This window comes from Sminthopsis crassicaudata, chromosome 3 (genome assembly GCF_048593235.1).
Source record: "Sminthopsis crassicaudata isolate SCR6 chromosome 3, ASM4859323v1, whole genome shotgun sequence".
NCBI classification, from domain to species: Eukaryota; Metazoa; Chordata; class Mammalia; order Dasyuromorphia; family Dasyuridae; genus Sminthopsis; species Sminthopsis crassicaudata.
Genome location: NC_133619.1, coordinates 41,807,819 through 41,879,907, shown reverse-complemented (window position 1 = coordinate 41,879,907; position 72,089 = coordinate 41,807,819). Strand labels below are relative to the sequence as shown.

The window sequence follows — 72,089 nt, the reverse complement described above, 5'->3', positions numbered from 1 at the left end:
GATAGTATCAAATATTTGGGAATATATCTACCAAAGGAGAGTCAGGAATTATATGAGCAAAATTACAAAACACTTGCCACAAAAATAAAGTCAGATTTAAATAATTGGAAAGACATTCAATGTTCTTGGATAGGCCGAGCGAATATAATAAAGATGACAATACTCCCCAAACTAATCTATTTATTTAGTGCTATACCAATCAGACTCCCAAGAAACTATTTTAATGACCTAGAAAAAATAACAACAAAATTCATATGGAAGAATAAAAGGTCGAGAATTGCAAGGGAACAAATGAAAAAAAAGTCAGAGGAAGGTGGTCTAAGTGTACCTGATTTAAAGCTATATTATAAAGCAACAGTCACCAAAACCATTTGGTATTGGCTAAGAAATAGACTAGTTGATCAGTGGCATAGGTTAGGTTCACAGGACAAGAGAGTGAATAAAAATAGCAATCTAATTTTTGATAAACCCAAAGATCCCAAATTTTGGGATAAGAATTCATTATTTGACAAAAACTGCTGGGAAAACTGGAAATTAGTATGGCAGAAACTAGGCATGGACCCACATTTAACACCACATACTAAGATTAGATCAAAATGGGTCCAAGATTTAGGCATAAAGAACGAAATCATAAATAAATTGGAGGAACATGGGATGGTTTACCTCTCAGACTTGTGGAGGAGGAAGGAGTTTGTGTCCAAGAGAGAACTAGAGACCATTATTGATCACAAAATAGAACATTTTGATTACACCAAATTAAAAAGTTTCTGCACAAACAAAACTAATGCAAACAAGATTAGAAGGGAAGTAACAAATTGGGAAAAAATTTTTACAGTTAAAGGTTCTGATAAAGGCCTCATCTCCAAAATATACAGAGAATTGACTTTAATTTATAAGAAATCAAGCCATTCTCCAATTGATAAATGGTCAAAGGATATGAACAGACAATTTTCAGATGATGAAATTAAAACTATTTCCACTCATATGAAAGAGTGTTCCAAATCACTATTGATCAGAGAAATGCAAATTAAGACAACTCTGAGGTATCATTACACACCTGTCAGATTGGCTAAGATGACAGGAACAAATAACGATGAATGTTGGAGTTCCTGTGGGAAAACTGGGACACTGATGCATTGTTGGTGGAGTTGTGAAAGAATCCAACCATTCTGGAGAGCAATCTGGAATTATGCCCAAAAAGTTATCAAAATGTGCATACCCTTTGACCCAGCCATACTACTACTGGGCTTATACCCCAAGGAACTACTAGAGAAGGGAAAGGGTCCTGTATGTGCCAAAATGTTTGTGGCAGCCCTTTTCTTAGTGGCTAGAAGCTGGAAGATGAATGGATGTCCATTAATTGGAGAATGGTTGGGAAAACTATGGTATATGAATGTTATGGAATATTATTGTTCTATAAGAAATGACCAACAGGAGAAATACAGAGAGGCTTGGAGAGACTTACATCAACTGATGCTGAGTGAAACGAGCAGAACCAGAAGATCATTATACACTTCAACAATGATACTGTACGAGGATGTATGCTGATGGAAGTGGATTTCTTCAACATAGAGAAGAGCTAATCCAATTCCAATTGATTAATGATGGACAGAACCAGCTACATACAGAAAAGGAACACTGGGAAATGAATGTAAACTGTTATTTTTACCTTCTGAATCCAATTCTTCCTGTGCAACAAAAAATTCGGTTCTACACACATATATTGTATCTAAATTATACTGTAATATATTTAACATATATAAGACTGCTTGCCATCTGGGGGAGGGGCTTGGGGGAGGAAGGGAAAAAATCTGAATAGAAGTAAGTGCAAGGGATAATGTTGTAAAAAATTACCTATGCATATGTACTGTCAAAAAATGTTGTAATTATAAAATAAAAAAAAAAAAAAAAAAAAAAGAAATTAGATGCCTTCAGTATTTTGCTAATTTTCCATGTTTTAGAATTGGTCTAGTTGGCTTGAAACTTCTGAAGTCACATACAAGCCATGTCTTCTCATCTGATGACCTGAAAAATGAGAGAAAGGCAAATGTTAACCCAATTTTCAAAAAGGGGAAGAGGATGATTTTTTTTTAAACTACAGAACAATCAACTTGATTTCAGTTCCTGGAAAAACCTAGAACTCTATTGGTAAAAAGATGATTTCAGAGAATTTAGAAAGGGAAGTAGTATTCACTAAGAGCCAACGAGTTCTTCATAATAAACTCACCTTTTTGACAGAGTTAGTAGCATCAGAGTTTCATAGATCATGGCAATTAATGCTACTGACACTAAATACCTGGATTTCAGAAGGAGAGTGAATTCAGAACTGATTGAAGTCTGCACATAAGGAGTAATAATGAAAGGACCAATGTTAATTTGCAAAAAAATCATGAGGTTCCCTTGTTCTGTTCCACATTTTTATTTGTGAGTTGGATGAATGTATAGTTTCCTTATCAAATTTCCAGATACAAAACTTGATAAGAATAGCTAACATATTGAACAAATCCAAAAAGATCTAACCAAGCCAGAATGATGGACCATAACTAATAAGAAACTTAATTTACTACTTTTGATTTCAAAAATTCACCAATAGAACTATATAATGGGGAGCAAAGCTAAGCCTCTTCAGTCTGAATGAAAAAGATCTGGGATTTTTGCTAGATTATAACCTCAATAATCAACAATGTAACATGGTAGCCTCCAAAGTTAACATATTTTAAAGCTGCATTAATAAGATCATAAAATCATAAAATTTACAGTAACCTTGTGACTTGTATAGATTGGAAAGTCAAATTGGAAATCAGATTTTTTTTAAGTGTTACAATAAAAAAAATTTTAGATTTCTTTTTCTTGACTTCAGCCATCAGAGATGAAAATAATAAGTAAACATGGCAGATGGGCAAATTTTGGCTTGATAGGAAAAAAACATCTTCTTGGAAAGGTACCCACATGTGCAAAAATGTGGTAGTCCTTTTCATAGTGACAAGAAACTGGAAACTGAGTGGATACCCATCAGCTGGAGATTGGGTGAATAAATTGTGGTATATGAATATAATGGTATATTATTCTGTAAGAAATGATCAACAGGAGGATTTCAGAAAATCCTGGAAAGACTTACATGAGCTGATGCTGAGTGAAATGAGCAGAACCAGGAGATCTTTGTACACAAGATTATATGATGATCAATTCCTATGGACATGACTCTTTCCAACAATGAGATGATCTAGGCCAGTTCCAATGATCTTATGATGAAGAGAGCCATCTACACCCAGAGAGAGACTGTGGGAACTGAGTGAGGATCCCAACATAACATTCTCATTCTTTTTAAAGTTATCGTTCACTCACATTTTTCTTACTCATTTTCTTTCCTTTTTGATCTGATTTTTGTTGTGCAGCAAAAATATAAATATGTATAAATAAATATCCAAACATATATTGGATTTAATATATATTTTAACATATATAACATATATTGGCTTGCTAGGGGAAGGAGGGAAAAATCTGAAACACAAGGCTATGCAAGGGTCGATGTAGAAAAATTATTCAGGCATATGTTTTGAAAATAAAAAGTTTAATTAATATATACATACATATATATATACATATGTATATGTATATATATATACATATATATATATACATATGTATATGTATATATATATATACATATATATACATATGTGTATATATATATATATATATATATATATATATATATATATATATATATATATATTCCTAATTATCCAAGTATGGAGTGGACTCCCTCAGGGATTAGTGGATTTCCTTGAATCTTTAAGAGGAAGCTGGATGAGAATTTGTCAGAAATGTGGAAGAGAGGAAGCAGAGGTTCCTATTCAGAGAGATTGGCATGAATGATGCCTAATATCCATTTCACTTCTGAGATGCTGTATTGTGAGGAGGGGAAGGAAGAGGTATATTGCAAAGGAAACTGTTCTGGATGTGGACTCAAGAGCCACATACTAATCTTAGCTCTGTATTTGACCAGCATCTTGGCAGATGGGCTAATTGATTTCTAATCCAACTCTAAATCCTAGGATCTTATTCTGTGATTTTTATCATTTCTTCTAATTGAGAATTTATCTGTCCCTATGCTGACACCACAATGATTTGAATGTATACCAACAGCTGATTCTCAAGTGATTTATATCTGTAACCATATGTTTCCTGTCTATTAAGACACAGTCCATTTGATGTCTTAGGAAGCTGTGCAACACCTTCTCTTTTTCTTGAAGAAACTACCCATTTTGCACAGATGTGAGGCTTCTGAATAGTTTATAACCTCCCAGCCTCTTTCTTTTCTTGATCCTGAAACAATTTCTAACAGAGTTGTCATCTTCCTCTCCACATCAAGATACTTGTTGATTTCAGTTCCAAGGATGATGTCAATTCAACAAATTCAACTTAATTCAATAAACATTTGTTGTCTACTTTTTTGGGGGTGGAGGCAAGAGTATTTAAATACTTGAAATCAGGAAGCTTGGGTTCAAATCTTGGCTTGTAGTTTTAAAAACTATTTGTTTTTGTTCAATCATTTTCAGTTGTATCCTACTCTTCATAACCCCATTGCGGGTTTTCTTGGCAAAGATACTAGAGAGGTTGGTTATTTCCTTCTCCATCTCATTTCATAGATGAGGAAACTGAGGCAAACAAAGTTAAATAGCCCAGAGTCATCCTGCTAGTGCTAGTGAACACGAGATGAGTATCTCTGACACCAGAGCCAGCATTCTTTCCACTGTGTCATCGAGGCAAAAAACTTGTCTCTCATTAAACTTGTTTTCTCATCAACAAAATAGGAAGAAAAATCCTTCTAGTTTCTGAGATCTGCTAAAATGTAAATTAATTTTTTTTGGCCACAGAAGTTTACAAATACTATCAAGTTGCAGAAGGATAGCAACCTGCGTTTGAACCAGTCTTTTCCAAATATTATATTCTTGGAGGTAGCTCTTCAGTTTGACAAGATGTAGTTTCAGGGTGGGGTGGAGGATAGTCTTTCTGCTTCTTTCTTCTTGGAATATAAAAATCAACTAATGGAGCTTGTAACTGATTCCCTGGCTGCCTTTTTTGTGTCTTCCTTTAGGAATAATCTGGCTGAGCATTAAAAAGCTTGAAGAAATGACAGCTGCCATCTTCCTTTTCCCCAGCATTAAAGGAGTCATGGGAAAAGTGCCTTAGCAGTGACAGAAGTGGATTAGTACCAAAAAACTCAATTTGGCTTCAGAGAGCCATCTATGGCAAGATGTAGCTTGGCTGTTAGATCAAACTAATTGCTGAAAGGATGTGAAATGGAACACAGCTAATTATCTGTTTTGCAAAAACTGTTTTATATTAAATATTAACTTCCTAGCTGATAGGTAAGCTTATTAGTACTAGTAATAAGACAGTAGATGCTGTTTAAGTCATTCAGCTAGTGTTTTGATTCTTATATATTTATTATTGCTTTATATGTGAGATTATATGACCTATGCCCAATTTTTATTGGACATTGGACACCTTTTTTGCTTTCCCCCTTTTTGGAAAATCCTTTAGGCTTCAAGTTCTAACTTGGTTAACATAATTAGCAACATTCTCCAGAGTAGCCACATTGAGCTAAATCCATGAGTCTGTAAATATTAAATTTTCTCAACTGCATAGCTATGCTACAGATCAGGGATTGGAGTACATCACCAGGAGTTTAAATCTCAAAAAATTGATTGTCTTTAGCCTCTATACCAGTTTAGCTCATAGACTAAATTTTTTTTTATAATATTTTGTCCATCCCAAGTTAACACAAAAGCATCCCTACAGTGATATTTTGTGTTTCCTTTGGGTTCACTTTGTAACCAATATTTCCAAGCCCTTTATTCATCTCTTAGAGAAACCTTTGTCCAGATCTTTCATCCAGTCTGAACTTCAAGTCTATGCTTTTTATAAATCTCTGGGGAAACCAAGATGGCTTCTGTAGCTTGTATAGGTTATGGTTTTTGATTCCCCTCCAGTCCTATCTCCTCCAGGGGTTTATCCCAAACATCATTAGTTCCTTTGCTTGTTTCCTCAATCTTTGACTCTTTCTTCCTTGCCTCCAAAAGTGCCCAGGTCTCTCCATTTTTAAAATATTTCTTTTGACCCTAACATTTTTGCAAGCTCCTCTTCTAAGTCTCTTCTCACTTTCACTGTCAAGTTCCACAAGTCATTTGCTTTTGCTATCTTCAGTTCTCTGGGACCTACTCACTTCTCAGCTACTAACAATCTAGCTTCTAACTTTAACATGCTTCTAAAAATGACATTTCCAAGACTGCCAGTTTTCTCCTAATTGCCAAGTGCACTGTATTTTCTTTAATGTTTATCTTCCTTTACCTTTCTGTAGCTCTTGACTACGCAGACTTCCCCTCATCCCCTTTCTTAATACTCTTTCCTCTATCCTCTGGGACATGGATTTCCTGGATCTTCTGCTTGGACATTACTACTCCTTTGCTGGTTCTAAACAGTCCACTCCTCCCTAAGGCTCTGACCTGGTCCTTTTTGTCTTCTCTCTTTCGTTGGTCTCAGTCAGAGACCTGTCAAGGACTTGCTTAAAGAGGCCTGAGTGTCAGAGGGTCATTTCTCATCCAGATGACTCTGGAGGGTAAATTGAGACAGGTGATCTTGCACAGCTCTTTCTCACTTAAATCCAATTCACTTGCAAGTCATGGTATCACCTCCCTGATGTCGGGGTTCTCTTCCAGAACAAAGGACAAATAATAACAATGCATAGCAATTGCATCAATGCCCATAAGTTCAGCTATCATTCTATATGACTTTTAGATCTATATACCCAGCCTTAATTCTCCCTTGGAGAAGGAGATAGTATGCCAGTCTCAGTGTCAAAAAGGTTTGTGTTCAAATCTCACCTCCAACACATATTTTAGATGTGTGTAAGCAAGTCACTTAATCATCAGTAAATCTATAAAACTATAAAATACAAAGTAGGTCTTCTCTATTGATACAGGGTGTTTCCTCCCTAGGAGTACCTTAATTTTATGAAATCACAAATTGAGAGCAAAATTCTTCTTTCGGTTTCAATTTTTTTTTTTTTGGAGAAATTTTTAGTACCTTATGTCCCAGAATTAATGAGAGATGAGAGGAGTGTTGTAATGTAATGGATAGAATACCAGGCTTGAAATAAAATGTAAATTCAAATTCTGCCTCAGATACTAGCTATGCAACTTTAGGCAAATCACTTAATTTCTCTCTGTCTTGATTTTTAATTTGTGAAATGGGGATAATAACAGCACGAACTTCAAATGGGTGCTGTTGAGAACCAAATGAAATAAAATACGTAAGATGTTTTGTAAACTTCAAAGTTCGAGTATGAATTATTAATTTTTTTTAAATGAGGGCTTTTTATTTTCAAAATATATGAAAAGATAGTTTTCAACATTCACCCTTGAAAAACTTTTGTGTTCCAAATCTTTCCCTCTTCTTCCTCTCCCCTCTCCCCTAGACAGCAAGCAATCTAATATATGTTAAACATATGCATGAATTATTAATTTTTAAGGTATATTTTCTTACTATAGGGATTTATGGAACTCCATTGGTCTTAGGGTCTCTATATTCTAGAGTGCTTTTTTTTCAAATAGGTTAGACAATTAACACAATGATCTTTTCACAACAAAAAGATGCTCATGTAATTCTGGTTCAAAAATGGAAAAACCCAGAAAACCATAGTCATAAATCCATTTGTAATTGTTTAGACAACTGATATTTATTTCTGTCAAATGCTTCCTGGCACCCCACAATTATTCTCCATTTTATCTTGTTATAACAATTCAGTGATACTCACACAGAAAATAAACAGCAGCTATTTAGGGACTGCCAGGAAAAAGCGCAAGCTGTGGCACAGACTGTCCGATGCCCAATTCGGCACTTCCTACACATGGTGGGTGCTCCCAGGATGTGGAGGGCTGCCTAAAAGCATTAGGTTTTCAAGTTTACTTTTTTTCTACTGATGAATTATGAAACTATGCTAAATCTTGAAAATAAGCTTTTCTATTTTCTTTTATCTCTGATCATACTGACTTCTAATTAGTTTATCACCTTTATTTTAAAATTGTGAAAAAAATATAATTTTTTAAAAGTATGCTTTTTTTTCTGTTTGTCTCTGCAGATCACATTCCAGGATCTCAGGAATGTGGAGTAATCTACCATCTGGTACTGATGCTGCTAGATAATAAGCTAACAGAATTTGGGGATAGAATGCCTCCGAATGATGAATGGATGATGATTCAACAGCTTTTTCCATCTCTGGGAACAGTCCTGAGTTGCCATGTGCATTTTTCCCCCCACTACGTAAAGTCTTCATGTTGGAACTACTTAAATTACAGGCAGTGAGGCTGATGCCAAGCCTTCAAAAAGCAGTCCAGCTTAGGGCTGTGGGACTTGAATTTAGGCATTTCCACAATCTCCTCCTGTTGTTTCTGAGTAGAGGTAGGTTTGAGGCTGAGATCTTTCCTAAAGCTAAACTATAGCTAGAACTCTTATCCAGGGCTCCAACTAAAGAGATCTATAGGATAAGCAGTGAATTAAGGGACACAACTGTAGATGAATATATTGCACAACACCTGACACACAAGTGCCCAATAAGTGCCTCTTAATTGATAATTCTATATCAACTCTGAGTACACAGAGCATGAAGTCTAGAATTATTCATGGTACTGTTTTTTGTTTTAATTATTTTTTCGTGGTACTGTTGCTTTTTAAGAGCAAATTTACACAGGAAGCTAGGAATTTTAAATGATATAAAATATAACTTACATGCAAACTTTTCTTTTTTCTTTTTTTTCAAGGCAAATAAATGTACTCCCACTTTCCCTAAACCTTGTACCATTCCAATGGACACACTAAAGTTACTTTCATTTGAGTTTTTTTCCTCCTTTCTAAAAAACTCTCTAAAACAGCTTTAATTTGATCCTTAACAGAAACACCATTTCTTTACCCTAGAGAAGACTCAGGGGGAATATGATAGCCTTCTTTAAGCATATGAAGGTTTAGCATATGGAAAAAAGATTTGATTTGTTCTGTTTTTGTCTCCAAGAACAAAACCAGGAGCCATGTGGGGAAGCTGCAAACAGACAAATTTCAGTTTTATGTCAGCAAATATTTCCTAATGATTAGAACTTTCCAAAAGAGGGCATTTCTTCTGAAGGTAATAGGTGCCTCTTCTTTGAAGGGATTACTTCTTGTTGGGAATAATATAGAAAGGACTGTTTCTTTACAGATAAAGACTGAACTAGAGGTCTGAGGTCTCCTCCAATCTTGAAATTCTGTGATGCTATGATTTTTTTTTGTTTTGTTTTGTTTTTTGGATCAGTTCTAAGTTGCCTGTTTTTGGAATTATCTTCATCTTTATGCCAACAAAAAACTTTCCCTTTAATGTAAAATCCAGTGTTGCTACCAGAAGCCTTATTTTCTTTTACTTTTAGTAATATATCTTTTTCTACTTAAATCATCATGTGATCATAATAACATATAAGACTTTCCTATTTAAAAATGAGCAACTGGTGAATAGAGCACTAGCCCTGAAGTCAGGAAGACTGGAGTTCAAATTCGACTCAGACACTTAACACTTCCTAGCTGTGTTTCAGCCAAAAAAAAAAAAAAAACCAAACCAAAAAAACTATCTCACATGATTAATGAAACTTTATCAGCAAGATAAATTCCAAATACAACATTCCAAATCTGCCCTTAACAAAGCAGTTAACCACCCCAAATCAATGAAATAGATTACAAGGAATATAAAAACAAAATTGAATCAATTCTTACCCTCAGGAAGAGGATATTGTAATAGTGGGGAACATAACCTGTTCATAGGTAAGTAAATACAGAATGTATACAAAATACAAGGTGATTTTTTTCAGTGAGGATATAGACAACTGGAAGAATCAAGAAAGAATGAGGCAATTAAACTGAGACTTGAAGGTAACTAGAAGTTCTAAGAAGGAGGGAAAAGCATTTTAGATATTAGGGATAACTTGGATAAAGACAGAAGCAGTACATAGACTGTTATATATGAGGAATAGCATGGAGGCCAGTTTATCTGGAACAAACGAAGATCGTGAAGTTAAAAAGCCTTCTCAAAATTTATCTCAAACTACAGCTACATTAGCAGTATATTCTAGAGTTAGTCAATGTACTCCCCCCCCCCTCCCAACTCTAATGTGATTTTTTTGGAAATGTGCACAGCATTCATGTTACCTGGTAAAAGGGTAGCTAGGAGATGCACTGAATAGAGAAGAATCATTTTCCTGAATTTAAATCTCATGAGATACTCACTAGCCATGTAACCCTGAACAAGTCATAATCTTACTCATAGCTACATGGCTAGGATGTATCAGGACTACGATTTAAATCCTTGTCTGGTGACCATAAAGTTGTTAGGAGAGGACTGGATCAAACTCATCAAATATTTTTGAAAGGCTGACAGTGTGCTAGGCACAGCACTAGGCAATAAGGACAAGAACACAAAAATGAAGTGATCCCTGCCCTTAAGGAGTTTGTGGGACCATACACCTGCATATAAAGTATGCATAAAGAAATGCCTCCTAATTTTAGGAGGTAGAGAATGAGAGGACGAATGAATTCCAAATTCTTAACAAAATCTCAAGAACTTTCACAATGGTCAATTATTTGGTAAGCTGATAGAGACCTCAGAGACAATCCTGTCCAAAAGTTAGTGGTCTTCTTGATCATTTTTATTTGTATCTAATTTTTCCATCTAATTTGGAATACTTTAACAGATGACTAAATTTGAATCAGATGTAAAAAATATACCATTATACTTTATAATTAGGTAGAATTAAGTGACAGAGGAGCTCCACGAAATAAAAGATAAATGACTGCCACCATCCAATAATTGTAATAACGATTCAATGAACATTTGTTTTTAAGTGCCCACTTAGGTAGGCACTGTGATATCCCTGTTGTAGTTGAATTGTTTTAGTGGTGTCCTATTCTTCTTGAGTCAATATTATGACTCCATTTTCTAGGCAATTTTCTAGGTATAGTTTCTCATTTCCTTCTCCAGCTCATTTTACAGATGAAAAAAATGGAGGCAAATAGGGTAAAATGACTTACCCAGGATCACTGAGTGATCTTGAGTGGATTTGAACTCAGAGAGATGAGCCTCCAGGCCCAGAACTCTATTTACTGTACCATATAGATAATTATAACAATTGATTTGAATTCCAAATAATTTGATGATTTGGGGAGTTTTGTTTAGTTTTTTCCACATAAAACATTTGTGACGTGGTTTGGCACAAGACTAAATAGAAGCAACTACAGATTGGAAGAGACCCAGGAGAAAGTAACTCCTTTCAGCCATGTCTTCAGGATCCTTTGGTCTCCTGGCTCAAGTCCCATGACCAATGAGTTTTCATCGTAAGATTTTTCAACTCAACCAGGATTAGCAGAATGAAATCATGAATTGGAGAATAGAAGGAACGTTAGGAGACAGCTAGTCTAAGTTATTAGGTCATAATAAGGCTTGAAGAGACCTTAAGAGTTTATCTAATCCAACCTTCATTTTACGATGAGGAAACTGAGGTTTAGAGACTAAATACTCTAACCAAAGTCAGACCAGGATTTCAGCCCTAGAAATCAGGCACTGGATTTCATTGTACTATGTGGCACTTGGCATTCCTAGCTCGGCCAGCAACTCAGATTTCTAGGCCTTACAAATGTATAGTTGTTTGCCTTACAAATGTATAGTTGTTTGTTTGGGTTTTTTTTTTTTTCCCCTACACTTCAAAAGACATGTTAATAGAGATATCAAACGGTTAGACAGGTACCTGGAAGCCAGGGCCTCAGTCATTCTGAATAACTAATGCTCCTCCACACTGAGGTTGGACAGGGTCATTTTCTATTATAATTGTGATATTAGGAAAAGACTGATTCAAACCAACAGCTTTGAAGCTGCCATTTTACTTGCCCTTTTATGTATCACTAAATGAGGAGCTCACAGATGAATGGGGGAGTCACTGTTGTTTGTCCTTCCTTCTAGAAGATGACCATGACATCAGGAAGGTGACGCTATGACATACTGGATTAAAACTGGAACTGGATTTAAATGCGGGAGGGCTGAGAGGGAATAAAGAAAAATAAGTACTATGTAATTTGGTAATTTATGGAATTCGTAAAGTAACTTTTGATGCTAATTTAAGTAGGCTCAAGAAGATGACTAATTCATAATTGATTATTAAAAGGACCTACAGTTATGGCAGAACCTTTGAAGTTCATCTCAGGAATAGGTAACCAAGTATGGTGTCCCATGACAATATACATGGCAATGTATATTGCATGCGTCACTTTGAGATTGGATATTGAACTAGCCAGACCCATCAGATTAACTCAGTACAGTTTTTCTTACTTCCCAATTAAGTCATAGCTTACCTCTTTTAAGTTCCAATTTAAAATCTCATCTCTGAAAGAAATTCTTCCTCAGCTCCTCTTAATTCTAGTGCTTTCCCTCAATAATTATTTCCTATTTATATTATATCTATTTATTTATATATTGTCTTCCTATTAGAGTATAAGCTCCTTGAAGGCAGGTATTTTCTTTTGTATGTCCTGCATTTTGGCATATAATAGTTATTTAATAATTCTTTTAACCTTTCACTCTAATGTGCCTTTGTGGTTGTTCTATTTCCACACACCATTTGTTCAGATTACTCCACTACCCTTCTTAATCCTCTACAGTCTTTTTCCGTCTAAGTTCTCCTTTATATCTCTTGCTAGATGGCTAAACTCTATATAAAAATCTAATCACATCAATTCTTTGCTCAAAATCTCTTCAAGGGCTTCCCATTCATTGCCTTTGGAATTAATCAATTTGAACTCTTGCTAAAGAGTTCAAGCTAAGCCAAGGTATTGGCCTTTAGGCTGCTCCTCAATTTTCCAATCTTGTCTTTGGGGGAAAAAAAATTGAAAGCTTTTATTTATATACTGCCTGCATTTCTGAGATATTTCCTACTAGAAAGTCATGTTTTATAATTTTTTTAAAAAAAGAAGAAACCAAAACTAATCAACACTTTGTCTAAATCTGCTATTATATGCTTTCCACTCATAGATTTTCCCATCTGCACAGAAGGAAGTTTTCTCTTTTATCTCCTTCTGGGACAAGCCTAGTCATTACACTTATATACATTATACTTTTTTGTTGTTGTTCTTTGCATTTACACCTTTTTAGTCATAGTGTATACAGTTTTTCTGGTCCTACATCACTTTGTATCAATTCCTGGCTTCCCAGGCTTTTCTGCTCTCATCAGATTGTCATTTCTTTCTTTTTCTTTGCTGAGAAATTGGGGTTAAGTGACTTGCCCAGGGTCACACAGCCAGAAAGTGTTAAATGTCTGAGGTCAAGTTTGAACTCAGGTCCTCCTGACTTCAGGGCTGGTGTTCTATCCACTGGGCCACCTAGCTGCCCCCAGATCATCATTTCTTAAGTACAGCATCTTCATGCATTCCAATCTTATATTACTCCTTTTCACCCAATTCATGTTTTGGCGGAACTCATACAAATTTGAGAAGGAAATGGCAAACTACTCCAGTATCCCTAACTCAAACCAATCAACATTAAGTGCCCACAAAACTAGTCCTAGCCTTCAAGATACTTACAGTTTATTGGGGGGGGGAAATCTGGGGTGTATGTGGAGAAAACTTATAAATATAAGCTGAAAAAAAAGGGGGGAAGGGTCACTCGGAAGGCTTGGTGCAAAATTCAGATAGTCTCAAAGTAGAACTGCCAGGTAAGAAATGAGAGTACCCTCTTTAAGTAGAGGTTTTGTAGTTCCTGGCTCTTCCCTTTATTCAGGGCCCAGAGGATGGGGTAGAATCCCAAGTCCCTGATGGGATCTTGCCAGGATAAGGATTTCCCAATAATGAGCCTTCTGGGGTATGGCTGACAAGTCCCAAAGTAGTTCTGCTAGATGAGAAATAAGATGTCCTGAGCAGAGATCTCTTTAAATGGAGGTTTTCTTCCTCAGTGATTTCCTGATTCCATGGCAGTCCTGAGAGCTGTTTCCTCATATACAAGCTAAATGTTTTAAAACTAGGTGATTTTTAAGGTTCTATATAACTCTAGAATTCCCATCCCTCACTTCCAATGTCTACCTGTTGCCTTTTTCCTTGTCTTTTAAGGTCCCTGAAAATTTTCTTAAGCACAGGTCTAATCATATCAACTGCATCTCAAGAATCGTAAGAGGCTCCCAAGTCCCTCTAACTTAAAATTCAAGCTTCTCAGCTTGGTCTTTTCAAAACCTGACTACAAACTACTTTTCCATTCTTGGGTTAATGACTTAGAACTGGAAAGAATTTTTAATCTACCTCCTTAAATATGAAAATAAAAGCCAGGAGAAATTTCATAAATGCCTGAGGTTATAAAGGTAATAAATGGCAGGACTCATACTTAGATGTTTTATGTCCTTGGGGAGCAGGAGGGGGAATGGGATGGCCATCCTGCATAGAAGTTAATGGAACACCCCAGATTGTATATAATTAATTCCCTTTCCTTTAGCTGAAGAATAGAAGGTCAGGGGTCTTCACTACTACCCTCTAGACTCATAAATCACTCCTATGAAACTTATTAAGAGACATTTGGGGGCAGAAGACAATAGGGCTGAGAGATGGATCCAAACAATAGTCTGGCCCTGAGGTATAGTAACTGGAACAAAGTGTCCTGCATTGTCACATTTTATACGCATTTATTAGGCACCAGCTATGTGCCAGGCATTGTGCTATGGGGAGAAGAATCAGAGGAGATATTTAGGATTTGTTTTCTGAGGATATAACTCCTATAAAAGGACTGTTTGCGAGGCCTGGTCAGAAGACAATAGTAACTATTTTCGGATCATCCAAGGAACGGGGACTCAAATGGCTTTGTGATCTCATTCATTTGGAAGTTCCCTCTGACAATGCAGATCACAACCTATCCATGACTGCCCATCCTGTGCTGCTTTCATCTAGGCTCTTTCCTACGTTTGCCTATAAAACAAAGGAAAGGATCCTAGGATTAAATGTCTTTCCCCATCCAGGCAGTGGAAAAATATTAAGGAATTTTGCTCTCTTTGCTAATCCACAGAGTGGGCTAGTACAGGGAAGGGCAGCTACTGGAAGCTCTCTCCCTAGAGAATTAGAGGGGCATGCTTCAGGAGAATTAGGGTTCAGGCTGACCAGCCCTCAGAAAACCGAGGTCCTATTCAGCACCATTGAAAGGCCTTCAATCACCCACATTCATGATGGTCTCTTCCTGCAGCAGACCTGCTTCCCACTCCTCCCTTCTGAGGGTGGTAAGAGGCAAACCACTTGACCTGGTTTTTCCTGAAGAGGAGGCTCCATCTCTGGTCTGCACCCCAATCCTGGAAAGCCCTCCTTTTTGCCTCCAACTAGAAAGCCCTAGCTCCTCCTAAAATTTTTTTTGGTGATTCACCACTACCACCATACTCCCAAATGTCTCAGTGTTCCCTCCTCTGCACCACAGTTCCCAAGTTTGTAAGATAATAGATTTAAAGAAAAAAAGACACCTGAAAAGCCAACTACTCATATAAGAGGAATAAATTAAGTCCTAGAGAGAAGGACTTTCCCCAGGGCACATGATAGTAAATGGTAGGCTCCAGGACACAAATATAGGTTCCTTTCCATTGAACCAAACTGCCACAAACTACATTTTGTTTATACTGATCTATATTCTTATCTTCTCCCACGAGAATGTAGGTTGGTTTTTGTCTTTGTTCTGGAAGAAGACCATGACATTAGGGAGGAGATGCCATGACATACAAGTGAATTGGATTCACTTTCCCCTGCAGAGCCCTCTGGGTCCAGTGGCTAGGCACTCTTGAGGGCAAGTATTGAGGCTTCTTTTAAGTCTCCACCCTCAGTGCTTTGTGATATGCCAGTTCAAATAGTAGGTACTAATGCTTGTTGACTTGAATTTCATTTCATTCATTGTCATGTTAAAGTCAGCCTGTAGAGGAGGTGTGTTTGTGGAGTATTTTTTTTGCCTTTCGTTGTTTCACTACTTCTTAGCACAGTACCTTGCAAGTTGAAGGCACTTAATAAATGCTCTCTGACTTTCTGCTACTCCACATATTCCTCTTGCAAGGGAGCTCTTATGGACCCCCAAATGCTCTCATTTTCCTCTGCCTCTAAGAATTCCAGTCTCTGTTCATAGAAGAGGAGAATGTAAGCTCCTTTAAGACAGGGTTTTCTTTTTTGTCCTTTGTATCACTATTGGCCGCCCCCTACACACAGAGTCTTACATATTCAGACCTTTTAAAATGCTTATTAAAATAGAATTTAAAATGTTGGAGGGGCTGTGGGAAAACTGGGACACTGATGCATTGTTGGTGGAGTTGTGAAAGAATCCAGCCATTCTGGAGAGCAATTTGGAACTATGCCCAAAAAGTTATCAAACTGTACATACCCTTTGATCCAGCAGTGCTACTACTGGGCTTATATCCCAAAGAAATACTAAAGAGCGGAAAGGGACTTGTATGTGCCAAAATGTTTGTGGCAGCTCTTTTTGTTGTAGCTAGAAACTGGAAGATGAATGGATGTCCATCAGTTGGAGAATGGTTGGGTAAATTGTGGTATATGAAGGTTATGGAATATTATTGCTCTGTAAGAAATGACCAGCAGGAGGAATACAGAGAGGCCTGGAGAGACTTAAATCAACTGATGCTGAGTGAAATGAGCAGAACCAGAAGATCACTGTACACTTCAACAACAACACTGTATGAGGATGTATTCTGATGGAAGTGGAAATCTTCAACATAAAGAAGATCCAAATCACTTGCAGTTGATCAATGATGGACAGAAATAACTACACCCAGAGAAGAAACACTGGGAAGCAAATGTAAATTGTTAGCACTACTGTCTATCTACCCAGGTTATTTATACCTTCGGAAGCTAATAATTAATGTGCAACAAGAAAATGGTATTTACACACATATATTGTACCTAACTTATATTGTAACACAAGTAAAATGTATGGGATTACCTGCCATCGGGGGGAGGGAGCAGAGGGAGGGAGGGGAAAATTTGGAAAAATGAATACAAGGGACAATGTAAAAAAAAAAAAATCACTCATGCATATATACTGTTAATTATTATAAAATTAATTTTAAAAAATGTTATCTAATTGAATCATCCCAGTTCTAAATTCCTTTTCTTCTCTCTGACCTTAAATAGCATTTTGTAGGCCTTTTTTGCAGTTTTATTATATTCTGGCATTGAGAAGTTTTGAAGATTAATAGATTTACAAAACCTTTTAAGGTTTTCAAAAGGCTATCAAAGAAGATAATTGTAAGCAATTCTGAGCATGTAATAAGTACTATTAATACGGTTGTGGTAATTGCTGTTGCTTCATTTGATTTGAAGTATCAGAGAGCTAGGTGGCAGAGAGGATTGGGCCAAGAGTCAAGACTAGCTAAATTCAAATATGGCGTTATCCATTTACTGGCTGTGTGACTTTGGGCAAGTCACTTTGAGGAAGTCCCTGATCACTAGGTGGGGCTGGCAGAGAAAGCCCAAAGTGCTGATAAGATTGTTCCCTTAGGCAAGCAGAGAAGGGCCCCGATAGGGATCTGCTCAATCTTACAGTCCCTCTCCCGCAGGTCGTCTTGGGAATGCAACCTTACAGTATCCAATCAGAAAGCCAAATGATGTCAATTTCTCCTATAAATCCATCCACCGCCTATGCAAGCTTTACTGCATCCTTTTGGGTTAGCCTGCCCAAGCATTCTGCTTCTTGGGGTTTTTTTCTCCTTCCTCTCCTCCCCCATGCTCATAGTGTTTTTCTCCTTGTCATAGCTAGCCAACTTTTAGGGTGCTAAACTTCTCTATGGATTTGGCCAGCCAGTAGTATTCTGACTTCATGGCATATTCCCATTCTCCAGGTTGTGAGTTCAGTCAATCAGTAAGCAATTATTAAGCATCTACAGATTAACCGCTGGTCCTTCCAGATGGCTAAGCTTCAAGCTGCTGTTTTCTCTGAGTCTCCTACACGTTCTAGGTTATCTGGTGACTGTGAATGAGTGATGCTGGTGTCTGTGCCTCTGCCCTCTATACCTTTACAAATATCTGGTGACTGTGAATTGTCGCTGTGCTCTGCGCCCATCCTCTCTGGTTGCTCCCTGTCCCCTCCACCTTAATGCTGCCATTTGACTATGCAGGGGCAACGCTGGGGCTGTGTCCCCTTCTCCCTCGCTGCTCTGGGCTGCGCCCGCCCCCTCGAGCCGCTCTGGGCTGCGCCCGTCCCCTCAGATTTTTCTGGGGCTGCGCCCGCCCCCTCGAGCCGCTCTGGGCTGCGCCCGCTCCCTCGGGCCGCTCTGGGCTACGCCGCCCCCTCGGGCCGCTCTGGGGCTAGGCCCGCCCCCTCGGGCCGCTCTGGGGCTGCGCCCGCCCCCTCGGGCCGATCTGGGGCTGAGCCCGCCGCTCTGGGCTGCGCCCGCTCCCTCGGGCCGTTCAGGGTTGAGCCCGCCCCCTCGGGTCGCTCTCCGAGGACTATGTTATCTGGTGACTATAGGCGGATGACGCCGATCGCTGCACATGACTCAGAAGCTCGGAGCTGGAAGGTGACCTCATAGGTCACACAGTGCAGACAAATGCACGATTGGACCAGACGGTCTCTGGGGTCCGTCGAGACTCCCGGCAGCCCTGGTGTTCGCGGCCTTGGGCTCCTCTCGGCTCCAGAAACCCCGGGATCCAAACCCCGTCCGACAGCGCGGTCTCCGGCGCTGGAATAGCGCAGAAGGGCGTCTTTCCGCACGCTTCGTCCGGAGAAGCTCGGCAAGCGCACACGAAAGGCCAGAGCCCCATACGGGCTTACGCATGTGCATACTCATCATCTTCCCGAAGGCGCCCGAGGGTCGCGCTCTAGGGAACCGGACGCAGAAGCGCAGCGCAGCCCCGAGAGACGGAGGCAGAGGCCGTTCCCCGCCCCCTTCACCCCTCGCCTCCCCGCTCCGCCTCCTCCCCGGCAGCACGCCGACCCCGCCCACTTCTGGTCTCCGGCGAGGTCCACGCGAAGTCCTCTCCCAGCGCCGGAGGAAGCCGGCCGGGAGAGAGGGCGGGGCAGTGACGTCACGACGCCGGCGCGTCACGGGGCAGCGGCGGCGGCGGTCGAAGTAGCAGCAGCGGCAGCGGTGGTGTCAGCAGCGGCGGCGGCGGCAGCAGCGGCGGCGGCAGTAGCAGTAGCAGCAGCAAGAGCGGCGGCATCTTCCTTCTCCTCCTCCTCTATCCTCCTCTTCCTTCTCCTTCGGCCGCTTCCTTCCTCACAGTCGGCAGCGGCGACGGGCCCGGCGGCGATAGAGGCGCCGCTGCTCGTCCTCCCAGCATCCCTGGCGCGGACGCTCCAGCCCCATCTTGGTCGAGGGGAGGGAGCAGCAGCCGCAGCAGTTTGAATTTCAGTTCCGGCGGAGCTCCGCGCCGCGCCGCGCCGCCCAACCCGCAGAGTCCGGAGCCCCGAGCGGCCACCGCCGCCGCCGCCGCCAGCGCAGCCGCCGCCCGGGCCCGCGCCCGCGCCCCGGAGCGGCTCAGCGAGGCGAGGCCCGGCCGCCCCGAACGCCAGCCAGGCGGGGCCTCGGCCCGGCCAGCCCGCCGCCCGCCCCGGCTGCAGGCCTGCGGGCCGGCATGGCCCTGCGGGGCTCCAGCTAGAGCCGTTCGCGGCCTCCCGACCGCCGAGTCCGGCGCCGCCCAGCCCTCCGCCCTCGCCCCGGGGCCCGCGGAGCGGCCCGGACCCTCAGCGGCGGCACCCGGGAGGCGGGCGGAGCGAGCAGCCCCGGGCGCGCTCGATCCGCTCCGGGGGACAGCGCCGTCCGGGAGGGGATGTGTCCGGCCCCCGGCTCGGCCCGACTGTGCCCCTGACCGCCCCTCCCCCCGGATCCCCGCCCGCGCCGGTCTCGGCAGTCGGAGCCCCGACCATGTCCAAGATGCCGGCCAAGAAGAAGAGCTGCTTCCAGATCACCAGTGTCACCACGGCGCAGGTGGCGAGCAGTATCACGGAGGACACGGAGAGCCTGGACGACCCGGACGAGTCCCACACCGAAGACGTGTCGTCCGAAATCTTCGACGTCTCTCGAACCACCGACTACGGCCCGGAGGAGGTGTGTGAGCGCAGCTCGTCCGAGGAGACCCTCAACAACGTGGGCGATGCCGAGACCCCCGGCACCGTTTCGCCCAACCTTCTCCTGGACGGGCAGTTGGCCGCTGCGGCTGCGGCCGGGGGGGGGCCCGCCAGCGGGGGCGCGGCTGTTAATCCCCGGAACGCGGCCGGCCCCCCACCGGGCGCCCCCCACGCGTCCGCGTCGGCCGCTGGGCTGGTGAGTGGCGCCGGGGCACAGACCCCCGCCACCTGCAGTTCGCGCTTTCGGGTCATCAAGCTGGACCACGGCTCGGGCGAGCCGTACCGCCGCGGCCGCTGGACGTGCATGGAGTATTACGACCGAGACTCGGACGGCGGCGTGCTCGCCAGGACCGGAGACTGCATCCGGCACAGTGCCTCCGCCTTCGAGCCCGGCGCCGAGCGGGACAGCGGCCTGGGCGCCACGAGCGGCTCGGTGGTGGTCTCGGCCGCGCCGACCACGCAGAGCTCGGACCCCGGCGGGGACGGCTCGGCGGCGCTGCCGGCCGACAAGGGCCACCCTCCGCCCGCGCCCCCAGCGCAGCATTTGGCTTCCCCGAGCCCGGCCCCGCTCTACCCCGCGGCCGCCAACGGCAAGGGCTCGCAGCAGGTGCAGCCCCCCGCGGCGGCCGGGACCCCGCCGCAGCCCTTCGCCGCCTACGGCCAGCCCGCCGGGCCCCCGCAGCCGGGCCAGCCCGACTACGGGCCGCACGTGGCGGCCCTGCAGCCCCCGGCCTCCGGCAGCGGCCCCGAAGCGGCCGCGCCGCCCCCCAAGGCCGGAACCCCGCTCGCCGCTTCGGTCCCCCTGACCCAGCCCCAGGTGAGCGGAGGCGGCCGCGGTGCCGCCGGGCCCCCGGCACAGGGCCCGTCCAGCGGGCCGGCCAGCCTGGCCCAGGCCCTCCCGGGCGCGTTTCAGACTCAGCCCCCGCCCCTGGCCGGACCGGCCGACGAGACCCGAAGGAAATCGGAACCCCTACCTCAACCGCCGCTCTCTCTCCTCGCCGAAAGCAAGCCTCCGGTGAAGGCGCCGCTCCCGGACGCCCTGGCCGGCACCCCGATGAACAGCCTGGCCAGCACGGTCTTCGGGATCTCCATTCCGATGGATGGCGACGAGGACAGGTATGCCGGCCTTCCTCCCTCTCCCCGTGGGTGCCGCGGGGGCGGGGAGCAGCCCCTTCTTCCCCCGGAGTCTGGGAATGAGCCTTGGCCATCGCCCGGCTCCGGGGGAAGAGCAGGAGCCTCTGTGTCCGTTGTAAGGCTTAGTGTCACTAGGACGGGAGCGGTGGTGGGAGGCAGGGAGAGTCTCTGCTGCTGCCGGGCTCCGAAGAACTTCTAGAACTCAGTCCCTAGATTCTGGAAGCAAAACAAGCTTCCCCTGATCTTTTCAATGACATTTTTTATTCTTAAAATAGAAAGATGCTCAAAAGAGGCTTCCCCCTCTTTCCTCCTTTTCTGCTGTGGGGAAAAGGTATGACCTGGGCATTGGAGGATTTAGGCTTTTTGTTGTTTTGTTCTTAAAGCTGTGTCTGATTCTGAGTTTGGAGGAACATAAATGCTAAATTGTAAAGGTGGTTACCTCCCCTTGCCCTTTTTGAGGGAAGCTTTAAAAAGAGGTTCACTGAAAATTAATACTCTCCCATTAATTGTTTAATAGCTGCCGTTTGGTTGAATATTAAACATTTTTAGTAGGTTTAGAGGGAATTCAGCATGAAAATTGGATATACTATCTATATAAATTACTTTTTAAAAATTGGATTATAGTTACAAACTACAAAAATAAGCTGTTCATTCTCCTAGAAAATTGCAGGTAATTTAGAGGCTCAGAAAAAGACATTAAAGTACCCATTGATTTAAGAGGTTAATTTAAATGTTGTCAGACACTTGAATCATTTCCAAAGGATTTCTCTAGGATATTGTGGTGTGTAGAGGAACACGAAATTGAGCTTTATAATTTTTTAAGCTTTCTTTCCCTGTGTTTCCTCTTAGCCCCTTCCCATCCTTCTTTCCACTTCCCTCGATCCAGTTGTCTTCAACTTCCTCTGCTAACAGCACAGTTTCATTAAGTATGAAGAGTTTTCCATTTATTTCTAAGGTCACCTTTATATTCCAAATATTTTGAAAATGACTTGCAATAGCTGTGCAAAATGTCTCAATTTCATTGTTAGGGACTGTTATTATCTGCCCCCAACTTAGCTGTGTTATTTAGTATTTTTATCTGTAAAGTTTGAATACAAAGTGGAGGGACTGATTAATTAAGCCCCAAGAACATCAGTAACCTTTTTGTAATCACAAGGGTAAGGAAATGCAGGTTTGGGCACTCAATTTCCTGGTAACAATTCGTGGTACTGTGTAACAGGCAGCATTCCTTTGGGGTTGCCACCAACCAGTCACCTTTTTGTGAGAGATGCTTGATCATTTTGGCACCTGTTTGCTTCTGCTCAAAAGGAGACAGGTGGATTAAAAAAAATTTTTGTACACAACTGAAAAAAGAAGTTGTCATTTTGCTCTCTTCTATGCCCCCTTTGATTTAGCAGGCTATATGATACTCTAGAATTTAGTTTTCTGAATGAGTCAATAAGCAAAGAAAGACACAGGAGTAAGATAACTCTTGATGTCATTCTTTAATGAGGACAGTCTTTTTCTCACTTATTCTTCCCTTTATCTTCTTAAAACATTTTTTTTTAATCAGACATTTTTTAAAATTCATAAGCAGATAAATTGAATACTTATAAAACTTTGAAGTATTGCAAAAATAAACTCCTTAGGTATTTCTGGATTGTACTTCATGGTTGGCCAAGGTACTGTATTAGTGTCACTATCATTTAAACCAATAGAAATGTCTTCAAATACATATATGTACACAGGAAGACCCAGTAATTTTGATACATAGGTATAGTTGGCCATTTGTTCTTTTTTTTCCACTAAAGATTTTCACTTAGTATTCCTTGAAACAATTATGAATTATGTGCATTCCAAATTTCAGTCCTGAGTTTCAAATTCAATGTAGTGGTATAAAAAAACTTAGTAAAATTGTAATCTAACACATTTGATTATTTTATCTTTGTACCAACATATTTACCCTGGTGAAGGAATAAATCCATTAAGTAGGTTCAGTACTGACTCCCTCCCTCAAAGTAGAAGGGAATGGGGGGGGGGGTTTAAAATAAAAAGGAGAGTTTACAAGTTTTAATTTCTGGCAAAAAGTTTTTGAGAAAAATGAGGTTTCCTTATGGGGAATTTATAATTTTTAAATTGCAGGGAATATAATTTGTAACTTATACATCAAAAATGGGATAAGTGTAGGGAAAGAAGCCTTGTAAATAATTTCAGTGGAAAGGTATAGCATCTTAATTTTTTTTCTTGTGGCTTCTATAACATTTAAGCTATTAAAATCTTGAAGATGTATGGGGAACATTTAATAATAGTAAGGATTTTAAGAGAGGAAGAAATAGGTAAAGTGATTTTGAGGGGTGATAGCTTTACCTAAAACAAATTTCATATGAAGTCCCTACTACAAAATATTTTCATTAAACACATTTTACTATCATTTCTTAATGTTGTGGGGTACTCTTGGTGTGGAAACTCCCTCCCCTGTTTGATAGCTCCCCTCCTGTTTACATAGTGTTGCTTATGGGCACTGAGATTAGATGATTACCAGTGGTCACATAGCTTAAAAGGGTCGTCCTGAGTCCAAGGCCTGACCTTTTTTATTCACTAATATCATACTACTCAGAGGAACTTGAATGACTAAACTTTTGACACCCAATAGGTACAAGATAATAAAATGATTGTTTATCAGTATATCTAGAAGGTCTTTTTATAGTTTATCAAATTTAACATCTTTTACTAAGTAGATTTTGTAAAGTAGATTCAGTATGTATACTGCAAAAGAGGTGGTTCTGGCAGTTTTAGTAAAACATGCCACAATTATGATCTTGTCTAAAATTTAAGGAGTCTTTTGGTTAAAAAAAATCTAGCTTTGGAAATGTAGAATGCTATATAATGGTGGCTTGAAAATAATCTAAGAATTCACGAACAGTGTTGGGTGGATGTTGCTAGCAAACTTTGCTTAAACTTCTGAAAGACTCCTTTTTCTTTATTATTATATTTTTTCTTTATTTTATTTTATTTTATTTTATTTTTTTTTTGCAAAAGGGGTTGAGGGAGGTACAAAATCTTAAATTGACCCATTGGAAACGAAGCACAGTACAGATCTTTTTCCAGAGATAGCTGACCAATGTGAACTCTTGAAGCTACATTCCAGGAACTCTAATGAATGGCTGCAATTGTGAACTGTCAACTGCAGCAGTAAGACTGTTGAAAACCTGATTGTAAGGATCCCTTTATGGCACATATCCCTGAGTTCTGTTAAATGATTTTATTTATTGAGTGCTAATAACTACTGGCCAGGTATTATGAATTCTAAAACTGAGGATTTGGATCCTGGCACATATCAGAAATGAATTGTGCTTAGAGATGTTACTATTTTAATTAGGTCTCCATTGTTTAGTGACTTATTTTATTCCTTTTATTAAAACATAAAAGCAAAAAGATTCAGCAAAAGTTTGCTATAGAATTGAGATTGTCTAGTTATTTTTTGCTTTGAAGTCTGTAAGAATTTCTAAAGCTGAAGTGAACAGAAATCTTAGTGGATACTAATTTGTAAGAAGAGAAACAGCATGTTTAAATCTCTTGGTATTATGGAAGCATTGCTCTTATATAGTTTATTTGTATTAACACATATAACTATGACCCTGAATTATAACTGATTATTATCAAGCACTAAAGATATCTTTACCTTGTTTCTTCTGAGACTACAAGTTACTGCTCCTAAATAATTAGCCAAATGTCAGTATGAATAGAATTTCTGATAGGTTTAGCGGCCTCCCCTCTTAAAAAAAAAAAAGTTCATTCTGCCATTGGTGTCAGTAGATGAAATCAATGATCATAGCTTTTCTAGGGAGCCATGAGTGGTACCTCTCCTGTGATTAATAAAACTTTCTAGAATTAAGGTTCAAATAGTACAAGAAAGCTGAAGCAATGGATTATGCTTCCTTTGCTTAATAGAACCTAAATTCTATAGAACTTGGGTCCTAAATGGGTAGAACACTAAGAAAAAGTTAAAATCTAAAGTATGTGTGCATCTGTTTATACAAATGGAATATGCATCTGTAACTCCAAGATCTTTGTAAAGGAGTTTGTTGAATAGTTCTTGTAGCACATCATTTGCATGTTTTATCCTGAGATTACAGGTGTTGCTAGTTCTTTCTGGATTTTTGGGTAATCATAGTACTAAATAAGAAGGGACTTAATTAGTCTGGAACTTGTTCCTTTGGAATGAAGCCTACCCTAATTTATGTCAGTTTTCAGTCACAAAGGGCTACAGATAGAAATTGCTGTTAAAATGAATGAGATTCATAGATTGAATGGTTGATGAATCTTGACTTTTATTTTCCTAAAAGTGAGGCAGAAGAAAAGATATTGAATTAAAGAAGTATGTTTTGTAGTCACAAAAAAAAGATGGTTTTGTATTTGTCATGCAATACAGTGACCTTGTAGCTTTGGTCATATTTGGTTTAGTCATAGACTTTCCACTGATACTGGTTACTGCTTGCATTTATTTGGCCAAGTGGATCTATTTATGAGCTTCTAAATGGAATAATTTTGGCTCCATCCTTTTGTTGCTCCTTTTTTGATGATTGTTCTTCCACTAGGAAGAATGAATTTTTTTTTTTTTTACTTTGAAAAAATTATATGAATAATTAGGGGTTTTGTCTAGCTTCTTAGAAGCTTGAATAGTTGATACTGTTTTCAAGATTGAGGGGAACTGGAGGAGATCTGCCTAGCAAAACTGTACAATTTACCTTTCACATTTTTAGTATTGTATAATTCAGACAAGGCCAGCCTGAAACAATTCAAATCAAAGTTGCCTCCTTAATAAGACTAAGAAGTCCAGTGAGTTGCACATATTAACTTATTATTCCTTGAATTCACTAATTTCATATCTCAAGCCTAGTCTAAGGCAAAAGTTATCATTTGCCCCTATCCAATGAATTCCTTTTTAAGCAACTTTTGCTAAAACTTTTATGATGTGTTTTATTGTGCATACACACTTCAGATTTGTAATGATTCTTCAGGTCATTAAAGACACATTGTCCACATCAGGACAGTTGCTTACCAAGATCATTTTCTTCGAAGCTTCAAGTTAGGTGGCTGAGTTCCTAAGTTGTGCCCAACTGCTATCCTCAGGTTAAAATCCTGTCCCTCTCCTGTGGTTGGTCCTACTTTTAAAAGCTTCTCAAAGAGCATGCCTGAAATTTTTAACTTGGCATTTACTGCCAGAGACCACTTTAGTGTGTCTCCTTTTTTGTGAAGATATACTCTTGGGCTCTTCCTGTTCTTCTGGAAATTACAATTTACAACTACTTGGTAGATTAAGTATTGCAGTAATTATTTCTCTGCAATAGCTTTAAGTAGTAATTACATTTTTGTTTGGATGTAGAATTGTGAGAGCTTCCCAACCACTCTTGAGAAGTTAGGTACAAAGGTAGGTGCATCAGTAAAGTACCATTCATCTTACAGATGAGCTTACTGAGGCCTAGAGAAGGCATGTGATCTGCCCTTGGAAACAACACAGCTAGAAAATGACAGAAGCAGAATGTACAACCTCATGCTTCCTCCTGATTTCAAGTCCAACGAAAAGTACTGTTTTTAATAATTCCTGTTTCCTAAACAAATCTCATACCTCAATGAGATTATAAAACCAGTAGCCTTAAACAAGATTAAGGTTAAAAAAAATTGCAAATGTCTAATCAGATGTTTTATTAACAAATGATAAAATCTTAATTCATCAATCAATAAGGCTATTTTAGTTATCTTATTTTAGGAAAAAAATTAATAGCACAAGTTTATCAATCTTAAGTAAATAAAACTATTATAGAAAAGTCCTTGGGGGAACTATTTTCTTTATACATGGGAAAGATTATTTGTAATTTGTCTTTTTAAGACAAGTATGTATTTTTAAATATTCCCTCAAGTCTAGTTTATATGTCTAATGAAGAAAGGAATTTCCTAAGCAAAGGTTAATAAGCTAAACAACTTCCTGGATTGGGAGTGTTAATCAACTTACCAAAACATCTATAAAAGGTCCAACTTCCTTTTGAAATAATTAGTAAATTGGCTCTCTTAAAATTTGAAGTTTAGGAGTTGTTTTTTTTTTTTTTTTTTAAACATTTTAATAGCGATTCCTTTGTAATCTTAATATATTTTATTCATTTGGAAGCATTTTGAGAAATGATCTATCTCCAGATCATTATATGAAAAGAGTTGATAACTAATAAAAGACTAACAACCTTTGTTTTAAAAAGCATGTTGTAGAAGGTTATTTTGGTACTTTTAGCTCCTTTTGATGTCAGGGTGATTTTTCAATATCTTTTTCAATTCACCCACTAATTATGGAGTACTTATTTTGTGTCAGTGCTTAGCAGCATACAAAAATGTGCCATGCTTCCTGCCCACATAGAGCTTATTTTTGTTCAAACAAGACAAGATAAAGCTAAAGCCAAAATGTTTTTAGAGTTATTATCTGGAGCCATAAAATGGAGAATGATTGAGTTTAGTGAGGCTTTGTGGAAAACTTGATTGTTTTCCTTTTGACTTGTCATTAGACCATTTCATGATACTGTTGAAATGAAAACTGGTTTATAAATATTCTAGGCTACACTTACTGGAGATGCATTGTAGACACTTGGCAAGCTCTTGGAAACAAAGAGTTTTTCATCTGTAAGTACATTACAATGCTTCTCAGAGTTTTAAAATCTTACATAGTATCTTCTAATAAAGAACTGTCAAGTTCTTTATCCAATAATAATTTAATTGATAATCTCATCTTGAACAGGAAGAGATAAGGACGCACCAAGTAGCTTTTCTTTTGTAGACCCACACAGATTGTTGATATTGATTAAATAAATAAATAGAATTCCTTGCTCTGTACTAATCCGTAAAATAGTAATGGGGTGGGCCAGCAGAAAATGAGTTACTCTTTGTTAAACAAAAAAATTTGCTACAGGCACTCTTTAGACTTGAGTCTTACTTAAAGTATCAAAAATTTTGCTCATAATGTATTACTTCAGAGAAGTACAGTTACACAGAAATGATGCATTTTATTCTAAGTGAATTCAGGAATGACAAAATTTGTTGGTATTTTTAGCCACTATATATATATAGTCTTTAAATTGGACTTGGACCTAGGAGTTTTTTATGGTGGGTTCTTTTTTTGTTTACTCATTTTTCCAGTCTCCTTCCTGATTTTGGACTTTAGGGTAATATTGGACCCTTCTTACTTGGGGTTTGGGGAGAAAGGCCAGGATGTCTGGCCTGCGCTCCCGTCTTTTGTGTCCTGCTATTTTTCATAGCTCAGTCTGGACCTCTTTTTTCGGTCCTTAAAAGATGTGCTGATGTAGGGAGAGGTATGTCCACTGCCCTACTGACCCTATTTGGGTCTCTTAACTATGTGTGCTTAAATTTCCATAGACTTGATAGTCTGTTAGTGTTAGCCCTTGGGAGTTTTCTGCTGTATCCCTCAAATTAAAAAATAGAAATGAACTTAATTGGTGGGTTAAATCTTGCTTGCTTTTACCACCCCAAGTGAGTTGCTTTGGGGAAATGGAAGAAAAAGTGAAGTCACCAACTTCTTTTAGGTATAAGGACCAGCCCTTTTGGAAGAGGGCAATTTAAGAAATTATCAGGTGCATGTTGGCAGTAGTATTTGCCTCAGGTGTTCAGAAATGCATTTATTTTTCTAATTTGTAATCCAGGGAGGAACTTTGTAAAGTAGTAAAGAGACAGACATAAGCTTTTGGGTGATGAAATTGTGTGAATAGTTTCTTACCAATGCCTTTATTTGATTCACATTTTCTCACTTTAAGCTTTCAGAGTGTTGTTTTGTGGTTTTTTTTTTTGTTTGTTTGTTTTTTTGTTTTGTTTTGTTTTTTAATGCAGTTGAGGTTTTCTTTTCTCCCTATATCACAGCTACTTTTACAACAAAGATTCTTTTGCTAAAGAAAAAGGTGATGTTATCTGGGCTTTGAGTCACTTCCTGCTGTGCCACTTTTGGGGGCTTGGAAATGACATGAATCCAGTAATTGGCATGAATGCAGAGAGTAGTAAACTGGTACAGATGAATGTTTTACAGACTGATCTTCAAAAATAATCTCCAAATGGTCTTTAAGAAAATAACTATTTTTGATTAAGTGCCAATACATGTAGATAATAAAAATAAACAATACTTTGGTTTTTTGAAGAGTCTTTTTTTAACTGCATATTTAATAGCCTTTATTGACACTTTGAAGAAAGTTGAACAGAAGCTTTCGATGGTAAGGCTGATATAGGTTGTTGCAAAACTGGTTTCAAACCCTCCTTTAGGAGAGGAAGGGAATTTAAACAAAGCTATACCAAATCCAGAATTCCTTCAGATTGTTTGTTTTCTTAACAGATCACCTGTTAGTATCTTTATTAGGCTGTTTATGGCCTTGAAATGCTTGTTGGTAATGCCATTTTCTTCCATTTTAATTTTTTAAACTTTGCCACTCTGAAGCAAAATAGTCTTTGATGTTCAGACCTTTTTCAGCATTTATAAATAACTTTCATTTCCCCTTTCTCCTTGTAATTCTTGTTTAGCTAGGCTTCAGAGATAACTCCTTTAATCTCTTTATATAAATCAAATTTTGAGACAATTGTTTCTATTTTTATCTCTATAAGGAATGTAAGCCCTTCAATTTAGGTGTTATTCTATTGAAGGTTCAAAAAAGAAGTATCACATAGGTTTCTCCATGTGTCACAGTTGTGATGCTTTTTTTCCTGTTTTTTTCCTATGAAATCTGCCATACCACATAGAAGTTTTCACACCCACATAGCTAGTAGAATCATGGCTTGGTTTTCTTCATTATGACTATAATATTTCCCCACACTAAATGTGCTTGTGTTCTGAAGTCTTGTCTGTATAGTAACAGTTAATATGTTTATTCAACTTCTTAAAGTACAGTTTTAATTGAGAACCTCTTTACTTTTTCAAATATTTCAAATATTGAACTGTATGGAAATCCATATAAATATGATTTCATTTCTCAAGTTAAATACTTTTTATTATGTTAAAATTTTTCTAAGAGAAAATACAGTTTTGGGGACTTTTTCCCCCCAGTTGAAGAATTGAAAGAGTCCACTTAATGTGTGAAGTTGTAGGGATATTAGAAATAAAACAAAATTTCCTATCCTCAAGGAGTTCACATCCTGTTTTTCAGGCACATTCTTTAGCCACTCCATTTTTGTAAAATTTGGCTTTGAGATTTAAGAAGTTCTGGGTTGAGTTTAGTGTTTTTATATATAGTTGGGTTTTTTTAAACTATCATTATAGACCTCTTCCAAAGAATCTTTTAAAAGGTCAAAAACTGATGCTTCTATTGAAAAGTCTAGGAACAACACATTCCTTAAAACCAAATAAGAGGCTTCCTTCCTAGCAATGATTTTTAGAAGTTCTGTTAGAAAATTCATTTAAGAAGACTAAAGTAGGTTTTTAATACTATGAGTAACTGCTAATGTTACATCTTGGCAAATCACTGATTCTTTCAGGTCTTTTGTCTCAATCAGGGTTAAGTGGCTTCTTTTCCCTGGGGTGCTATTAACGGTAGTAGAAGAAATCACCTCTTTTCATGGTACAGGTATGGCAGGGAGATTATTCTGTACTCTGGGCTGCTACCAAACTTCAAGTCTAGCTCTAAGGATTGATAATGCCTCAGTGCTAGTGGTAACTATCAGCAAAGACTCAATCTTTTCAGTCAGCTAGCTTAATAAAAAAGGTCAATGTTTTTTATAAAATAACTTAAATTAAATAAAATTACAAGAGGCCATAGGGAACTCCTTAGGACTAAACTTGAGGTGGAATCAGAACTTCATGTTCTGAGTGTGTTTCTACTTGCCAGTGTCCCTCATAATTCTTTAAGTTGCAGAGCAAGCTTTAACTAATTTACTATGATAAGGAAGTTTCCTCATCAACAGTGCTCTATATCAATGGAGAAAAAAACCCCAAACTTCAACACACCATGACTTCATAATTAGTGTTTTGTATCTAAACCAAATTTTAATCAAAATCTATGCTGGGGGTCAATAGGTTTATTGAAATGTCAACTTTTCATTTATTTCCCATGTGAGGGAAAGATGTCAGTATTTCTCAAAGTGGGCATTAGTTAGTATAGAAAATACTTTGGGGATAGTCTTATGAGATGCTATCTTGGGCTTCTTTAAAGGGGTACAACACTTAAAGCTATAAGGTGGACCCCACTCATGAATCTATGAAATTAAAACAAAAAAGGATACTTCAGATTTCCGTCCATGCCCACATTGTGCATTTGTACACTTTCTATATAAAAGAATCATTTTGATCTGCATGTCAGGTTGTTACTGAATCTGATGCTATACTAAACACAAAGAATCTGCTATTTATCTTCTTTATATAGATGAAATGAATGTTTATAAACATTTGTAACAAATGGAAAGGGTAAGTGATGAAAAATTGTCTTAGGGATTGGTTTTGGTGCCCGAAGAAGTGTCTTAATTGTAATCCTTTTATGTACCATATCAGTGTTCATTGTAATATTATTATTTAGGATACGAGGTGTTATTAATCAAATTTAGCATGGTTCTCAGGGGCACCCTTTTGGATAGGGAGAGGTTGGGAGTGTGTGTGTGTGTGTGTGTGTGTGTGTGTGTGTGTGTGTGTGTGTGTGTGTATGGGCACGCACACACGTGTGTTTCCTAATGGTGGACCATTCTCAGACCAGATTTCAGTGTATTTAAGATGATTCTTGGGATTCAGTGTCAGTGACCTAAGGTAGAGAGGGGGAAGAAAGACAACTGTGCTAAGTGAATACTAAACAGTCCTGAGAGCGCTTTTTTCAGGGACCCAGGTACTTGGATAGATTCTGAAAAAAGGAATTTTATCATCACCAGCTTGCACATTAACAATCAAGATATACTTTTAACAAAAGAAACTAAAGCAGTTATTTTTAAATATGTCAGATATTATGTTTAGCATGCATATTTAGATATATAGACTATACTAAGACACTCATCAGTCTGCCAAATGGCCATAGATTTGGGAAATACCCCTGATGTCTGTTTTTCAATCCAGTTTTCTTCAAACCAGAATAGGTAGTGTTAATATGTAGACTGTTGACTAAATTGTGAATTGGTTTCTATAATAATAATAGTCAGAATTCTATCTTAGTTGTTCATTTGTGAAATAATGATCCGGCGGAGATATTAATGGTGAAAAGTCAGGTTAAAGTTAGCTAGTTTTTATTTAAAATTTTATAGCCAGTTTTCAAGCAAGCAACTGTGATTAAAAAAAAAAAAAGAAAGCAATTACATGCCTAAATTCCTTCTTTATGTTTTAAAAGTGATTTGTGTACATTCTCAACATCATTTACATTTGATTCTTGGATCTCACAGGAATCCTTCAACTGCTTTCTACCAAGCGTTCCATTTGAACAAGTTACAGGAATCAAAGACCCTCTGGGATAGGTATGAATGCTTAAGTATGGAATGCATACATGCAAAATTGTATGCATGAACTGCTTTGCACTCTGCTAGTTTCTCGTCATTACACGTGGTCATAATTGTGTAATTTATTTGAACTGGGAGGGGAACTTAATTACTCACATGGTGGTTAGAATGGCATAGAGGACATCAAAACAAAATTAAATCATCTAAATAAAATTTGATTATTTTTTTAACTGTCAAATTATATACCATGTAAATTCTATTTGTGCTCAGGAATTTTCTCTTCCACTGCATTAAGTGAATTTGCAAATTAATCTATTCATTTCTTGGGAAATTTTTGTAAAGCTATCCTACACCAAATATAAAGAGTTAACATAAAAGTTTGTTTCTCTTTTGTATCAGTTTATTGCACTAAGAAGTTGTCATAAGACTTTATCATAAAGTGGCTTACCGCAAAACATTTCAATTGAGAAATTTGAGATGTAATAAGACAAAAGTATCAAAAATAGTCAGAGCTATTTATGGCGAGAAACTCTTAACATTAATTATCAAATGTGATGCTGAAAAATCACTAGAAATGCATTACTAATTTGTAACCTGCAGCCAACTGCTTTCTCACAGGAATGTGATAGGTTTTGGATTTCTTTTCAAATTTTTTCTTCTTAATGTGGAATGAAGTAGTGAATTCCTTTTATGGCAAAAGATGCTTATCTTTATCTCTGCTTTAACACTGAGTGGGGGGGTGTCTGCTGTGTTTGTTGCTGAATATTGACTAGCTTCACATGTTTAATTACAAGAGGTTGAGGGCAAATGATCTTTTCAAAACTTGCACAAAGCTTTAATGAATTTTTTTAAGGTGTGCCTGGCAACAACCACATTTGTGTGAATTCTGATATAATTTGGATTCAGAACCATCTCTTTCATCAGAGAAGACCTTAGATAAGAGTGTGTGCCCATCACATTAGATGCTATGTGCGCCTACAAAATATGACATAGCTTTTGCCATCTTGGTTTCAATTATTTGGCTTGATTTGTTTGTGAGTGGTGTGTGTGGTGTGTGTGTGTGTGTGTGTTTCTCGTTTTGCTTTTTTAAAGCTGTCCAGTATTTTTCCAGTATTTTGTATGTAAAAACTGGTGAATTGAGTAATAGTGTTCAGACTGGAAAGACCATTATTCTTAAAGCTGTAACAGATGATCTCATAACTCAATGTTATATAGAATCCTTTGTTTTAGTGATTTAATTCTTATAGCATATATGTATGAAATGTAAATTAGGAAGTTCTCATAATTTAAATTCTGTTACTGCATTTTTTGCCAAGTTTTTTGTCTTTTAAGGCTTAGATTTAAAAAATAGTAAGCATGGATCAAATTGGGAGGGGTTATTGCAAATCTTTAAAGATTTTATTTTTAAAATTTCATTAAGTACACTTTTTAGAAGTAGATATGTAATGCTTCTGATTAGATGTGACGTGAATGAAACCTGGGTTCCACTCACTCTTCTGGTACTTACTAGCCATGTGACCTTGGGCAAGTTGGTTGGGCCTCGTTTCCTCAGCTCTATAATGAAAGTCTAGATTAGATTTTTCTGAGGTCCATCCTGCTCTAAGTCTTGGTAAAACAGCTGATTTAAAAAATTCTACTCTTAAAAAAGTTAGTCTCATTTTAAAAAATGAACTTTGGCTCTAATAACAAAGACCTAATTTCTTTATAAGGTTATAGTCATGTTTCTGACCTGCCTGTCATTTCTGGGTTCTTCTACCTATGTCACCTTGTTCCTCCATAGCTTTGATTTTTCAGCTTGTCATATCCAGATTTTTAGTTAACTATTTTTATCACATTTTAAATATTTAAAATCTTAAGTGAACTATTAGAATGTTCTGTGCTATCAGGAAAAAGTATTCTATTAGATAAATACAAATTGACAGAAGTTTGATTGTTCTCTTTCCTCTGTTTTGACCTTAGTAAATCTGAGAAATGAATTTTCTTCCCAGATTCTCTTCTGTCAATTTTTCATATTAATATTGAGATAGGATTATGATCTTGTAAAATGACTTTATTCAGTCTAAGAAATCAAACCCAGCTCAAGCTGGGAACATCTTTTAAAAACTAGACTTTGCTCCATTGATATCTCATCTTTAATAACTCAAGCAAATTACCAGAATTCAAACCCCACCCCACCCACCACCTATCCACCAGAGGCACCTTTTTTGACATTTTCTGATGGCTTCCTATGTTTCTTCTGTGTTAAAGCATACCTAAAAAGCCCAAGTTAAGGCTTCTTGTGGTCTTCTGCCAGGCATCTCTTATAATACCTCTGTCTACTGCTCTTCCAGAGCTATGCCCTCATCCCATTTCCAAGGGTTCCAAGAAAGCAGCTTTAAACCCATTCATTGTACCTTTCTGTTTTGCTGAACCTCTCATTTTCATTTGTTAAATCTGTTCTTTCTCCTTGATTCAAATCCTTGGAAAGGCCTTTCACCTGAAAAGAGACTAGGTGAGGCTGTTACTTTTCTAATCAAATGCTAAATTGCTTGTTGTCCAGTCATTTTTTTAGCCCTGGCCTACTCTTTGACTGCATTTGGGCAGAAACACTGCCAAAATTTTGTTATTTCCTTCTCCAGCTCATTTTACAGATGAGGCAAACAGGGTTAAGTGGCTTGCCCAGGGTCACATATCTAGTAAGAGTCTGAGGGTAGGCTTCAGGAAGATGAGTCTTTCTGACTAAAGGTCTGAGACTGTGCATTATAGTGGTTCTAGGTCATCTGTAATAGTAAATAACTAATAGGGTTGTTCACTCTAGGAGATTATCATCCTTGGAAACGTTAAGTCTCAGTAATACATAAGCCTATTAATTTCTTAGCAATATTTGATTGGATTTTCTATGTCTGCCCTTTAAGTTATATGAAAGATATTCAAGATGCAACCTTAGCCTTGCTTTATGTTCCAGAATTAATTTAAACTTCTAATATCATAAGGGAACAAAAAACCCCATTTACCTTAGCAGGTAAAACCCAATGTAAGCTTGTACTGTGAACAAGAAGAAACTTGTTTTTTTCTAAACCACCAGATGGGCAGCTTAAATTAAAGGTCCAAAAGATCATAGTTAAATTGTAAGAATACCTCAGGAAAATTAGAATTATTTAGCCTCATTAACAAAGGGTTGTTAATGCTTCTCTTGAGGAAATTCAGAAATAACAGATAGTAGGTTGCTTGTTTCACCATTCCCTGGAGTATATATTTAAAGAGTAGCATAGATAAGGATAGTAGTAACCTTAAACTTTAATGCTTCTGCCTGTGGTTATATCGTGCTTCCTTACTGTCAGGTCACAACTTTGCCATAGTGAGTTTCTGTGTTTGAAAAATTTGCCACTTTTTAAACATTAATTTGTGTTAACTGGTATAGGATACTTATATATCAAAATGAAGCATCAAAACAAGACTTCAGTGGGTATATTACAAATTTTATATTAAATCTTATGCAAAACTTAAATTTTGTAAAATTCAATGCTATGGTGTTAATGGTGGGTTTTGATTCATTTGTATTTATTATTTTAGATGATAAATTGAAACATGTTATTAAATATTCTTTTAAGTATTCTTTCAACATTAGCCATGAATTAATCTGCTGGCTAGTCTCCATATGTTGGAATACCTGATTCTTCAACATCAAGAAGGAATAGGCAATTTGTCTTATGAGTACCAGCTGCTTGAACTTGCCTTTGGCACTCACTAGCACATATTAAACCCCCAGTGTAGTAATCAAGGGGTTAGTCATCTGTTGTACATATGCATGTACATTATATATCCCAATTGAAGCAAATGTTATTAGAAAGAAATATTACCTTTAGTAGAGACTATTGGTAATGACTAAAGGGGCCAAACTATTAGGTAGTTTTGACTAAAAGTGAGAACTAACTAGAACTTGGATGATAAAGTATTTATCTAATTTTCCAAAATGCTCTTAAATACTTGTAAAGCAGGAGAATACTTGTTTACATACTAAATTTTACCCACAGTGCTCAATGCCTTGCACAGTGTAGGCAATTAAAACACTATCTAATCATTTTTGCTATTGTTGAAATTAAGGGAAAGGAATGATGACATTCCACATTAAGCCAAATGCTGGGTTAGTCATATAGGATGCCACCTTTTAGAACATTTTCTTAACACTGTTTTTCTAAAGATACCATTTATTGGTGGTAATTTTAATGACAAACACCAATCTCTTAGGACCTGGAGATCGATAAAGCTTACTGAAGGTGGTAATATTATTTGACATTGTTTCATGTTCTTGGCATTTTTAACAGCCAAAATTGCATTCAATTAGTGTCTTTCACTTAGTGTGTTCCTCAATACTAAGTTAAACTAGAAAGCTTATGTCAAATCAGTTAAGTACTTTGCTTAGGAAATGGTTGGGTGTTAATTTTAAGTATCTCTGGAAAATAGCAAAATTGAAAAGTAAATTTTGTAAATTTATTTTTGTGCCATAGTAAGTTCCCTTCTAGCTTTAACAGGCTGGTGGTCTGACATGTGAGAGAGAAATCTCTTTTTAAGAGATGTCTTTAAATCAATTGTGAGTGTATTTTTTAATTCAATAGTTAAATGCCTACCCAGCCAAGCATATGAGGAGGCATAATCCCTGACCTCAGGCAGCTTTCATCCTAGTAGAGTGATACACAGCAACATTTTAAACGATCTGGAGCAAAGGTTGGAAGGAGAGAAATCGGCAAGTAAATCTTTGGGTTTGTTTTTTTGTTTGTTTGTTTGTTTGGTTTTGTTTTTTTTTTTTTTTAATATATGGGGAATGGAACTGGATTTTAAAGGAAAAGTACTAATTCAACAGCAGAATGGAGGCAGGGGTGTTTTAGGAACACAGTAAACAGTTTAAACAAAGGAAGGAAATTGCAGCATATTTGAGGAATCATAGATGTTGGACCTTGAAACTCATCCATTCCAAAACTAATGAGGCCCAGAGAAGTTGTGACAATACTTGACTCTTCCTCTACGTGTCTGTTTCTGCCTCTTTGTCTAGTAGCATGTGTTGAGGCAGCAAAGATTGAGTGAAGAGCTTTGATCCCCAGCACAGAATTTTATAAAGATTAACCTGTCATCTGAAGGGAATTTTTTTTTTTTTTAAGGCTTGATATTGGAAAAAAATCATGTCAGATCTTTCAGATTTTTTTATTTTAATCTAAAAGGTCTTGCCACTATCGTAATTTAAAAATAAAAATAATACTAGTTTAATCATAGTCCCAGTATTTGAAATTCCAAACAGGCTAAGAAAGGTCACTGAGAATTAGTAAAACAGAATAAAAACTCTTCCATTAGAACACTCATCGAACGTCCTAATAAGATGTTTGATGAAAGACAAATTTTATTTTGTTTTATTTTTTTAAACTATACATCCATTTTAATAATATCCCATATCCCAACTCTGTGACTTTGATTATTGGAAGCTGGCATGCAAATAAAAGAATAAAGAACTTCGAATTTGCAATCAGCTAGTCAGATTGCCATTCTGAAATTCTTTTTTCCCTCTGTGTATGTCAAGCTCCTTTTTCAGTACTAGTTGAGCTGTTCTAAAAATGCAGTTCTATTTCTTCAGTTTTGAATTTTCTCTCCTCCTCCCCACCTGTGGAGAAGGCTAGGAAAAACAAAACTCCCATAATACAGTCACGCAAACTGCATTAACTAAATTAACCTGACTTCCACCTCCTGTGAAATTTTCTATTTTCTATCTGTAGGTGGGTAGCACCTTTCATCATTCATTTTCATCATGAAATTTGGTCATTGTATTGAATAAAGTTGCTAAGTCTTTCAGTATTGATGTTTAAAATACTGCTGTAATTATATAAAATTTTATTCTGGTTCTGTTCATTTTTCATTTTGCATAAGTTCAAACAAGTCTTTCCAGGTTTGTCTGAAATCAATCCCATTCAGCTTTTCTGTCATAATCATAAACCATTCCCCAGTTAATGGTCATTCTCTTAGTTTTTAATTCTTTACTATCACAAAAAGAAGTGCTATATATAGTTTTGTACATATGGGGGCCTTCTTAGTAATAGTATTGCTGGGTCAAAGGGTATGGCATGACTTTTTAGTTTTTTGGGGGAGGGGGGACAGTTTTAAGTTGATTTCCAGGTTGGCTGGACCAGTTCATACTCCCACCCAAAAACACTTTTGAGGTTAACCGAGTTAATGAGGTATAGCATGAGTAACCTGGAACAAAAGGGGGATGTCCACTAGGATTGACTGGATCAATAGTTGGTTGTTTTAATTTCTAAAAGTAGTAGTAAGGCAATTTAAGACAAAGATTTGGGGAGGGGAAAAAGGATAGACTCTGAAATCTGAGGGCTTTTTTCTAAACACTTGATCTCAGGCAAATAACTTACTCTCTTTCTACCTGTTTATCTGTAAATAAGGATTATGGACCTTAGTGGTCTGACAGATTCCTTACAGGGAATGCTGCTGAATCTTAGGGTGAAGGTGATAGGCTCAGGCAGATTCATAGGCTATATGATAAAGAATATGTGACTCTTCCCCTCCTCTCCCCATATTACCTTCATCCTCTTTTCAATCAAATAAGTACTACCCTAATCCAGACCTCCATCAATTTAGCTTCACTACTGCAGAGACCTCAAGACTTGATCACATTTCCTCCTCCCCTTAGTCCCCCTAGTAATTGTTTGATTACCCAATTCCTTTCCACAATGTCTTAGTTTGTTCACCACCTGGGAGGAGGAGGCAGCTTTGCATCTATCCACATAATTCCAAATCAGAGACAACTACTCCTATATGGCACCTTTTTTTTTTTTTTTTTTTTTTTGGTGGAACTAATAATATTAAGCCAAGGTATCCTTATATTTCATTGTGTTTTGTGTAGTAATTACCATCTGGTTGTGACTGGCAATTTATGGATGCCTTTGAGTAGATTTGCTATAACACTCGAAGTCATTCTGTTGCTTTGAGGATCCTAGGAAGGATTAAGATTACTTTTAAAACCAGAATATCATAGCCACACCACACTCAAATTAGGCTTTTTAGCATCTTTAAATCTTTTTCTTATTTCTATATAGTCTGTATTCTTGAGGTAGTGGCACAGTGGATAAATCTGTGGGCCTGAACTTTAGAAGACCTGAATTCAGATCTGTTCCTCAGACACCTTTACAAGCTGTGTGACCCTGGGCCTATCACTTTACCTCGGTTTGCCTCACTTTCCTCATGTGTAAAATCAGTATATCACCCATATCCCATAGTTGTGAGGAACAAGTAAGATTATTTGCAAACAATTAATAGTTCCAGTAATAGGGACTTATTCTCCCCCTCCTCCACAATCCTCTCTGTCTTAAGAATTAGCATTGTGATGACTCTATTGACAATTGCCAGCCAGTCAGGAGGACCTAGATATGTCCTATGTGAGACATAAACTGGCTGTTGATAACTCTAAACATCTTGAAATAAACATCAGTGATCCAGGGACTTCATAGGAAGGTGATAACTGGTAGGTGTATTTTCTGGAGAGCATAGTGTCTCCAATAATAAAGATTTTTCCTCAGAGCTGAAAAGGTAGGGACCAGTTGCAAATAGCCTTAAAATAGGAATTTGACCAAAGCTGTGAACCAAATACAAACAGCACTCTCCCTGTCCCACTGTGTTAATTTCAGGGATGTTGAATCTTTTAAAACTAACATTGGAATGAAACCCAAACTTATGTTCACTTAATATGAACATATGAGAATATTTAATATTTCGGGGCAGTGAGGTGGTGCAGTGGATAAAGCATCAGCCCTGAAGTCAGTTCAAATCTGACACTTAATGCCTCCTAACTGTGACCCTGGGCAAGTCACTTAACCCCAATTGCCTCAGCAAAAAAAAAAAAAAAAAAAAAAAAAAAATGTGGACCAGGAAGCAGAAACCAAAATTAACCTGAACCTGAACCTAAAACAAAAGCAAAACCCAAATCCCTCACACGTCACTTTGAGACTGGGACCAAATTTGTATTTTCTAAACCACAGCCTGAACTAGCTGAAACGTCATAGATATTCTTACTTTCTTGTTCCAATCCTGTAATTTAAACATCACACTTATTGAGTTGCTCTCAGTTCAAGACCACTGCTGCTAAAAATCGGTAACCAAAAAAGGCATTATTTAGAAAGGAAAGAAGTCCATGCCTCATTTTGAGGGAGGGACAAAAAGTTTGGGGAGCAAGAGTGGGAACTGAATATTTAAAATGGTAAATATTGACTTACAATGATTGATGTTCTTAACATTCTCGTTTTCTGAATATTTATCCAGTCCTTAGAATCCTGCAAATCAAGTTGCAACTCATTTGTGAATCAGTGCAGGACTTAGTAGATCTAAGCCATATCTGTTAGCTAAATGCTTAATGCAGATAAACAGAAATCCGTGATTGTGGAATTTAAATAACCTCAAGAAACAAGCAATTTATGTCAGACTAGTTTAATTCCCAACTACTAAAAGTTTTCAGCGCTCAGAATTTCTTTGTAATTAATTGACTACTATGTTTCTTAAAAGACAACTGCCTCCAGAAATTCCAGTGGGTTTCTATTTTATTTTTGGCACAGGATAAATATTATTGAAATTTTATAGTAAAGGACTAAAAGGCATGAGTCTAAATTATTTAGAGATAGGGAATGATTTTGCTGTGTCCACAAATGGTAAGGGAAGCTATGTCCCTGGTAAGGCTTCAGAGTGACTTTTCTTCAATCTTAAATATATAAGGGCTTATGATAACCAGGCCTTCGAACCCTGGCCAATGAGTGAAATACACTCAAAACTCACCACTTAAGATTTCCTTTTACAAGAATCATCTTTACTCAGCAATAGAGTCCAAATATATTGATAGGCATTCCTAAAATCATAATAGAATTAAAATCTTTTTCAGTCTGATTGTGGCTTTTACCTTTTGTGAAAGTACTTATATAAGTTTATTTTAAAAAAAAAAAATTGGGGGGAGTAAAGGAAGAGGTAATAGTCCTCCAGCAGGTATTAAGATAATTGTGGAAAAATCAATCTTATGCCACCTGAGTGCCATCTTAAAAGCATAGATCTCACTTGGATATGTGAGAATTTCTTTTAATTGCTTCTCCCTATTAATATTTTGTGTGCATTTCAACTGAAAATATGTCTTTACATAAATTGAAACCTTAAGTGTTCAATTTTTCCAGTGATCTGTCTTGGGGGGGGAAGTTCATTATCAAAAGCTTGTTTGGGAATTCTTTCTCATTTTTATCTAGATATTAGAGATCATTTTGGATAAACATAAAGGGGGAGAAAGTAGCGATCCTTTTTCCCTTTCCAGTACAGTAAACCTTACTACTTCAGACTAACTGAATAAAAGATATAAACTATAAAAAATTTAAAGCACTTGTACTTGATGATAAATTAACAGTTTCTCTTTAAAAAAAAAAAAAAAAAAAGTACCCAAGCAGCCAGAGTTTAATCAGAGGGGACATGTTTATTATGTGGGAAGAGGTCAGCTATGTGACTCACTGGATAGAATACTAGCCTAAGAGTCCAGGAGACTTATCTTTCGGGATTCAAATCTGGCCTCAGATATTAATTAGCTGTGTGACGCTGGGCAAGTTACTTCACCCTGCCTCAGTTTTGTCATCTATAAAATGAGCCATTAAAGGAATGGCAGACAGTATCATTGATATTATCAAGTTTGCTAAGAGTCGGACACAACTGAAAAACTACTGAACGACAATATTGTTTTATTTTAATGGTAGCTGAAAATTTTAAATCTTAACTTTGAAGAAATTAATTTCTAAGGTAAGGTAAACTCAGCCCTCTTTATTGTGAAATCTTGGTTAAAATAGGACCCCAGCTAGCACAAATAATAGTCAAGAAACAGTCTTACCTACCCTACTTGGTATTAAGTTTAATGAACTCCCCACCTCCTTTTAAAAATATACTAGTGAAATTGTAGCTTGAAATCTTTCTGATCAATGTGAAAAGATGCACCAATAAAATTAATTTCCAGGATATATTCTGATGATGACCTTGCAAAACTGCAATATCCTGATCTTAGTGTTATAGTCAGAAAGTTATTGTTAGTAGAAATTTTTGTAAACTGAGGGTTGAACTTCTTTAATTTTCAGTTTATTATAATGCACCATTCTTAAGCACTTAGTTTCACTCTCAACTTCCAAAAAATTGAGGACTTGCTATATTATTGTCAAAAAGGAATATTAAGTATACATATATTAAAACTAATTTCAAAGCACCCACCAGGAAAGTAATATTTTCAAATAATCTTATATACATTTAACTTTAAATTTATCTAGACATACATAAGGCCCATTTCACTGGTGTATTAGAATCAATCATAGCCCTCCCCTCCTCCCCCCAATACACAGAATCACTGAATTTGCTTTACAAGGCTATTCTGTTCTGTTTGCCTTCCATAGGCTTCCTAAGCATTTACAAAACAATGCTTTTCTTTGTTGAGGGGCCTTTTAGCAAAGGGTCAGCCAGTCTGCCCTTTTTTAGATGACCAGTTCATCAAAGCCCTGCTGACAAGCAAATTACCAGCATTAAACATGTTTCAGAATGTGTGAGATCACCTTTGTGAATATGGCTGGGTTCTGTACCTCATGGGACTTGTTCCACATATGAATATATGACAATAAGCTTTTTTCTCTAGGACATAATTTTGGTTTGTAGCAAACAGACTTTGAGATAGTCTCTCTTCAGGGATACGGGAGGATGTTGGTACCGCAACACAGAACACAATTTAGAATTATATCCACATCAGGTTATGGATTTTTGCCTTCACCAGGTGACCACATTACTTGACTTTGCTTTGTTAGAGGGCAGAGTAAAATTGTATACTTGTTTAAATTTATTCATTGAACTCAGATGTGTTATGAGATTACATTGAAAAAAAAGCTATTTTTAGGTGGTAAAGTAAATAGACTCCTAAGTATTGTTCTGGGAGATTTCTTCTTGTCAGAGCCATCTTTTACAACAGATATGTAATAGAAAAATCCAGTTCCCAGTTAAAATCTACATAATACAAGTATCCCAGTATTTGAGATCTCTGACCTGACTACAAAGTCCCTTTTTTTTTTTTTTTTACAGTAGTTAGTTATTACTTTATACCCAAATTCAGTAATTCTTGTATTACATTTTAAAAAGTGCTTTCTCTTTAACTGCCCCTATCCTCCATGTTAATGCATTCTAGTATCATTGACTGCTGTCAATTTTCAACCTAAATTATAAAAGCCTGCAAATTTTAATGGGTTTTCTATACACATACATTATTTGCAATCAAAATTAAATGTGACTTGATGGGAAACTTATTGTTGGATCCTTCAAGAATTGTAGAGAAAATGTCCTGTTGAAGATGCTGTTTTTAAAAGTAACTTTAAAAAAAGATGTTTCACTTAAATTAATTTCCCTTATTAAAGCATCTCTAAAACACCTCACTTGGTAATGACACTACCTAATACACAGTGTAAACGTGTGCCTATAGCTATGAGATTTTAAATTATGTAAATGATGGAAGATATGCATTAAAGCATTTAATGTTTGTTTGTTTTTTTCATATTCCTCATATAAAGACCCCTCTCCTAAAGGCCTCCTGTAATTCATCATAGCCTGGAGGTGACTGCAATCTTCAAGGCTATCTATGCTAATGGAAGAGTGCAAGCTCTGGCAGGTCCTACCAGCACAGAGAATGGCGTCAGGTACAAGTCCATCCATGGTCTGGCCTGAACATAGTAGGAATAGCTTTATTGATTTTAGCCAGGTTTATCACTAGAAGATTGGCCACTAAATGATAGACATTGGATTTTAGTTAATACATGCTTCAACAAGACCATTTAAAGCAAAGAAGGCTTGTGAGCTACCTTAGTGGAGTGTACCTACACCAAAGAAATAACTTTGAAATCTAAATCAAAATATCAGAATTAGAGATCTATTTTCTTTGTCTCACCATTAAGCTTTCTTTAAAAAAAAAAAAAAAGGTAGCTATGGTGTGCTCATATAAATGGAATGGACTATAATATATAGTTCACATAGTACTCATTTTGCCTATCTTAATGATCATTGTGAATTGAAAACAAGTTTGTGCTATTGTCCAGTTCACCCATTATAGAACTCATATGCCTTTTTTACTGGGCTATAGAGCTGGCTATGGCCAATTAACTGCATTGCATCTAATGAATAGTATCAGGATTATGAACCTAGAACTTTTGGAACAGTTTGGTTTCTACTTGCATATCTACTAACTAGTGTTCTAGGTCCATGTTGAAATTCTGAATTGTTTCCAGGTCAAATATGAAATTATTTTTACATTTTAAAAAATAAGTTTAAAAATGTCAGTTGTGTAATCATGTTAAAAACATAAAAGCATTGCTATATAAAATATTTTAAAGCTATTTGATGAAAACATTTATTTACTTAAACTCTTTGCTAGAATTTTTTTTAGAGTTCAGCATCGGAGGAGGAATGTGACATAATAATGATCGAAAGCCGAAAGTTTAAAAGTTGTGATGCCCTCACATGGTTGGAGGGTTATTCTAGCTTCTAAGGACTGAAATGTTGTCCACAAGAGTGTCTCATCAGGTCATAAAATTGGTAAGACATAATGGATTAGATTTTATGTATTATACCTGATGTTATTGTATTGAGATGACTTTTAATGAACAAACTGAACCTACGGTATAACTAAGAATATAGTGCTAGATTTACAATAATAAAAACTTATGGAAAATAATTTAAGTACTTGGTATATATGATCCTTTGTTTTATGGAACTAAAGACAGTATTTTTGTTATGCTAATGTGCATCAAAGAAGTAAAAATAAGTGAAACCTTGTATTGGCAACTGTTTTTTAATGTCATCACATTCACTGTTAATAAGGATTTTCTATCCACAGTACAAACTTAGGCATTAATTAAAACACATGGAAACCTCCCTATACAATCTACTTAATTCTAGGAAGCCTATTTATAAAAATATTTTTTAAAGCAAAGCTTTTAAAAAAGCACTTTGCTTATGACTCATTTTCGTCATTAGGAGCTTTAAGTTCCTTTTACTATGTGATCTCAAGTTATTGGGTGTTCTGCTGCCGCCCACCCCTCCCCCAATGGATAGGTATTTATAGTCTGAAATGAAGAAAACCCAGTGGATTTTCCTAAATTGAAAACCCCTGAGGTGTTTCATATGTCTTCTTTGATATAAAATGATAACCATTAGGGACTTAAAAGGAATCTTAGTTGTCTTATTCTCTTCCCTAGTTTATGAAATCTTTTATATAATGTTTCAGAAATAAATTTAGAAATCCCTCAGAATAATAAGTATTTTTTGTTTCCCCAAAAGATAATTTTGTCTTATAAAAATAGCATTTCATCTTGCTTGTATTTTGTAGTGAAACTTACAAGTTCTAAAATTTCTGTGGAACATGGATATTAGATTTTAGTATTTTTATGATAATTCTTCTGAAATACTGAATGTGAAATTATGTAGCAAATATATTATTACCTGTAGTAGTTTTCAAAATGAAAATATGGTTAACTTCTATTTTGCAATAAAATTTCTTTCTTTTATTCTGGAAATATTCTATAATTCCTTAGATATCCCCCTCCTCTCCCCTCCTCTCTCAAATTCTATCCAGGAGTATTTTTTAATGTATATGACCAGATCAATTTGGAAATATTCTTTTTGTTGGGATTTATGAAGAAAGTGGCTCTAGGGTCACATAATTAGTAAGTGACAGAATAGGAATCAAGAATAAAATTTCTTTAATTTCTAATACTTTGATCTTTCCTTGAAATCCTGTAGTCCCTATCATAAAAAGCCAAAATCTTTTAAAAATGAAACGAAACTTTCTAAGTTTCACTAATTTTTTGGTAGGAAAAAATGTCACAATGATGAGACAATTTTCAGTAAACATATAATCATTTAGTAGCAATTGAACTAATACAGCAATTGTTTTTACTTTAGGGTGTTGATTCTTTCCAGCCTCTTGAATAATCAATATTCCAAGGCTTTGTACTTTAAAGGCTAATTGCAGTGGCCTTCTTTAACAAGATATAATACTGTGCTTAGTAGAAATAAAGGTGCCCTTACTTATAGCTTAGAGTATCTCATCTTTTTAGAAAGTAAACAGATTCCTAAATTTCTATTGTACTTTTACTACTACATCATCTCTCTCTCTTACTCATCTCTTTCTCTCATATATATGGTTGTTATTAAGCTTACCTTTATAGGGTAGTCTGTCTAAAAATTATGTTGCAAATCTTGAAAATTTAGGTCTTTCTGATAGGTTGTTTTGAAGAAAACTACATTTGTGAGCTGAAATACTGTCTATATGAATGTAATCTTAAATGGAAGAATTCATCCGTACGTAGCGTTTTCAAATTCTGATAGCTTCAATTTACAGTCACAAAAAAAATTTTATGTGCTTGTACTGAATATAACCATCAAGGAATTTAGTACTTTGAGAAAGAGGTATTTACAAATGTTAGCTCCAAAGCATAGAAAAAGCAGTTAAATAATTTTGGAGCCTAGAACATGCTGGATAAATTATTGAGTATAAGAGGCCTCTATAAGATTGATTCATATATTTCCTCACATACTTAAGAAAAAAAAAGGCTACATAGTCTTCAAAAAAGATACTCTTTTAACATTATCAAAATACTTTATTATTTGGTGCCTGCTATGTATAAGGGTTCTTATGAACTCAGAATCCTTACAACTAATTGCACCATAAAATAAATAGTGCCTTTAGTAGAGCACTGTCATGTATTGTGTGATATCATTAAACTTATATATCAACAACACTAATCTAAAAAATTTTGGGAGCTCTTCAACTCCCCAACATGGAGAATGATATAAACATTAAGCTGAATTGAAAGATTCATTATTGAGTGTTAACTCAGTTAATATGTGAAGTAGTTCAAAATTGAATCTGCTCAGAATTCCTATTTTACTAAATAGTACTTGATCCTTTTCAGTTAATTTTTTAACTTTGCAAAATTTAGTTTTCATATCACCATATAGTAGGTGCTATTTTTTTTAAGTTGTCTTTTTTCACCATGCCTGTCTACACTATATAATAATAAGTAGGACTGAAAGGGATACTAGAAGACAGATAAGAAAATTAAAGGGGCCTTATTTTTTCCATCAAGTTGATGGTTAAATAGAAGGCATGGGTTAAAAAAAGATAATAAGTACATGGTTATTTTTTTTTTAATTGGTGGAGGTAGTTCAGAGATCTTTAGAAGGATCCCATATTAGATCATAGAAGTTAAAGCACTTTTCTCTCAGCATTGCTGTAAAGTAGTGTAATTGCTCACATTTCATGACTGAGTAAAGTAGAAACCAGAAAGGTGAGATGCAAATAGCAGAACTGGCATTCTAGTCTATATTTCCTGATGGAATATTTCAGCTTCAGAGTTCGTCAGCTGCTACAACTTTTATAAAATCAGACTTCCTCCCAATCTAAATCAGTCCTCCAATAAGAGGAGTCATCATTGGAAGATAAAAATCAATCTTTAAGTTAATTATATAAATTATGTACAAGCGATACTTGACCTGTCCTACATACCTAAATCATAGCACTGCCACCTTGAGGAATATTCAAAGATCTGAAATCACCTAATAATAATAATAGCAACTAGTTAAGATTCCCTCCATTTTTGCAGAAGAGGGACTTGAGGCACACATCTAGGCCATGTCAGAAGTCAGATTTATACCAGTTGCAGGGTTCTACATAGGCACCTGGCTGCTTGTAATTTAAATGTTTTGTTATTGTTAGACTGTCTTTGTCACTGAAACTAGCTTGCTTCTTTTTTTATACAATACTACTGGAAGGAAATGGGTTAAAAAAAGGCTTTCTTCTTTTTACCTTACACGATTATGGTTCTGTAGTCTTGATATCTTAGCTTTTCCTCCCCTCTTTCCCCTGGAGTCAAATAGGAGCCTCATTTAAAATTTTAGAAATAATCTGACTATATCAAACTCAGCTTTTGGTAACTGGTTTTTGTCTTGCTGAACTTTGCTTAAAGGGTTATGTATTTAAAACTGTAAATTCAAGATCCTCTTAGTGTTCTCTTAAGATACTCTAAATATGAAGTCATTTACTTACGTTAGCATGTATATTTGTCATTATTTGTATTCTTAAGAGAAATTTGTCAGTCTTAAATATTCCTACAAAGTAGAACAAATCAAATGTTTTTTATGGCTTAGCTATAATAGATAACAAAATAAAAGGAATTTAGCTTTATAATGAGTCAGAGGTAATTTAAAATGCTTTTGTCATTTAAATACTAAAGCATTAATATGTATTGCATAAAAATAATTGTGATGTAGAAAACAAACAGAAATGAATTAAGAATTAAGAACGAATGCTTCTTTGATCAAGTTAGGCTTAAGATATATTGTGTGTTCCTACCATGAAATAAGGGTCAGAAGTTGAGTGGATAGGATTAAAAAGGCAGGTTAGACAACTTTCCAAATCTTCATAAAGCTAGTCAGATTTTTGGTATGACTTGAAACAATAATAAAAGAGCAATTTAATTACAAAGACACTGCATCTTATTTGACCCTTATAACTGATTTCTCTTCATTAGATACATAAATGCAAAAATACATACCTAAAGCTAAGTATAAGTGATTTTAGACTAAACATTGTGTTTTCTATTTTCACTATTACTAGTCAAAAATTGGGATTGTTGCTCTTCTTAAAAACAAAAAGAAGAAATTCTGTACTAAGAGAAATGAGAGACCAGGTTGAAACTCAGTTTACTGTACAATTATAAATATTGTTTACTGTGTGAATTCTAGATATTCATAGTATCTAGGAAAGTACAGACTTTATGAAACTCTTGGTTGTGGACTTTTCAAATCACAGTTATGGTTTCAGTAGGAAAAATCTCAGGAGTCATTCTAGGCCAGGATTTGCTGAAGGGTAGAGACCCTTTGATTCTAAATCTGAGGCTTTTCCCCTTAATTATACCATTGTATTTTTAAGCAGAGTGTTTCTACATGTTATCTTTTTAGAGCATCATATAAGTATAGTCTCCATTTTAAAGATGTAGAAACAAGTGGCTTGTGCCCAGTGTTCAGAGGTGACATTGGAGACTACTTTTTGCCACTTAAGCCCAGCTTGCTGCTTCCTTTGCTATCCTTGAGACAGAACTATCAGTTGTTTTCTTCCTCTAGGCCCAGGCCTTTGCCATTGGGTTTTAAGGAACCAGATCCAATAAAGAATTGAGGTTAGTAAGAATTAGAATAATTAGTCCTCTCCCAATCCCTTTGGATAGATCATAGGTAAAGGTGAATGTCACACCCCCAACCCCTGTTCTCCAGGCTTTACAAAAACAGCCCCAGAAATCCAAGAAGATATTAGGGTTAGGGCTGTGTGGTTTTGTATAAAATACTTAAGTAGAAATACTTACAAGTAGAAAGTGATCAAATCTCCACAGAGCAAGAAGTCCTCAGAGAGACAAGTGTGATTTCATTAGGATTCACTGAATATGTATAGTTGCATATGGGTACATCTGTCCGAAAGCAACAAGACACATGAATATGTGGGAAGAAGTGGCATCTTATTAAGAAGGCATGCTCACCTAAAGAAATTTAGGAACCAAAACCAGGGTGAGCATGGTTAAAAAACAATTGGGTTGGTGACCAGTAAAGTTTTACAGCATAGTTTTATCTGGGGTCTGTTAGGATTACTAAGTGAGAACTGAGGTTGTCTGGACAGTGACAAGGTGAGAATTCAGGTTTTCTGGACAATTACAAGGTGAGAACTCAGGTTGACTTGATAGAAGGAGCAAGCCCATTGGCTGAAGTGGTTCTTCCCAGAAGCCCTTGCATTACCCCACGCCCATTCTCTGGGAGGATAAAGAGGACAGCACTCCAGGAAGAGGAGAAGACTCTGAATTGCATCAGGCTTGACGGGGCTCTCTGCAGGAAGGGAAGTCACTTCTAAGGACAAGAGTTAACAGCAACTGCCTGGAGACAACGGTTCACTACAGGAAGAAGAATCTGTCTGAAAGATTTGAGTAGACACAGCAGATCTCTTCCCAGAGAGCGATCCGGCAGCTTCTGGAGACGACAGCTCGCTACAGGGGTCTTGCAACCCCTCAAGAAAAAGGAAATAGGAAATGAATGAATTCTATGTTCTCAAGTCTAGCAGAAGCATTATTTAGTCCTGGAACCCACTCTTTCAAGAGTAGAACAGTTTAATAACTTCTTGACTTAATCTTTTACAATCTTTTTACAAAGTAGGGAAATACAAAGGGAGTAGTCTCCCTGGGATCTCAGGTGGAAACGATGATGCCTTCATGTCACCCCCTCTAGAGTTTGAGAAGGAAAGATACCTGGTCTGAGCCAGGGATGTGAAGATGGATCAGAAGATGGATCTGAAAAATTAAATGAGGAAGACACAGGGGAACAATTCTGACCACTCCGAGCAAACCATGTGAGGGTGGTGCCATCTCATACAGGGTTAGAAGGCCCAAGGCTTCTGCTTGGGCTGACAGGACATTATTGCTGTTTCCTGGGCTTAGTACCCTTCATGATCACAATACTGACTTAAAGGGAGTTGATATCCCAGAAAAATAAATGGCAACCATTTGCTCTTTCTGAGTTCAAGTCACCTTCTCCGTGCTCAGGTACAGAAAGAAAGGAACAAGAATATATAGTAGTTGTCACATAATTTTGTTGTTGATGTTTGGAGGATCATGGAAAATGTACTGTCTCAAGACTTGATGGGTAAATGATGACCCTTTTTTCTGATTGTGGGCAGGTGAGCTTGAGTTCGATTCCTGAGAAAATTAAAGATAATTGGTGAGCTTTGGAAAAAGAAATGGTCATTTATAGAGCTTTCAGGATGGCTTCATCAAGAACCCCTCCTGCCAGACTAGCCTTAAATTTTTTCACAAGGCTATTATTTATAATTTTATTAAGTAGACCCAAAGATGTAGATTATAAGATTAGATGGCTCCAGAAATTGTGAGTGGCCAAACTCAAAGTTGTTATTCATCATTCAAATTGTTAGAAGAACTTTTTCCAAGCTCAGGTACTTGTATTTGGTGTCCCTATACTATGTAACATTGTGTCTTCAAACCTGCAGGTTTTCTGGAAGATAAAAAGTTTCACATACGGATTATAGAAAGGGTCTGAATAGGCTAGAGTATTGAGATGAATCTGACAAATTGGAAATCAATATGGGAGAAGAATGTAAATCTTAAACTCAGCTTCACAAGTCTGAGATTAGGAAAGCTTAGCCATGTGGAGTGAGTAATCTGAAAAATAATCTGGTGATGTTACTAGATCCAAGCTCAGTATAAATCAGCAGTGTGAGGTTGAGCAGCACTGTCATTTTGGCCTAGTGGTTGTTTCCAGCCACAGTCTGCTCTTTAGGGCTCTTTTGGGGTTTTCTTGGCAAAGACACTACTGTGATTTGCCAATTCCTTCCCCAATTCATTTTATCATGAGGAAGACAAGGCAAAGAGGGTGAAGGACCAGGAAGCATCTGAGGGTAGATGTGATTCCAGGCCTTCCTGGTTGCAGGCTTGGTTCTCTCTGCCCAGTGTGTCCCAACACGTGCATGCCTCTCTGGTCCTCAGTAGTGATCTGTTATCAGCTCCCATCTGAGCCATATTTGGTTCTGGACATAACGATGAAGAGCGTCAATAACCTATGTAATGTTCAGGCTAGCCTTTTAGAGGACCTTGAGACCAGCCTTTATCTTATTGGAGGAGTGCAGGAGGCAGGAGAGCTACCAGGAGGATAGTCAAACATGGAATGTCTCATTTCCAGCCCTCAGCCCTTAAATACTTCGGCATGATTACGTCATTATAGCACACTGTGTATGTGTGAACTAGAGAACCATCATCTCATCAATTCCACTGAGTTAACATCTTGTTGTAAGTATCCTTGTTTCAAGTAGACTTCTTCAGAGTTCCAGCCCTATATAAACCTAGAGAAGATCCAGAGGAGGGAGGACCCCTTTACTTTGACCTTTTGGTGAAGATTAGTTGGAGGATTTGGAAATCCACTGTGCGAGATCTGGATTTGTTTGTGAATTCGATTTAAATGAAACAGTTGCACAAAGTCCAAAGTTTGTGGAAAGACAGAAGTCCAGGATGTGAAGAATGACCGTTGGCATCTTCACTATTTGAACTCAAAGCATTCCACAGCACTTGCCCCCAGAGGAAGTCTTCACATGCTTAGAGTAGATGATATCTTCTGCCAACTCACCTGAAGCCTGATGGGTATTCTCAGCCTTGTTGCATCTGGAGAGATGGCTTACTGTGGTGTGGCTGCTAAACATGCTAGCATTTCTTGGAGCCAAAGCTGAGGATTGAATGTCAGGTGGCTACAAAGATGAATGAGCAACCATGAAAAGAATTTGGCTAGCCCTTTCTGGACATTGCTTCCATACACTGTCTAAAACAGAAGTGAATACAATGTCAATGAAGATGCCTTTCATGTCAAGAGGGGACAAATGACTTAGGTGGTTTCTTCCATTTTTCAATTTCTATGATTCTTAACCTATTTGTAAAATCTTAAACATTATTCAAGTACATCTATATAGTAATTTAAAGTTTTAGTAAAATGCTTACTCAGTAATATTTTTAGACTACTTGGCTCACTTTGGAACTCTCTTAATAAGAGTTTTTAATATATAGGTACAATATGCTTTGTTCTGCTAGGTGAAATCTCATTCTCCTATTTGTTTTTACCATAAAATCACCTGTAGTTTTTTTGGTTTTGTTTTCAATTTTTTTTTTTTTTTAAGAGGCATTTTTTAAAAAAGAGGCATTTGTAAGATTGATTCTGCCTAGACTTTTGGAAGGAAATTTCCCCAAAAATCTTTAAATTGATCTCAACTATAAAAATGGTTAAATTCCTTCTTTAAAAGTTTTTTTTTTTTTTTAATCTCCTATTTTTTTCCTTGCTGAAGTAATTTGAACTTATTTTGTTAGGTGTTTTTTAAAATTATTGCTTTAAGAACTATCCTATTTGTCTCTCACTTTTCATTTAAAAAGAACTTTCTACATACTTAATTGTGATAGGCTGTCACTGAAAAAATTAAGCCTCCTTTAATCTGTTGCATAATCATAAGTAAAGTTGTAGTTGAGTGATAAATTTTATGATAAAAAGATGATTATAGGATATGGTTCTTCCACCCTTCCAAATCCAGGATTTTAAATTTTCCTATCTGTTGAGGAAATGTACCCATTAAAAAAAAGAGTAAAATTACTCAAATTATTAAAATTACTAAATGATTGAAGAGAGTAAATGTAATATGCTATAACTGCCTTAACAAGTTTTTTTTTTTTTTGAGAACAGCAGCATAATATATTTCAAATCTCTGTAAAAATCAATTGTGCCACTTTTTAATAGAAGCAATTACAACTCAAATTAGCTAATGCTAATGTCTAGAAGTTACTGAAGCCACATTCCCACATCACTATATTATTCTGACAAGTACCATTATTAATTGGAAGGATTTTTAAAATGTTCTTGGCAAGTCAGAGTTTACATTGCACTTTGTGTTTTCTTGAATGTATGGATTCACAGCATTCCACTGGGTCATTTTTCAATTAAAGAAATGGCAAAAAAATAATTTAACTTAATTAAGACTTCATACAGTTAAAAGAAACTGTTCAAATTTAAGTCTAGGTTTTCAAATCCACTGTTCTTCCTTCTATACTGTGGCTCTTTGTTTTTTAAGGGGAACCATTAGGAATTTTTCTTTATGCCCCAGCTATGTTCAGACAAACTAACCAACCATGAGGCAATCCTATGCAACAGTATGCCTTCAAATTAAGGTTTGGAAACCACATACTGAAAAATGTTCTTGTCCCCAGTTAGACTTAACTGCCTGAAGTAGGATTGTTTTAGGGATGCTATAAATAAAATCATTGCCTTCCAGTATTGCTTCTTTAGGAGAGTTCATGAAGGATCAGTAGCTAAGGTTTCCTGGCCTGATTCTTTGAACCCATTAACTGCTCAGATATTCCCACCTCTATTAACTGTATCTATGTGATAGAGTAGTTGGTCATAGGCAAGCACTTTAACAGTTCATGTTTGTCCCTTTGTAAGTTGGAAGTCAAAAAATTATGTATAAAATCCCCCGGACCTTCTTTATAGACCATGTGCCATTGTCTAGATTGGGTTTTGAATAATTTCATGGCTGATTAAGCACTAACATCTATCAGAACATTACTGTTTCAGAACTAGAATCCAAAATTTTATGCCCTGCTTGTTTGGTTGATATGATATAGTGTGAAATGACTATACTGGAAGCATTTGGAGTTTCCTTGTCAGAGATATTGAAGGAGTTTGCCATTTCCTTTTCCAGCTCATTTTACAGAAAACTGTGAGGCAAACAGGGTTAAGTGGCATCCATAGTCACACAATTAGTAAGTGTCTGAGGCTATATTTGAACTGAAAAAGGTAAGTTTTCCTTTTAAGAAAAAAAAAATAAATACTATGTATAAATCACCTCACATGGGAATTGGTATAGTAAATTACAATTTAAACTATATTACTAATATTGAAGTAATAACTCCTCAATAGTAAAAATAAAATGCTTCCCTCCTACCCCTTTCTCACACTCTAGTTAAATGTTTTCAGTTTGATTCAAGAAGGAAATATCTATTCATCCTGTCAAACCTCATTTAATCTTATGTTAGATTACTAACATTATCAAAAAACAACTGACAAATTAATTATGCTTAAACTGATTGATTTGATATAGGTTCATTTCTTTCCTTGTATTTCATAACTAGCAGCAAATTTTATTAACTCAAACAACAGAAAAGGATATAATTGATAACATTGTTTTTGGTTTAGTAGAATGTTGCCATTGTGCTGATTTCACAGTTCAATGCCATAGTTTTCTTAATCTGTTAAAATTATACTTAATTTTCTGTTAATATTGGGGGGTTTTGTTTGTTTTGTTATTGTTCTTCTGGATACTAAGTTTCCGTGTCAAATTTCCTTGTTTCCCAACATAAAATCTGTTTATAAAAAAATCTTGACTGCCAAGCACACATTAATGTCAAAGTCATTCTCCTTTAGGAAGTTGAGGATAGATGGCTACTAGTGAAGAAACAATGCTGGAGCAGGAAGATCATAAAAATGTTTGTGTCCCATACCATATGTCATGAAACTAAATTTTAGCTAATAACAAAAGTTAATAATGGTCATCTAGTCAATCCCCTCATTTTACAGATGAGCACATTGGAGCCTAGGTTGGAAAGATGACTGGCTTTAACTCCATATCCATCCAGCACTTTTCTATCTATATCATGCTGGCTAAGGAGATAGAATTACTTGGAGAAAGTTGTTACATTTTAGTGTAAAATGCCTACTGGAAGCATAACTAGTAGTGTAAGGGGAGGAGTAAAGTTGTTGATCCCATAATTACATTTCAACTTTTTTTTTTTCTTTTTTCATTTTTTCCTGACTTTTCCCTCCTATAATTTTATTTACTTGCCTTAAGTGAAAATAGTGAAATCACTTTCATTTTGCTAGCCTTTTTTAGGAAATTCACTTGCGTTATTTAGGAAGAAAATTTAGAGCTCATGTTTATTAGAATTCTTGTACGGAAGAAAATGAGATTCAGATGTAGTTTGAGAACCTTGGCCTACATAATAAAGATACTAACCTTGTTAGTGTCATCTTAATTTTTGGAATCGTGTTTTCTGTTCAGATAGTCTAATATTTCAGTTTCCAACACAAAACTTCATCATAACTAGATGCATTTAATATGTCTTAATAAATGAATTGCTCTTCTTGCGACATCATCTTAAAGTGATCATTGTCAACAATGATCTTTATGATTTTGATGATACTTATTTGACTCTTGCTTTCTAGAGGCAAGAGAATGAATGGAGATGATATTAGCAGGATGTATATCATCCTGTGAGGGCCATGCTTATAGGCAGTATATTATCTGTATGCAATTATATTCATAATTATTTTTGTTAAATATTTCCCAATTATATTTTAATCTGGTTCAGGCCTGCACTGAAATGGAGGCAGTGTGTGCTGTAGCACACAGAGTAGCAGGCTCGAATGGGAAAGGTCCGGGTTCAGATCTTGCCCTTGACGGTAACCATATTTAGACAAGGCACTAAAAGAAAAGTGTTGAATAGGGGCTGTTGTGAAGCTGAAATGAAGCCTTGTGTGTTAAATGCTTTGCACATGTTAAAGATAATGAAAAGATTGTCAGTACTCCTAATGTAATACAGTACTACCGCAATGTTAGAATAGTCTATGCTCATATAATCATAGATGCTTGTCTTTTGTGTCATATATTTGATGCTCAAAAGTAAAAAATGCTCCACCTAGTTGCAATATTCAGCATTTGGAGAACAGGAAGGAGTAAAGTTACTCAGGATGAAAATGATTTTAGACTAAACAATTAGAAAGGGGAATATCTATCAAAGAACTTAATAATAAGTTATCATATAAGGTTGATGTGAAACATGTCCCAGAAATATGTGCTTTGTAAGAAATAAAACAGTATAAATACATTTTAAAAAACTGACTTAGTGAATTATTATCAATTATCAATATAAGTTTACTTTCTTGACCATTCATGTGGAAAATAAGAGTTTATTGTTATTAACCCAATTACGTGATATTCATGATAGTTTCCTTGAGCTTCCTAGTTATACAGTTAGTATTGGCCAAGCTTTAATCTATTGCTCTGTAGTGTTTCCAGTGCTACTTGAAATTGTGGGGCCTAATCCTATCCACATAAGCATGTGGTGAGTAATGGTTTCTCCTTCAGATAAAGTTGTCCATTGAAATAGGAGGAGGAGGAGCAAGGAAATAGCTTAACACTACTGTAAATTGAATCAAATACTTGGTGTAAATCACTAAATTTTTTTTATCATGCATGCTTGATGAATTATAGTATTTCAAATTTCCCTGTCTATAGTTGTCTTAAATATTTTCTTTTTTAATTGTCTGGTACACAAAATTATTAAGTTGCTTGACTATGTAGTCAAGTTCAGATTTGTCAGTTTCTTTAATTTTGAGATAGTCTAGTCAACCTTAGAACCTTAAGCATCAGAAAGGATGTTAAATCTTGTTCAGATTCTATTGAAGAGAAAATTTCATCCCCACATAGTTGGAATTCATAGCCAGGATGATACAACCCTTTTATCTGTTTCCACAGTCCAAATGTGAATGAAGCAAGGTAATTTGGGAAAATTTTTAAAACCATATGATCTATACTTAATTTAAAGACTTCTTCACATAGGCTTATGTTGTTTTCAACTTTCTAACTTGTGTCATAGAGATGAACATTTCTGTTAGACACCTAAAAGATCATTGAGTAAAAAGGCCCTTCCAGGAAATGGCCTCCCTTCTTCTCAGAGCTGAGCTTTCTGGGAATGTACAAGATAAGATAAATTAAGTTACATGTGCATTTGAATCCTTGCCCTGGTGAAACCCCTAGCTTGTGGTGCTTAATTGGTGCTAACAAAGCATTCTCCCCTCTACTGTCAACTCCTGATGATTGTTCTGGCTTTGTTTAGTTCTGGCTCACACACTGTTCTTAGACCTATTACTTGTTCATTGTCATTTACAGTAGTTAGGTAGCCCTGTGAGAGGTTTGATGGATAAAAGATTGATTTGGTTTAAAACTACACACAGCCTTTATTTAATCATGCTCTCCTTTAAGTCCGAGTGCCAGTGAGCATGAAGACAGTGTAGGATAGTGGGAAGAAGCTAGGTCTAGGGTTCAGTGGAGTCATGCTGAGGAAGACCTAACTAGTAGCCATCGCACACTTCTGCTCATTGAGAGGTAAACCTTGGGGAAAAGAACATAGAAACAAGTCAGTATGCTGAAGGAGCCTAAAAGAAACTTTGGGAAAGGAGAGGTCACTAAGGAATCTGGTAGGCTGAGTCTTAGTGGATGAACAGGATTTAGACAGATGAGAAAGCACAGAATTACTTCTTCACTAGTAACTGGAGGGGAGGAGCATAAGACAAGACTGGTGAATGAATGTAATCCTATCTGTCTTGAGACTTAGAATGCGGAGAGAGGGTCTGAAAGACACAGCAACGTTTGCTCAAGCCAGAGTGTGGCCCATCTTAAATGCTAGGCTAGAAGCTTTGTATTTTTCTCATAGACAGTTCTCAGAGACAGATCTGTGCCTAGGACGTTTATTTTAGGTCTGTATAAAGTATGACTAGGAGAAGAGGCAAGAGGAGGACCGGTCAGAAGGGATTATGGTGGCTTATGTAAGAAATCATGAATTCCTGACCTAAAGTGATGAGGGTAGAATTGCTGATTTTTGATAATTCATGAAAGAAGCAGCAAACAGGCTTTCTCAGGCTTTGTGTGAAGATTGTAGTGGTGGTTATAAAGGAAACACAGGTCGGAAATGGGAAGGATCATTTTTGGAATGTGAATGGCTGATAGAAGAAGTAGATAGGAAACAGCAAAAGCTTTGGGAAAAGTAAAATTGATAAAGTATGTACCTGTGAGTGTCACCTCATAGGAGCTAAGAGGGAATGAATGATATGATGAGAGATGCTGAGGGAAAAGGAGGATGAAAGAGTGAAGGGAATGATGAATTCATGGAAAGAATGGAAAAAATACTCAAATATGGAGGAGGAAGTAGCCAGCAAAATTGGATTAATCATAAATTCAATGTTTCCGATAACTTGGGCTGAAGAGAAATCATTGAATTTGGTTTTTAGGGATTATTTTAGGGATATGAGATGGATTTCAGAAGAATAGCGTCAAAAGCTGATTGCAAGAGAAAGGTAACTAGTATGGATAGTACCCAGGAAAGAAGAATTTCAGGATAGGAGATGACAGATAAAGGACATGATTTTTTTATCTTCACCATGTTGTAAATGATTATCCAGGAGCAAAGATAATTGAGAATTTGTGGTCTAAATCTGCCTCTTGTTATCTGGGCTTTAGAGAATGGACCCAAGTTCTCAAGGCTTAACATTGATTTCCCTTCCCATCTGTGCCCTCCATTTAACTTGCAGAGGAGTTAAAGAGGAAAAACTGTTTGAATGGAATCCAAGATAAATCATCTTCCCTCCCCCATCATCCACTCCAGATGATTGTTTGGAGAGGCAGTGGACCAGAAGCAGGCTTGGAATCAAGAAGACTTGAGTTCAAGCCTTAATTTAGAGTAGCTGTGTCAAATAGACTAGGGCCCTGATTTCTGGTATCCATTTCTGCAAAGGAGCTCCTTTTTCATGCTAATAGTCCCTTAGGCCAATGAAATCACAGGGCCACACCCCAAACACTTTATATTATATTACTCACCTCATTTTTGACTTTGTGTCCCATGGTAGATGCTTGGCTGTGGATTCTGGATTGACCGCTTCTGAATCTCCAGCTTTTTTTCCTGGTCTCTACCATACTTCATTCACAAAACTTCCTCTTCCCCCCCCTCCCCCCCCCAATCTGTAGAATGTTATCTTTGAGTCTTTAATGCCCTGGCATGATACCTGCCAGGTAGAAGATAACACATTCACGGATTGGCTATCACCCTTTACTGTTACGTAATACTTTTCATTGTTATTGCATTGTAGCCTCGTAACAGCTTTGTAAGGCCATTTATTTTGCAGACGAAAAATTGAAGAACTGAAGGATTAACCAAGTTGATTAAATTCATTCTCTAGAAAGAACATCTGGCCCATACTTTCTATTCAAGCTTTAGATTTTTAATGCGTTGGTTAAAATGGAAAGGATTATAGAACACAATCACTAATTTATCAGAAAATTCAATTAGCCAGAACATCCTATTTCCCAGGTATACCAATGAACATGACTTTGCTTTTATATAGCATGTGTGTATGCACACGTATGCAAGAAGTAGCATTAAAAGAAATACCATTTGACTCTTAATGTGTGATGAAAGTTGCAAATTCAGAACTGAGGTTCAGTTTGAAGGGCCAGATGAATTATTTTTTGGTGGTTTGGACAAATGCATTTTTAAAGACACTATGGGATTGGATTGGATTGGATGTAAGGATTGCAACAGCCACATAGTAAGTAACAAGTAGATATTTTGTAGCCAGTAGGTATACTTGGAAAGAATAATTGGATCCCTTTCCTATCACTGTTGGTAATTTAGCAGATCTTGTTTCTCTTATGGATCAGTAGCAGTTTTTTGTAAACTATAGGAATTTTGTCTATAAAAATAAAGGCTACTTCTCTAAAAATTTAGGGAGGAACTGTTCTTGCCAAAGTTTTTCCCTAGTATAAGAAATAGCCTTATCATATGATCAAAACCCAAAGTTTGATTCTTTAGTTTAATAACCAAAGGGGTTTTTTTTTTTTTTTGTAGGGTACAATTTTTACTATCAAACAGCTAATCCTGTCACAATCTCAACATTTTAGCAAATATTAAGTAGTATTATGTGCCAGATATTTAGGCTATTGATACAAAGACAGTGAAGCTGTTTCTGCCATATAAGAGCTTATAGTCTGCTAAGAAAATGAAACCTGCACACGGAAGTGTAGTGAAAGAGAATTTCAGGGCTAGAGCACTTAAGAAAGGGATCAGGATGTGCTTTGAAAGGGAAGGGAAAAACTGAAATTGAACGATGCATAAGAGATGCAGAAATTAGACATATAGAACATAATGGCAATGAGAAAGGGCCAGAATTCTGTGCTTCAACAGAATTTCCCCCCTTCTCCCTTTGGGAATTTTCCTTAGGCATGAATAAAAGAAGATTCTACTGTGTAGAAGTTAATACAGGCTATCACAGAAATCTTAGTACAGTTTAACAGTTTTAATTTTAGGACCTAAAATCATTGATTATATATAAATACTTGATTTTTCCTTTAAAATGGATACAAAGAAGGTATTGTGAAGCCCTTCTTTTTTTTTTTCAACTATATTTGTCAGTTCTGTGTGGGTTTGAATTCTTTTCCTCAATTAGACAGATCTCTTGATTGGGAATAAAGGTTGAGACCTAGGATTAAGCCTTCCTTGCCTCTAACAATGTTAAATGTGTAACTGTGGACAAATCATTCAGCTTCTCAGTAAATTGGGGAGTCATCTTTATAAAAGTAATCCTCACAATTACAGAAGTAGATTTTCGACCAAGTGGGGGAGTTGGTCAAATGTTGAATGTGATTTTCAAGAAAATAGGTGAGTTTCCCAATATTATTACTCTTTGAGGCTTTTTTGTAGAGAGACACACTCGTGGCATGGAGATATTCCTTGGATGAACCTTCCAACTCTTTATGAAGAAAATTCCCAAGAAAGAATGAGAAGGGGTGGGGGCAGCAGTGGAACAACAAGTTGTATCTGTGATAGGTAAAATTGAGGGCAGGATGGACCAGGGACCAAAGAATTGGGATCCAAAAACCTCCTGGCCATTTGTCTGGGATAAAACTGATTTCAGGCAGTGGAAAAGATTCTGATTTGACTTGAGTTGTGGGATTTTATTTTTTTTTTTGGCTTGTGGTAATGCACAAAAACTCAGCCCTGTAAAATGGGGCTTCAGGTGTATTCTACAAATTTCAGAGCAGAGGTAGAAAATATTTGTCAGGTGCCTTCAAGGCCCATTTTGCAGGTCCTCCTCCTCACATCTGCATTTCCTTCCTCACTGCCCTTCATCCTATCACTTCTCAATCCCAGATCTGAGGGTACTGGCCTCTTTCACAAGTCACTCCAGGCCCAGACTCCTGGCAAATTTTACCCCTTCTTCCATTTGGGCATAATATCCCTCATTTCTACCTCTTGACTTCCTTCATGTCTCAGCTAAAAACCCACCTTCTCCAAGAAACCTTTCCCAGTCCCCTGAATGAAAAATGTCTCATTGGAATCTCAATATTTTCACATTGCTTCCCCTATTAGATATGAACTCCTGAGATTGGAGACTGTTTTTGCCTTTTTCTATTTTCCCCAAATGTAGCTTTGTGCCTGGCACATAATAGAATGATTGATTGCATTGTAATAAAGTTATTATTTGATCCAGAATGAAATTTTGCCTTTTTAAAAAATGTTACTTGTTCAAATTCATACTACTAGTCATTTTAAGATAATATATTAACATAAATGTTTGGCTGATTGGGAATTAACTGGACTTTCAAATCATAAAATTGCTTAGACATACTTTGAATCTTGACATGGAAATTTTAAAAATAGAAAAAAATATGGAACGTACTCTGACCCAGACTTCTGTCTGAGGCAATTTAAGTTGAATTGTTGATGTCCCTTTGTGGCGCAGATAATTTTATTAAATGTATTAGAAAATCTTAAGAAAGTAACGTAGCAGTGAATCTTGAGCTGAAATACATCATTAACTTTCTGTTTTGTATAATGTCTTTTAAAAAAAAAAAACTTTATATGTGGAAAAAGGCAGCGTGTTGTAATGGCTAGATAACTGGACTGGGCTCCAGCCCCATTTCTTCCACATGCCATGTGACTAGTCCTATCAAGTGCCCGTGGCAACTCCTCATCCCTGAACTGGATGGGCCCCTATCCTTTATTTGGCATGTATTAAGAATTCAATGTTAGAGTACCCATTTACCTAGAAAGTTTAAATTGTCCCCTCTGTAATTAGGTGATGGCTAGGAGTAATGAGTGTTTTGCAACTTTCATATTTTAATTTTAAGCAGTGATAGGTGATTCATTTGTTACATGGGTTGGGTGCTTATATATGCTAAGTGTTTTTAAACATTTTAAGGAAAAACCAACCTAATAAGATTGAGCATTTTGACCAGAAAATAACTTACAAAGCCTTGACTCACAGACTGCCTCACTGGAATATTCTGAGTCATTCTGATGGTTTGAGAAGCAAATATTAAAATAAGAGAACTGTTTGTTGGTGCAGAAAGGCCAGTTTTTAGCAAAATTAGTAGAAAAATTATGGAGAGTATGGAAGGAAGGAATTATGTTGATTTTTGAGACTGGAAATCACTTCATAGTTGCAACATGTCTTTGTATGTAAGAAAGGTAATTGTGCAGTGTTAAGAGAGACCTTCACTATCTAATCAAGTCCTTTTATCTTGCAGATGAGGAAAACTGTCTACCACTGTTATAAAAGTCTCATGGATTAAATGTGATTATTTTAAATAACTAGTATAACATTTAAAGTAAAACTTAAAAAATTCTTTAATAACAATTTGTCATATTGTTTTAGAGGCTAGAAAAGGGAGGGCTAAATTCATTGCCTTGAATTCAATGCCTTGGACATAGTAGGCACTTTAAAAATGTTGAATTGAATTGCCATTTGATAAAATCTTTAATGTTTCTTTTTCCTTCCAGTACATCTGGGGCAAGCGTTGTAGCCATTGACAACAAAATAGAGCAGGCGATGGTGAGTAGAATTTGAATGTTACATAAAAATTACCCCACATGTTATGATTCTATTGGTAAGTGGGTTTTTTTGGTGTTTTTTTTTTTCCCCCAAAAAAAATGTCTCATTGAAAACATCCTTGATTGCTTATTTGTTAAAGGGACTGTTTTATTCAGTCTTTACAAGTAAATAGGCAGCTAAGTGCTAAGTGATAACTTTGAGCTTGGAATCAGGAAGATTCTTTCTGGATTCAAATTTGCCCTCAAGTTACTGGCTGTTTGCCTCTGGGTGAGTCACTTAACCCTCTTGTCTCAGTCTCCTCATCTCTAAAATGGCAAACCACTCCAGTCTGTGGCAAGAAAACCCCTAACTGGGGTCATGACAAGTCGGACGTGCCCAAGACATTTACCAGACTGATGGTTCTGATTTCCACTTCTCACTCACAGGATCATATCAAGGTAGAGCCGGCAGGGAGCTCAGTGAGGACACCCGGGCGCTGAGAGTTTCCGATGCCTAGATATAGCGCTTGCTGGGGCCTGTCCCTGCCCTTGTTCCTACAAGTGTAAACAAGCTGAGTCTGCTCGGCCCTCCCACCTGCAGAGCCAGGCTCACTGAGATACATTCTTTTAAAGTTAGTTTTGCTAAAGGGTCTTGTGGGATGTTGGATTTTTGTTGTTGTGTGGAATGGTGGTGGCGGGAAGGTGGATCAACCGGTGAGAAGTGATGTTAAATAGAATTCATTAGATGCCTTTTCATTTTGGCTTCCATATCTTAACAACATAGGAAAGGGCTGTATTTAACCTTTTACTGTGCCACAGAAACACACAGACCCTGTGATTGTCACAAAGGAAGCAAATTCTATTGTAATAAATATTATCGATGAATCCTTGGTTCTGTGGACTTTAACTTAGCTGTATTTGCTATACAGCTAGGTGAAATACACATGTCCTAGTAATCTGCAAATGAGTATTTTGTTCAAAGTAGCATGAAAGAAAGTTTTAGAGAATTATAGAATTTTAGAGCTTGTTACTACTTGAATGGGGTTGGAATTACATAGCACACACCTCTTGCCCACTCCAGCATTTCCTCTGAAGGCATCCACTCTGTGCTCCCTCTGCTGTATTGGATGGTGAGAGGAAGCAAGATCTTGTCATTGTGGGATTAAATAGCAGTTGCAGGTTTTAGCCCTAGGACAGTTAGCAAAAAACCATTTTCCTTCCTTTTCTAAAGGGTGTCTCATTCTTTTGGGAAGTTAATTTGAATATCTCTTTGAAATAATTCATAGGTTTGCACCATACCATCTCTCTCCATCAGAAACCAAATTAAAGAATGTTTCCGTGTGGTTGTCATGCATCAGGACCAGAATTTGCTACATTTGTGGGGGGAAAAAAAAAAAAACTTCTGGTTGCATACACTATAAAAGAAGGATTGATAGCTAGTTGGCAGGAGTCTTTTTTTTTTTTTTTTTTTTTTTTTTTATTTCTATAGAATTTCTTTGCTGAAGTGTCTTAATTCTTAATTTCATGGGAATTGTCTTCAGTATTGCTAATTGTGTTTACAGGATCTGGTGAAAAGCCATCTGATGTATGCAGTAAGAGAAGAAGTGGAAGTTCTGAAGGAACAAATAAAAGAATTAGTTGAAAGAAACTCTTTACTTGAACGGGAGAACGCACTGTTAAAATCTCTTTCAAACAACGATCAATTATCCCAACTCTCGACCCAACAGGCCAACCCTAGTAGCACTTCTCAGCAGCAGACAGTGATAGCACAGCCTCCGCAGCCAACGCAACCTCCTCAGCAGCCGAATGTGTCCTCAGCGTAACGCTTCCTCGCCTCACGAAGACGGCCTTGACAGCAGTCTGTCCTTGTGTGCCACTGGTGTTCTCTCCACTCTGTATGAGCAAGTAGCCACGCTTGGGGGGGTGTTTGGCCTTTTCAGTATTAGACAATCATTCTCCAAGAGCTAGTCCTCGCATTGAGACGTCATGCCGCACAGTCGGGGTCCACTTGTCTGTCACCGGACACGAGGAAAATCCCGGAAGAGGAGGAGGGTTAGTGAGTCTGGAGTCGGCCTGGGGTCTGGTGCGCATGAGTGGGCGGGGTCTGTCCGAGCTGTGGGGGCGCTCAGTCTCATTGTCCATGGATTACCTTGAGCCTTCCTATCTTGTTATAAGTAACCATTCATCGAAAGAGCCACCATTCTTTCAATATAAGTAACATTTGCCTACATTAGTTTTCATTTCTTTGTGTTTTATTTATTACAGGGCTGCTATTTTCATAATGTACATGAACAATGTCACAGAACTTTTTCTTAATTTTTTTAAAAAAAATAAATGTAAGTATCAGTAAAGGAATTGATAGATGGGATTGCATTTACTAGATAAAACGTTTAGGCAATAATTGAACAAAAGAATCCTGGCATATTTCTAACACTAATGGCAATTTACCTTTGGTATTTATTTTCAGTAGTAAAGACCCAGCTTGAATGTAAATTTTGTATAGTGTAAGTATGAAGACCATAGTGCATCTGTACAGGTAGTCACCAGTTATTGTGATATAATAAATAATTGATGGGCTATTTTGATGAAGAAAACTTTGCTCATTTCTTGTTTCTACTTTCTATAGAGAAATTGCCATGATTCCTCTGCTTTTCAACATTTCGTATGACTTTTTTTTTTTTTTTTTTTTTTTTTTTGGGTGGGAATAAAAAGCTGTGAAATTGTTCAACCTACTTTGTAACCAAAGAAGCAAAGCTGTGTAATGGAGGTTTGTTTTTTTTTTTTTTTATAATGCACATTCTTTATGTATTTTTATTTAGTGTTTTCTCATTCACAATTTTCTTTGCTGTCTAGCATGATCTGCATGACCTGTAATCTTTGAACCACTTTCGTACCTCATGTTTTTATCCAGCACTCTTATTGTAATATGTATTAGTCTGTGAACAATGTCAAATAAAAAGAACGAACAGCTGGTGTGGGTGGAGCTGAGCTAGTGTACTATGCACTAGGAGAAAATGAAGTGAGCCATCTTTTGTTCATTTAAAATGGTGTTTTGAATTTCGTATGCAGAAAACGTTTTGTTACATTGCAGATTTTAATGTATTTAATAAATGCAACATGCAGATTAAGTGCAGTGTATACTGAGTATTTAAATTAAAAATGTACATTTCATAAAATACAGTTTCAAGAGAAAGCATCATTTTGTGTATACTAACACATTAAGTCTATGTCAGAAACTGATGTATAAATATATATATATTTTAACACTTTTTCTGAAATTAAACTGCAGTTTTGTTGAAATACTTGACTCTACATGTGTTCAAAGTTTAATTGGGCTTGCATTTCACAAAATTCAAACCTCTCCCCAATGAGGCAATAAAAATTAATTTAATGGCAATTTAAAAAGCTTTTTTATATGTAAAAGTGACTTGGAAGATTATTTCAAGGACTGAAAAATATTTGAGCTAATATTCCTTTTAATATTTACTTTGAATGGAGAATTCCTTTGTCTGCTTTGACTTCAACTAACTCCATCTTGAATGTGGGAAGACCAACCATCTATAAGAACAAGGAAATGGGTACTATATATGATTAAGTAATCCATGAAAAAAATTTGTCCGTTGTCCTGGAATGGAACTGATGAAATCTTTACTAAGGTCAGAAATGTAGAAATTGGAAGACCACTTAACTCAACCACTTTTTCTTACTTTTGAGGAAACTAAGGCTTTGAAAGATTATGACCTGCCTGAGGTCATATAGGAATCATTGCCCTTATGGCTATATCTTCCCAGAAGACTGTGTCTTAGGCTTAGGAGGATTTGAATGGAAGGCCCAAGGGAAATAGTTGTAATTTTTGTTTATGATAAGCAGGGGGATGTTGTTCTTGTGCTATTTGAAAAAGACAGTCCTTGAAATGACACACAGTCATGGTTTTTTATTTAATATTTGGTACAACTATCCATCCAGCACAATCTCTTCCATGTAAGAATGATCGCCTGTCTGTGGATTTGTCAAGTGGGTTTATAAATAACAAGAGAGACGTGGATTCTTTTGGAAAATTTAAAAGGAATGAAATTGGGGAAGACCTCCTTGTGAGGATATGAACGGAGTTATCCATGAACTCAATGAAAAGGTACTTAAAACATGTACTATACTCTTGGTGCATCACTGAGCTGCTTATACTTTATGTTCTTTAAAGGAGAAAAGAAAGCCAGTGGATCCCACATTAGTTGTCAGCTTGTCTTCTTGGAAAATGAGTCACTTGGTGTCCATGAATTAGCTTAGTTAATCTCTACATTGCAATACCATGTACATTTTCATGAGAAATGGCTAAGCACCTTAAAAGCAAAAAAAGATACTTATTTGGGTTGGTCCATCTAGGTAAGTATTTAGAATATGGCTAAGGACAATAGAATGAATTAATGAACAGGCTGTGTGTCACATAGAATTGCTCTGGAGTAAATCATGTAATAAATAGTGATAAAAGTAAGGGGAAAAGTCCCCAGTAGACTGCACAATGTGAATAGACCAATGATGCCTTTCTTGGGGCCTAAATTTGTGAGAAACCCTGCAGTCTCTAGGAAATTAGAGCATTAAGTTGAATTTTTATTGTTTAAAAAGTTAGATGGGTGAAATAGAATTTTTACTCATGAAATAACACAATTTCAGGTATTCTATAAGTGCTCCAGTCCAACTTTTAAGCATTTAAGAAAATGCTTACTAATTTAGATGGCACTGTACAAAGTCATGAAGGAACTTTATTAATTTGTAGATTTTTCTTGAGTGTGCAAAGGACTCTTGGAGGGATAGAGTCCTGTGATCACTCTTCCCTCAAATGAAAATGTACTTAAAAACTGCTGCTTGTGTAAAAGAAATGTTTAAAGTGCTATACCAAAGTCAGCTATTAGGTTTACCACGTACATAACTGACATCATTTGGTTGGACCTTTTTTCCTACGTATCTGTAGTCTCAGTTGGTAATAGCTCTCATCACTAGTCTGTAATAGGTTTGTGCAGTACTGAATACATATATAGACTTTCTGGGAGGGTGCCAACTTAGTACTTTGAGAGACTAAAGTAGTCTTTATGCCTCTCTTTTCTATTTTCACAATAGAAGTTTTAACACTGCTTAATCTGAAGGAACCAGCAGGCTCTCAAATCAATGATAATTTGTAAGTGAATTCTTTTTAGGTTTTGGGATAACCAAAATGTGACCAAAAATTCTTGAGAATATTGGATTTCAGGGCCTTTTGTCAAAATGATATATTGTATTGCAATAAAAATAACTTTAGTCGAGATGAAGTTTTATTATAAAGTTTTATTATAAAGCTTTTGTTTACGTCACCAAAATTTCTCCCTTTATCTGTTTCCCCCTCTGAGAGTCATCCCAGATAATCAATATTTTAATCACAAAAGTTAGAAAGGCAGCATAACTGTTCAATACACTGTGCCATGAAATACTAACACTTGTGTACCCCAACCATGACGAAGTAGACTGGGAATATCTTCTCAACTCTTTAGTTTGTTCCATTCTTAATCTATATAATTTCACATGAGTGAATTTGTGTGTATTTTGCCCCATTTTGTCCTTGCCAGACTAAAAAAGAACACCTCTGAAGGTAATCATTTAATTCTCGTTACATTGTCTCTACCCCCAATTTTTAAAAAAATCCATTTAAAGTTATATAAATTCGGAGATTTATTGGGGAGGATTGAGTAGAGTTTGTGTTAAGTAAGATAACTTGCATAGCTCTGTAATGCATTTATAAATTAAGATGGGCTTATCTGGCTTTTAAAAAAATCAGTTTAAAATGTTCTTGAGAAGTTGTATAAATATAGCAACATTTTCTCAATATTACTTTAACTGCCTTTTATAGGCTTAAAAACACTATCAGAAAATCTGTCTCATAACCACTTCGTTGGAATCTAATTAATGTAGAATTTAGTTGTCAAAACCAGTCTTTTGAAACAAAGCTAAGACTCATAACTTCAACATTTTACACATTGCCTGACATGTGGGAAGAACTTAAATGCTTCTTTACACCCCTGGACTAGTGAAGTCGGGACTATTTGCTTGGTCTTTCACCCAGTACTCATCTCTCCCCTTCCTTATTCAGCCCTTTCTCCATTGCCAAAATAGATACAGCTTCAATTTCCTTGCAAGAGATTAGGGATGCTTCAGTATGAATGAGTTTGGCCCAAGCATTTGAAGGCATTCACTGTAGAATGAAAAGCCGTGACCTTATGGGCGAATAGGAGGAAAGGAGGAGAACACGAGATTTTTCTAGACTACTTTAAATTGACAGCTATATTCACAAGCTAGGTCACATATATAATGTCATTTCCATCTTCAGATGGGAATTTTTAGGGAAAATGGCTTGGCCACTGTGCAGGTGAAAGACTTTTAAGTCAGGAACTCATCCCCCAACTGTTCTGACCACAATGCCACCTGAGAATACCCTTATAAAAAGGAAACTGATTTGCCTGGTGGAGTAAGGGACCACCCAAAGCCATCCTAACCCCCAGCCCTCTTCAAGAGGCTGAGCCGGACACTAGCACATGAAGGTCTACAAGCAGGGGAACATTTTTTATATTTATTCCTCTCTTCCTAAGGGATGTTATGGCTCGTTCAATAGAATGTTCGTCAAACAGATGTGCTACAGCCTTACAGCCTGTCAGTCATACTGCCCCCACCTCCCTCTCAGCCCTCCCAACAGCACAGGTTGGGACCTTCTGCCTCAAGGCTCACATGTGCTTATTTTGATTTTCTGATCCATTTTTGGTTAGGACTTACATATTCTTAAGTCTCTTCACAAAGGTTTTCATTTGAACCACTTAACTCATGAAGAATGGATTGGAAAGGGAAAAGCAGAGATTCGGTCAGTAAACAAGTGCTGGAACAGTGCCGACCTTCACAATCTAAAGGGTGTGACAACCTGGGCATAAACTAAATAAGCTTTCCAGAGAATGATCACTAGGGGAAGCACTGGAGGGATTAGGATGATCATCCTTTAGAAAGTGGGGGTTTTAGCTGGAATTTGGAGGAAATGGAGGAAGCCGGGAGGCAGATGAACATTCCAGGCATGAGGAACAGCCTGATGTGTCTATGTTGTTTCTGAAGATATCACGAGACAAGTATAAGACGACTTGAAAAGGGAGGGAAGGGCTAGAGTATGGGCTTTAAAAGTAGTTGATAATTGATCTTGAAGGTGTTTGGGAGTAATAAAATCTCTTTGACAGCTTGGAAGAGGAAGGACTAGCCAGACTCAGCAGGCTATTGCTGACTCACTGGATTGTTGCTAGTCCAGTGGTGAGATGACATGGACCAGCACCAGTGGCACGGAGATGGGTGTAGGCGAAAGGCAATGAAAGGGTAAATTAGCCTTGGTGACAGGTTGGCTAAGATTGTGATTTAAGGTTGAAGCCTCCCTTGGTAGGTGATGGGGCAAGGTTTAGGTGGAGATATAATTATTTCAGATTTGAGAATTTAGAATGTCTATAGGACTTCCAACTTAGGATATCTGATAAGCAGTTGAAGTAAGGCTGAAGATCAGTGGAACTGGGTAGTTTAAGAATCGACATAGATCTGATGATTGAGTTCATGGGAACTGATAAGCTCACCAAGTAAAATAAGACTGATGTAGACGATTGAGGGATAGAGCAGTCTGCTCTGGAACATCTTGTCTTAGAGACAAGATACAGTATATGATTCCAGTACTATATATGTATACATACATGTGTATGTGTTTGTATGTGTGATCGAATCAGTGGTTATAGACCCAGAATGGTGGGCAAACAGCCTTGAACTGTTCTGCAGTGATAAAGTAATCCCTGAAGATTTTTGCTATATATTAAGCCTTCAAGGACATGGTAATACTTGAGCTGAATCTTAAAAGGCAACAGTGGATTCAAGAGGTATAGTTAAGGAAGGAGTGCATTTCAGGCCTGGGACAGCCAGTGTGAAAGCAAAGATGCAGGATCATGGGAAATCATAAAAAAATGCCAGTTTGGCTAGATTGTAGGATAGTTTCAAGATTGGAACCAGGTTGTAAAAAGCTTCTAATGACAAATAGGAGTTTGTCTTTGTTC

At 37.3% G+C, this 72,089-nt stretch overlaps 1 protein-coding gene across 2 annotated transcripts; it reads left to right on the top strand.

Annotated features, from left to right (window-relative positions):
- Nucleotides 1–19,808: 19,808 nt before the first annotated feature.
- TSC22D2 (TSC22 domain family member 2) lies at nucleotides 19,809–67,309 on the top strand. 2 transcript variants are annotated; one of them, XM_074298343.1, is made up of 4 exons: nucleotides 19,809–21,271; nucleotides 32,657–32,728; nucleotides 63,973–64,024; nucleotides 65,565–67,309. In XM_074298343.1, the coding sequence occupies exons 1-4, from the start codon at nucleotides 19,953–19,955 to the stop codon at nucleotides 65,823–65,825; spliced, it is 1,704 nt and encodes a 567-aa protein (XP_074154444.1). In that variant the 5' UTR covers nucleotides 19,809–19,952; the 3' UTR covers nucleotides 65,826–67,309. The 2 variants fall into 2 exon arrangements, with proteins under 2 accessions (XP_074154444.1, XP_074154446.1); XM_074298345.1 differs by lacking the exon at nucleotides 32,657–32,728.
- The last annotated feature ends 4,780 nt before the right edge of the window (nucleotides 67,310–72,089 follow it).

Excerpts from the sequence above, each read along its gene's own strand:
- TSC22D2 (XM_074298343.1), top strand. The coding sequence starts at position 19,953 with ATGTCCAAGATGCCGGCCAAGAAGAAGAGCTGCTTCCAGATCACCAGT. Across the intron at positions 32,729-63,972 it reads TCAAAGACCCTCTGGGATAG|TACATCTGGGGCAAGCGTTG; the intron begins GTATGAATGCTT and ends TTTTCCTTCCAG. Across the intron at positions 64,025-65,564 it reads ACAAAATAGAGCAGGCGATG|GATCTGGTGAAAAGCCATCT; the intron begins GTGAGTAGAATT and ends TTGTGTTTACAG.